This window comes from Oreochromis niloticus, linkage group LG15 (assembly GCF_001858045.2).
Source record: "Oreochromis niloticus isolate F11D_XX linkage group LG15, O_niloticus_UMD_NMBU, whole genome shotgun sequence".
In the NCBI taxonomy this organism is placed as follows: Eukaryota; Metazoa; Chordata; class Actinopteri; order Cichliformes; family Cichlidae; genus Oreochromis; species Oreochromis niloticus.
The window spans coordinates 8053389-8120275 of NC_031980.2; the positions used below are offsets into that span (position 1 = coordinate 8053389).

Consider the following 66887-nt stretch of genomic DNA (forward strand, 5'->3'; position numbering starts at 1 on the left):
AATTTTATAATTTATTGGAGTGTGGAAGGAAGCTAGAGTACGCTGAGAGGGCTGGACTAGGACAAAAAAATTGGCTCTGGCATTTTTTGGTCCAGGTGGCCCACCATGATCACTGCATTTATTTTTAGTTTCTTTTTTCTTTTTCTGTCTTAATTTTTTCAGCTTTACGTTTTCACCACTTCTTTCTCACTAAACTCTAGTGAACTAAAGCGAAAGTAGGAGAGGGCCTGATTGTGTTAAGAGATTTGATTGGACAGTGTCGGTAATAAAAATAAATGAATTGGCTGCTGTAAGTGCTTGTAGGGCCGGTGCATAGGGGCCTTTTAACTGACCCTTCAGCCCAAAAGTGCGCCGGCCCATCAGGTATGCCAGATTACCAGTCCAGCCCTGGAGAGAACCCATGTAGACACATACACCGAGAACATACCAAGGCCAGAAAGGCCTCAGGCTGGATTCAAATCAAGATCTTCTCGCTATGAACAACACCACAATGCCACCTGCAACCACCACCTTGGTAAATGAGAACACTAAGTAAACAAAAAGCTGCAATATTTATGAAGTCTTAATCAGCCTACCTCAGATAACCACTCATTATAGCATGCAGAAGAGCATCTCCTAATGCACTACAGATTGAACCTTGAAGCAGGCTACAGCAGATGGAGACCACATTGGATGACACTCCTGTGAGCTATGGGCTAATCAAAAGGATCTTAGAAGATTGGAAAAATGAGGCTCAAGTTTCTACTCTGACTTTTGGATAGTACAGTCAGAATTTGGTGTAAACAACATGAAAGCATGAATCCATCTTGCCTTTTATAAACAGTTCAGATTGCTGCTGGTGGTGTAATCCCCTGGGATATATATTCTTACCGCACTTTGGACCCCAGAGTACCAAAAGAACATTATTTAAACACCACAGCCTATCTGAGTATTGTTTCTGACTATATCCATCCCTTTATGACCACAGTGTACCCATCTTCTGATGGCTGCTTCCAGCAGGATGACACACCGTGTCATAAAGTCTCAAATCATGTCAAACTGGTTTCTTGAACATGACAATGAGTTTATTGTACTTAAATGTGTGTCTTTGGAATATGGTGGAACGGGAAAATAAAAGCACATTTTTTAAATAACAACCTTGTTAAGTGTCTGCAATTTGAACAAAAGTGAAACCAAGCACCAACATTTAGGAATCACTGAATCACTTTAAAACATAGTCAAAATATGTGGTGATTAACAGATGAAAGATCACCCCCCTCACAGCCTGTCAGAAGCTCTTGTCTATTTACAGAGTTGTGTTGGCCACAGAGCTTATGCAGTGTAAACTGTGTGTGAGTGAAAGTGTTCGTGGTCTTCAGTGGACTGCATAAAAATGAGCTCTTTCCTGTTCTTTCTTTTTAGATTTCTAATTCCCTGCCTCTTCCATAGATGGCTTCAGATTGCCTGTGTACGTGTGTCTGCCTTTGACCTGCAGGACACCAGCTCAGACTGCTGTCTCCATGGTGAGGGGCTGCTTCCTGTCATCAGAAGGCTGGGCTTCCTGTGCTGAGGACACTGTTGCAGTGTGTGCATGTGTGTATGTTGTGTATCTGTCTCTTATTACACCCTTTTTAGTGCCCTTTCAGCAAACGCTTTCCTAAACGCAAATCTCAATGTACTTCCTGCCCCCCAAAATGGGCAATTCTACACCCTATTATTCGCATGAAAGCGAGCTGCAGAGACAAATCAACAACCAGGAAGCTGATTCAGTCCTGAAACAGCTGCCATTGTGTGAGTCACTCTCCTATCTTGAGTGGATTTTAGCTGGCAGAGACCAAACAGGTAGAGCTGAACTTAGCAGAGGCGGGAGGGTGATGTTTGGGGTGAAATCAAATGTGGAGGAAGCCTCTCGAAATAGCAAAGGCAGGCCAAAGCCATTGTCTGAGCTGTTCCAGTGTCTTTTTTCTTTTCCTCCTGTGGACTCCATCCCTGTTCACCCCACCCCTGCGCTAAACTGACTGGACAGTAGACACACAGGCACCAGGGGGGAAACCCTTCCTCTGCACGCTATTCTTTGAGGATGGCTATTGTAAAATGTTGGCAAAGGGCAACTTTGCAGATGAGTGTGTCAAATGTAAATCCTAACATTTGCTATTGTATGCCACTTTAAAATCCGAACCTTTTCCATTATGCGACTTATTTAGTGCATTTTTAACAAGTCTGAGATACCTCAGTTAATACTCACACTGATGTTGATGGCGATAATGAATTTCCATAAAGAAGCATGTCTTTATCAGAGAAATGCCTGATTACCAGTGCTTGGATAATCCAGGCTCATAAACACAGTGTAGTGCTGCAGTGCTATTTTTAAAGTATGAAATATTTTGGCGGTCTGCTGAGTAGAGTTTTGTGAAACTTATGACTACAGTGACCCAAACTGGCGACCCTGACAGGATAAAGTATCCACTCACACAAATTTCACCCACTGGAAGTCATGCAAGTGACACTACTTGGCATTTTAGTCAGCCAGTCAGCACAGCACTGCTCCCTGCAAGGTGAAGCAGTCAGCATCTTTATGTAATAGCTGATATGTATCAAGCAGAGAAAAGAGCTCAATACGGAGTGGAAAGATTACGAAGAACACCCAAATTATCTCAGACACAGTGTGTGTGTGTGTGTGTGTCCCATATTTAATCTTTCTAAAGCAATCTGTAGATATCAGAGAGGGAAATGTATGGGATGCTGGAGTTACAAAAGCGTTTTCAACCAGAAAGTTGTTGCCTACTCAAAGATTAGATAAAAGAGAAGGTCCTCTGAACACAGAAGACTTGCTCTGAATTGAAAACCAACCACTCAAACCTCGGCTGGGTGCTACTTTAAATTACTTGGCAGTTAAAAAAATACTTGACTCATTGTATTGCATTGTCAGGCACATCATACCCAGATGGCACATAGGAAAAAGACAATTAAAAGCACATAATAACTGTCAACCATCTACTGTTGGTATTTGGTTTAATCTCTGGTTTCCCTTTCCAAAAAAAATCATCACCGACTTTTAATTTTTGGTTTTGTTATGTCTCTTTGTGTTTCTAGTTTCTATGGTTATGTTTAGTTGATTAGGAGGTGGAGTGTTTACCTTTTTTGTTTCTGTCCTTCCTTTGTGATTGGCTGTCCGCCTTATTTCGTTTCACCTGTGTTTAATTGTCTCCACATGTGCATCATCCCTTTCTGTCTATATATGGTCTCTTCTTCCCTTTCATCCTTTGTTGCATCGTCTATTGTATAAGCTCTAGGTAGTCAAAAAACAAAAGGTACAAAAAATACCTTCTATCTGCTTTTCCTAACCACTTTTGCTTGACCTTCATGTAAAATATACTAGACTGTTCAGTATATCCTTTGCTATAGGAGGCGATAAAGGAAGCATTGAATCAACTGTCAACTGCATATACTTATTATTTTGTGCATTCCTTATTGTTTATATGTTTTCTTTCTGCTTTGTGTCACCCCATTGGACCTTGTACGTTCTGGGATGCTTGTTTTGTCCAGTAAAGGATCCGTATTTGTTTTATTTCAGTCTGGCAATGTGTCCTGTGTTTGGGTTCTCCTTTCACCCTCCTGTGACCCCCAGAAAGTGCAGTCTATGTGTAAACACTTTCAAACGCACGTTAGCCATCATGTGGGGTAAAATGACACCATAATGCTGATGTAATGTTGCAGATCAAATGACTATTGCTTTAAAACTCAACCTTAATTAAATTTGGCAATGAAAATGTAAATTAAATGTTTATGTGTCTGACGTTTTTCATGGTACCTTTGGCTGTTCCCTTATTTCCCAAGGGGTCCCCACAGCAAATGGATCAACATGTCCTTCCTGACACAACCCTCCCATCCAGACCGGTGAGTATACTAGCTTATGACCCCCTGAGGCTGGGTTTGTTTTTCCCAGTGGTTTTGAACCATGGATCTTACACATGTAAGGCAAATGGACTACCACTGTAATGCACAACTAATAGGTTTCTTTCTGTTAACAGGGAGTTTTTCCTTCCCACTGTTGCCAAGTGCTTGCTCATAGGGGGTCATCATCAGATTGCTGGGGTCTTCCCTCTATTTTTGCAAAGTTTTTACCTTACAATATAAAGCGCTTGAGGCAATTCGCTGCTATTTAAATAAAACTGAACTTAATATTAAAAATTGAAAAAGTCATGCAATATACTCAAGATCTGTCCAGTGTGTACCCCAACTTTAACTCTATGAAAGGGAGGCTTCATTACTCCCTACAAAAGCAGTAAAAAAACCTCAGAGAGACGTGTTCAGGATTATACATTTTCTGGCATATAACTAAAGTAATTTAAGCACCATTAATTATTGTGTTAAGTTAAAAAATATACAGTAACTCTCTTTTACAATGAGTCATGTTAGAAGGTGGAGTTGAAAAGGAAATAAAATCAGAAGAATTAAACTGGTCCACAATACTATGCTCTGTTAACAGCTATGGCATCTACAGGCATACATATGCACAGGTTTGTGCATTTCTCTGACATGAGTGACCCCCTGGGATTTGTCCTGCTTGCATGATGCAACCAAGGCAGTGATGCAATGTTGGTGTAATGCATCGATAGCCTTTGGCTACACGCACACAGGAACACACGTGTTGAACTTTGATGTTAAGAAGCAGCGGCAGCAGAGAAAAAAACTGTCAGAATGATTGAATTTGATTGTTATGTAACTGTATGATTTGTGTGTGTGTGTGTGTGTGTGTGTGTGTGTGTGTGTGTCTGTATTTGAAGGTGAAAAACAACCTCCTGTCTCTTTTCCTATCACTCATGCTTTCTTACACCTGTGGCAATGTGGTCTTGTGTTCATCCAATCAGAATTATTCCTACAGACAAAATGACAGCGACGGGATAAGAAAATAACTTAATTTAAGACAAGAGTTTAATTCAGAGGTATTGAGCTCTATTTCTTCTTTCCCACTGTTCTTTCATCATTTTCAAGATCATCCACGTGACCTAAGGTAATGCGTTTGCTGTTGTGCTGTAAAAGGGCTCTCCGAGCACACTGCTGATTAATGAACGTGTATATCCTTGCTGGGAATCGTGGCATATCGCCAGCCTAGGAAACTAAACTAATGTCTCAGTCAGCTAGAGAAACGTGCAAAGCTAGGGAAGAGGAGGAGGAGGAGAGGAAGCTGATTTAGGAGATAAGAAAAGGAGATAAGCTTCGCGGAAGAAAAGAAAAGGGAGGGTAGAAGAAAAATAATTACCAAATCAGAGGAAAAGCTAATGGCTGAACAACAAAGGGAGGAGAATGATGGAGTGGAATAATATTTTAGCTGACAATAAATAAATTCTGCTGGAAGAAAAACAAGGACAGAAGAGAGAAATATAGAAATGGGAGCAGAGGAAGGCGAGTAATGCTCGCTGACATTGAGGAGTCAATTAGTTAGGGGTGATGAGAGGGGAAGGATGATAGAAGGAGACAGACCACACACACACACGCACATGGCGACACACGCAATCAGTAACAATAATAGTGACGTCACTTTTCCTTAACCTCTTTTCAATAACTCTGTCTCCTTTTCTCTTTGAAATAGATCTGCCTGCTCTGTATGCAAGACATGTCCCACTTCTCTGTACCTGCCCTGTGTGCGTGTGTGTGTGTGTGTGTGTGTGTGTGTGTGTGTGTGCATTGACATATCAAGATTCAGTCACTGAGTAGTTTCACCAGGCCGCCAGTCCACAGACCCACGCTGTCTGCTCATTGGTCCTAGAGATGTGCTGCCTCAGCCAATGATGTTGCAGCAAGATTTTATGGCCATGGTCTGTTTGCACACACACACACACACACACACACACACACACACACACAGAAGAAGAGAGAGCAGGATGACCAGAACAGAGTATTAATAAAAAAGACTGCACATAGAAGACATGATGTTTGTGTCAGTGCCGACATTTTCTTTAGGAAATAAGAAAAGACGCAGCATAATGACACATAAAAAGCAAACTAATGCTTTTCACGAGGCACCAAAATTGATCAGGTGCTTATTGTGGTTATTTATGACTCTGAGTGAGTCCCAACCCTCTTACCTTTCTCCTTATTTGTGTCCCTTAATGGTTAACAAAGCAGCAAGAAACTCTTCTGGAGACTTATCACAAGAGTCAAGTGGGCCCGCCAGTGTAGTCAGAGTGTGCCTCAAAAGCCTAGGGGTTAAATGATTATAGATGTTGTGTTAAAATTATGCAGGATTTCATGTCATATACTTGAAGAGTTCCATTTTTTTCATCCCGGCCATTTATTTTCACATTTAATTGTTTTTACTGTATGGAAATGGTGTAGCCATGTGTTAGGGATTCACAGAGACCAGTGTATGGACACAGCAGAAGCAGGCACATGCGCAAATAAACACAAATATAACAAAAAAATGAGAGATGATGTGTTTCAGCATTAACACGAATTCACCCTCTATTTGATCTGAGCTATAATTCTGGAATAATGACAATACTGTTTTTAAAAATTTGAGAATAGTTTGCCATCCATGATATAACGGATGGCAATCAGTAGTCTTGTGTTGGATCCTTAGTTTTTGGACTTTGGACAGTAATTGTTTAGAGTTTGTTCAGGAAGAGCTTAAAAAGCACAGTGCCTACTGTAAGGCCCTGTCCACATGCACGAGGGTATTTTAGAAATCATAACTTGCATTAAATACCTTTGCTATCAGGATGCATTTTTCTACTTTCTAAAACACTCATTAGCTACAGATAGATTTGTAGGTAAATAAATGTCCCGTCTGCCGACATTTCCTTAGAGTAAACAGTTATTTTTATTCTTAAAGCGGTATTAAAGCGATGACAGAATATACCACAATTGACTTTTCACAAATCGCAGACATAGTTTGACAAGCGAAACTTTCACATCTCACAAAGTCAGACGCTGTCTTTAGAGAACAAATGCTGCGGAGTGATTTGTTTGCAGGTGCCAGGCTTCCCTTGTGTCATTTTCGATCCTTTTGGTATTTTTGTTTTTCTGTTTTCTTCACGTGGAAAAAAAAGATGAAACATTTCCATTTCAAAGCAGCGCTGGAGCATCTAAATAATTGCATGCGTGTGTGTGTGTGCGCATTTATGTGTTTGGTGTTCGTGGGTGTGTGCGTATATGTGCATCAGTGCTTGAGAATCGATGTGTGTGTGTGTGCATGCACGTGTGTTTGAGGCTGCTGAACTCCTTGGCAAGGACGAGCATTTTAAAAATTCCTGCTCAAATGTTCAGCGCCATCACCTCTTACCCAAAAGCAAAACTGTTATCTTTTAGACTCTCTTCAAAGGCACACAATTGAAAAAGGAGGAGCAAATGCGCTCTTTTCCCAGAGAAGAATTAAGTGAGGTGAAACAGGGACAAAATCTTCAACTTAAGCTGATCCAAATCGAGACGTACTCTGCCTGCAGTAAAGAATGTGTGTTTTACACAGTATTCACGGTGTGGTTTGACTAATACCAATCAGTGACATGCTTTAACAACTGCTCATGTTTATGGCCAGTGCAGGCCAGACTAAGTGCAATGGACCCAACAGTCAAAGCTAATTAAGTATCCATCTTTACAGTCTTAGAATAACAATTATACTTGTGGATATGTCTCAGATGAAGCCGTGTCCGTGAAAAGAAGTAGTTGAAATGCAGGTTATGCAACAAGGGCAAGACTAATGTGAAGATTTCGTTCTCATCCATGAAAAGATCCTGTGCCAAAACAAACTGAATGTCTGCTTTTAACCTGAAAACATCAGAACGACAAAATGAAGCAGTAGGAATGGAAACACTCCTTTATATTTTCTTTTTCTCCTAGTGGCTGATTTCTGTTTGTTGCAGCACTGTATGAAAAATCAACACACCAAAACAAACTTGAGACAGTTATTTCATCATAGTGAACAGGACGCCTGAATTAGCAGCTTTGTGTGCTCCATTATAGACCAATGAAAGGGTGGCCTTTTCTATTCATTATTACACATATCCAAAACTTCATTTTTTATGATAAAATAGGAGAGAGGCAAGATTAGACACTATTCCAGGGATAGTTATATAACTGAAGCCATACCCCGGCTAAAAGTCGTCCACATCAGGTGTTGAGAAATAAGGCATACATGGACAAAGACTTATTTATATACACATATACACCCTGTCAACCTGATCCCAAAGATCTAAAAATGTGCATTAATGATGTTTTTAAAAAAACAACAAAAAAACACACCTCTGGTATTGTGCATGTGTGCCTTTTCAAGAATAAGCAATATGCACTTGTTGTATAGGTTGGAGTGGGCGTAAGACAGGGAGCTGAAAATTCCTATGTAAAGATAAGAAGTGCATGTAAAACAGAGGGAACAAAACAGCAAGCCTAAAAGATGAAAGAGAATAAGGAAGCAGTAGACGATGAAGTTATTCTCAGTGGGAGCTGAGGCTCAGCTCTCTGCATTTTCCCTCTCCAAAAGTTTATATTTATTTTTATGTTCTTTAGCAGCAACTTTGCGAATAAATTGATGTGATTTTCCATGTATTCTATAAGACATGCTCTTTGCACAGTGAAGAAAGGAAATAAACGGGTAAAAGCCTTGCCCTTATCAGGATGTACTTCACTGGCAATAATAAATTCCCTGGGTCAGTAGCAATGAATTGTCCTTCTTAGGTGGAATTTTTAGCCCAAAAGGAGTTTAAAAGGACAGGAAATACCAAGAAAAGGAAACTTGCTCTCAGGCTTTTAGGGTTATCTATCCAGGGCACAACTGATAACACATTACAGGCAGTTGGGTGAATTGGACATACAACTCAACTCAGAACGGCTGACCTTGACACACTAATGTGCAATTCTTGATAAGCCTTTGGTGAAATCCTTCCACTGGAAATGCTGACACTTACCATGCATCATTGGTCTGCTATGAGAAGTGCAGATTTCACATTCCAAAGGTTACTTTTAGTTGTCGGTCTGTCAGTGTGTTTAATATTAGACTGCACAGCAACAGCAGATAAATTATAGTGACAATGTCATAACTTGTATAATAATATTTATGCACTAAGGTAACTTTTTGCAAAGGAGTAAAATAGTTATACTACATGCATCCTGACAATTTCAAAACTTTGTCTTTCACAGTTTGGTTAACCAAAAAACGTTGTGGGTCAGGTGGTACGGACTGTAGTTTGAGTATACCTTGTTATCTTCACACGTCCTATCCACAAGCTTCACACAACCTCCTTTATGGCTGACCAGATCTCGCAGCAGTGTTCTGCTGTCATGGCAAATGGAGTGGTTTCCTTCCTCTAGGATGATACACATTAACCACTCTTTACTTTTGTGTTTGTGCTGTTAAAGGAACAAAAAGAACTGCACATGCCTATTTTTCTTCCACTCCTTTCATGATACCCATCTGCCCATAAACTTACTACTTTGTGACTTTACATGATCTGTGCGTGATTTGTGTGATCTTTGTACCAGGACCAAGTGTCCTGGTACAAAGTGGTTTATGCTTAACTAAACTGCTGAAACCGAATAGGCTAATTTTAGCTTGCTAGGATCCTGTTTTTTTTAGCAGTACTTTTTAAGAATAATACTGAGCGTATCTAATCATATCTACGCTTGGTGAAAAAAAATACTGAGTAATAATGATTTAATGCATAGCCTACAAATAGTCTAATAATGTTGGCCTGAGTTAGCACTGATTAGGTTTCCTTCTTATCATAAGTTGCATGAACACACCTCAGTTAACCACTCTTTATGCCCAAGCAATTAAGAATACACAACAAATAGAACCGTGGAGTAGATGGGCTACAGCATCAGAAGACCATTGCTGCCAATCCTGCCAATAAAGAAAAAGAAACTGAGGCTACAGTTTGCACAAGCCCACTATGATTGGACAATAAGATTGGGAAGAATGCTGCCTGGTCTGACGACCCTTGATTTGCGGTGCAACATTCAGCTGCAGTGTCTAAATTTGGCATACCCAACATGAATCTATCAGGTCTGGATCAGCAATTCAGACTACTAGTGGTAGTGTAATGATGTGGATATAGTGTCTTGGCACACTATGAGCACCTGACCAACTGAGCTACAGGTCACATTCATCCCTTTATAACCACATTGTACTCATTTTCCAGCAGGATAACGCACAATGTCACAAAACTCAAATCATCTCAAACTGGTTTCTTGAACATGACAAAGAGTTCACTGTATTCAAATGGCCCCCCAGTCACCAGATCTCAACCTAATAGAGCACAAAGCCCTTTAAAACCTTTGTTGTTGGCAGCATTTATTCTACAGTGGCTTCATTCCTAAAATAGTTTGACGCTAGCAAGTACTGAGACCTTTGGGAGGACTTTACAACACAAACTTAGGAATAGTTTTACCACTAGCAGTTGGAGCTCTGTTCTGAACTGACTTTGCTAAACACAACATGTCACTCAGTTGCTTTAAAGTCTTTTGATAGAAGTGTCAGTGGGAGAGAGATGTTGATGCGAGGGAACTGGTACCAAAAGCTGACATTTGCAATTGATACGAAGGCGTTTTCACCTTTAAGTTTGCATCAAAGTCTTAAGTTAATCCATGTGTTAAGTTAAATTAGTTTGGGGTTGTGTGCTAAATAAACTATGACTTTTATGTATCAGAATGCTCAGTAGCTCTGTTTTTTGCTTGTTTGCTCTAGGTTAACAGCTTTAGCTTCTACTGACAGCTCACTGTATATAAGTAAGTGTGTGTGTGTGTGTGTCTCTGTGTGAGAGTGTGGTGGGGGGAAAAAAGACAAACCAGGCCACATCCCCTGGAGAGACAGACCGAGGCTCATATCCAATGCTCTTTATGAAAGAGAGCTGTCCGCCCTGTCAGATCTCCCTGTCTCTCCTCTCCTGTGCCTTCATCTCTCCCTCCTCTTTATATTCATCTTTTTCTTTTCTCTCACATCTACTCACCCCTCCAGCACCATCCCCTGTATTTCATTTATCTGGCTCTCCGCATCTTTTCTCCGAATCTATCAGGATTTCACTTTGAACTGTTTTTTATTCTCTCTCGCTCTTTCTCTGTCTCTGTACATGTTGAGGGCATTCGTGATGAAACTGAAATTCTTGCCTCACAGCCAAAACAGGCGCATTGACTCGTGATTTTCTCACAGAAATAAAATCTTTTGGGCTTCACTTGGGAGATCGGGTTGCAATTTTGACACAATAAGATGAGTTAATAACCAACAACTCAGCTGAACGGTGATCTCAAACATGACTGAAGACTTGTTTGTGATGCTGTCCACATTTTTTATTTCTGGATTTTTGACTCAGCTCCCAAACTCAGTCTGTGACACAATCCCACACCTTTTTTTTTCAGCGGCGGAGCGCGTGTCGCCCCACAAAATCACGCTGCAGTTTCTGCAACTAGCTCAACTGTGAACGAGGGAATGTCCTGTTTCTTCCTATCAGCATTTTCCATCTCTTCTCCCTCCGCTCTTGACCCTCCCTCATAGTGTTACCGTGGCGATGGGGGGTCTGTGGCTGGTCATTGGTGTGGCGCCAGATAGGAAGCAGCTGACCGCTTGTGCAGGAAATGGACAATAAAGGACACACTCAGGCAAGAAGAGTGCACGAGTAGGTTGACATCATATGTGTCACTAAGTGTGTAGATTATAGACGTAAATATGTTGACCATTGTTTTCAGTGGTGCCATGGGAGATCATTGTACTTCTACTATTATTATATTATTATACATTTATTGAGTGCTCAGGTAGGGTAGAGAAGCACTATACAGTTCAATAACTCATATTAAATAACATATTCTGACCCTATAGCTCATGATGTAACAGTAGGGTATATATATATTAATTAAATGCCTGATAATGTCAACAAAATAATTTTACCCCTCCATTTATATTATCATTACTACATTCTATTTAACACATAAGATTTTTGTCTGTGAGTGTAATCGTCAAATTATAGTGTTGCGTATCATTGGTCCATTAACTGAAATGTAACATCTTCTTGTCCACAATGAGTTATTTATTGTGTGCATATTCTTTTTAAAGTGAGATGTTTTGAGCTATTTTTTTATGCAATTATGAAATTTTTTAATTATTTTAAATTATTCTACATTTTGACACATTGGACGCTGATGGAAAGTCATACATATTTAATGAGATAATAACACAATTACATATTTGAAAACATTCAAATATTTAATAAGATAAAACATATTTCATTTTATAATATTAATAATAGCAGGTTCTGTTCTGTTAACCAGTTCCGCTTTTGGTTCTTCCCTTAAAATCCAAATCAAAAAAATGAATTACCTCAAGATTGAAAAAAGTTATCCAAAAGTTATGTTAATCATAAAATTGCATAACTGGGTGAAACTGGTTACCTGTGATTGGTGTAATGATTATCCAACACAGAATGAAATCTGCCATAAGGGGCAGTAAATATAAACTGTGATTTCATATCCATGGCACATATGGGACAAAGGGAAATGATTGGCATGCCACAAGCAGCCCGAGAGACAAAAGACAGAAACAAAGCGTGTCTGTAAATAGTGCTCCTGTACGTCTGTGTGCTCCCTGTGGCTCCTGCAGACTTCCTTATCTGAGAGTCATCGGCTTGATCGCTCCATTGAAGTCAATGCTTCTCATTGTTCCTAGAAGGATGGAATTCCACAACTGCTACAAAGGGAGAGACAGAGCAGGGACACGGGGAGAATTAAAGGTTGGGCATGGACATATATGGTAGAAGAAATTACAATGGGAAACGTATTAAACACGCGATAAATTTGGCTTGGTGCTTTGTTTGGTTTGAGCCAGGTGTGTGCTGTAAAAAGACGTCACAAAATCCAGTATTTTTTGTGAATGCACACGATTTTTAAACCAAAATTTATTGCAAGCTAAAAAGAAAAAAAACACAAAACACCCACAAAAAACAAGATATGCAGTATATGCATTAGACAAGATGATCTAAATATGACCTCTACTTCTATAGCTCTGTATATAGATAGATATATTCAGTTTTTAATCCATGCCTTAAGAAGTGAAACTTTCATATCTAGTGAGAAAGTTTACAGCCTGCTTTGTATGCCACATTGGTAACTTTTAAGTTAAAAAGTTCATAAAAATCAAAACTTGTGTTACAAAAACTTGACATTGTGTTTTCATTACAAATGAAATGATTTTAATGTGTTTATTCAGTTATACACGGGCACCTCACCTAGCTCAGTGTCATCTTTCATGCACCCAAAACAAATTAATTTATGCTGTGGCAGATGGCACATCTTCAGAGGTGGAGTTTATGCAGATGAGGCAGCACCTTGCAATTTTGGTACCTTCTGTAATGTATAAGGCACCACAACAATGTAGCATAATTTAATGTTATTTGCAATGATCTGACTCTGAAAAATCCCCGGAAGCTGCTTTTAAAGAGGAAGTGTGGAGATTATCATTAACAAGGCTGACTCCACATCCTGATGCTGAACATCCTGCTCTAGCCTCTCATACAAATTACACAAGGCGCATCAGGTCACTAAAACAATAGGTTTAAACTATCTGTTAGCTCAAGTGAAATCACCAGAATTGGAGTTTATATGTGCAGCCAACAAAAGGGCAGGCTTTACTTGAACCTTTGTGTTTTTCAGGCACGATCAGTATCGAGAAAAGATCTGATTAAATGCCTCTTGATCTGTGTCCTCGGAGACACATGACTCATCAGCTGGTATGCAAATATGCATGTGTGTAAGCAGGTAATAATGTCCCAAAGTCTCCAGGCGTATTCCTGTCAATCATTCATTTGAGGATTGCATTACTGAAAAGGTCACATAGCATCTGCTAAACAGGGAGAGATACAGAGAGAGATGAATATTTTAAAGTTTAATGAGAAAAAAATACAAGGAAGGGAATGAAACTGTTTTTTTACAAAAATATCACTCAATCTCACCATAATAACTGTTTCTTTAGTCCTATATTTGAAGCCTGATCACATCGAAAGGCACATGCTAAGTCAGCAAGAAGGCTGAATTATCTGACTGACCTGCTGCTCCACATTCTTGCCTTGTTCCACATCAGGTCTGAAGGGAACTTGATGTTTCTTTTGAATTCATACCAGACCCACCCTGCTCAATCTGTGGACCACGTGAATCACCTGCTCAGGTATGTCGTACCATGCGTCCGCAGCCAGTGTCTATCTTGCTCCTGTTTTGACGAGATTGCACTCAAGCAACACAGTAGACAAAGAAAAAAAAGCAGTGCAGCAAGGTCACAAGCTGTTATGAACTAACCTAGTTTCGGTTATGGTTAATATGCCCTGCGTTATACTAAAATCAATCTATAAGAGAATTGCTCCCTCATGATGCATGGCTAATTACAAGCACTGATCATATATAAATTGCAACTTTGTAAAATTGGTGTAAATTTTGATGAAATATAACATAACCAATAAGTTGTGTATTGCAGATCTTTGACCTGTTTTTGTGAATGAACAAAAGAACAAATAAAAAACAGTATATATTTTATCCGAAAGAGGAAACCCAAAGATTGGTTGTTGCACAGCACTTGCCTTTGAAATCGTCCATTGCATCATTTGGAAAAGGCCGAGAACTTATAAAAGGAACAAAGGGGATTGGAGGATCTGTTCGTTACCATCTACAATACTCTAGCATTAATCTGATCAACAAACCAAAGCACGCAGACGAAGAAGCACACGAAGAGCAGAAGAGTAACAATCTGCCTCTTTATGAGGTGCTTCCAAGCTAACAAGTGGCCAGCTATGTCGTTAGCATGTAGATACTTGATTCTCGACGATTCTCTAAGGAAATTTTCTGCTGAAGGAGACTTGCAAGCAGTCTGACAAATACCTACCAGGTGATTAGAACCTTTGTGAACTGTCACACTGAAACCGTGCTGTGCATTTGTGACTGTACTGGTTCGTAGTCCCACACAGAACACTGTTCTGAACTTACCCACTGTGGAAATCTTGCTAGAAACTACCTGCCTTGCAAGCTAAAATGTAACACACCCTGATGAAAAATAGTTCCTGCAAAGGAAGACACACAATATACGTGAGTCATAGTAATAGTCACTCTTTTGTGATTAGCAATTTAATTACAACAATAATAACCAATTATTAATAATTAGTATCACTTCTGATTCAAAGAATACACATATAGTTAATAACTTGACAGAGAAGTAAATTACATTAGACAATACCTTCACTAAATCAGGGTTGCAACCACAGAGTATCTCAGGATATGATGTTTTCACCATTGTGCAAATGATTAAATGTATTTAAAGGGAAAACAATAGACTAGAATGCATTGCTTTTTTGCACAGCATTGCTCCTGTTCTATCACATGAACAAAGTTTCACAGCTGCAGGTCATGCAAGTCGAAAATGAAAACTTAAAACACCTGGTTAAAAATTGGAGCCAAATGCTCCGCATGCCATGTCTTTGAAAACCTTCTGATTAAACTCGTGTGATGCTTGTTCCTTGACATTCTCCAGTACACATTACACAGGTATGTGCAGTAGGTGTTAAAACACGTGCTACACACACCCTGATGTTGGCTTTTTTTCAACTTTCTAACATGCTGAATTAAAAACAAAAAGAGAGCTTCAAGTTGTCTGTGTTTAATTATATTGTCTGAACAAACAATGGATCGCTTAATACTTCACTTTATATGGGACACGCAAACATCGCAAGACAGAGCAAATACCAAATCACGTATCACAGCTAGTCATCAGGTGGTGCACATCACGCGAGTGTCAGGTGATACAACCACACTATAACAGAAAATAAAGCAATGATAACTTGAGAATATGCACTACCAAAGACATGGCAACATACCCACTAAGTGAGTTGCAGCTATGTGTATGCAACAAGAAACAGCTTTTAAAAAAATTGCTGCTTAAAAGTCTACTCGAAATGTTTCTGCAAAACAAATTTAATTAGCTATTATTCTGTTGGTTTGGCAGACAACATTTCAGGGCATTACAGTTCCTCTGAGTTTACAGTTTGACAGTCTTGACCTATAAATGCTGAACAAAGACACGTAAATTTGCTAGCAAGCTACAGTTTTACCTTAGCTTGAGCTTTTTAGCTTCGTATGCTAATCATCGCCATCTAAATAATAATTTTAGATTATTTCTACTTGAGCAAAAACAGATGTCATGCTCATGAGTAGCAAGTCTTTATTTATTATTTGTGCCCTTTCTTCTTTAATAAGATTGATACTGTAATGTACAAACTTCACATTTAAGACCTGCATTAAACTAGTGGTTATCATGTTTGACAGTTAGCACTTACAGTTAACTGCACTGTGTAATAATTCAAATGTAGAAATGCCTTTTTTCAGTTTTTATGTCTGTTAATGCTGGGTGACATCAGCAGACATAGATTTGTTCAAAAAGTATGTACTTAGAAATTACTGTAAGTATGTTGACAAATCAATTGTGACTCAATGTTTAAACTTGTTTTGTGTATTTGCTCCCTCTGATATGAAATGCAGAGGATGCACTAGTGCCCAGACTCCAGCTATACAGAAAATCTTCAGTGATTGCAGGTGTGCGCAGAAAGTTTGCTATTTACTTTCACTTTGCTTTTAGAATGCAGTCTGACTATCTGTGTCCCAGCACTTGTTGGTTGCTGTAGATTCCTTGATCTTACTGGTATTTTACAGTGTACACAGTAACATACCAGAGCCCGCTCTGCTTAAACTTGTGAAATGAGTACATCGTCTTCAGTGAATCTGAAGTGATCGTAAAAAGGTGAAAATTTGGATTGTCTCCTTCACTTAATGGGCTTGTGCGTTGGACAAAATGAAATAAGTTATTTGCATCAGGCTGACATGGTGGGCTGACATTAATTTTTAAGGACATGGTGCTGCAGTCGCATTGGATTTCATTTTAGTGTAAAACATTTCTGTTAATTCACCTAAACTGTAACCTATTTTCAGCTTGTGAATAATCTTTCTCGCTGTACAATGATGATTTATTAATCATCATTATCATTGACCCATTTGAGGTTTTCACTTCAGGTACTAGAAGTGTGGTAATATATGCAAAAAAAAAAAAAAAAAAAATGAAATGCATGGTGAAATAAAACTTCTTACATAAGCCTCTCTGGTACCAGGGATTGAATCCATAATGCATGATTCTGCACCTCACTGCACCTTTACTTCCAGTGCCAAGGTTAAGTGATAGTCCTGAAAGCAATGTTTCCTTTATATACTGAGGTAGAGATGGTGGATGGTTGTGTAGTGACATTGAATTAAATGCCTAACTATAATTCAGTTTGTTATTTGAGTGACAATTTTCAAAATGGAATTGTAATAGCCACAATTCTCTCTTAATTTTAACCCCACTGTCAGTTGATTGGATTACTCTGGAATTCTAAAATGAGGATAATACTTTTGCTGACTGCTAATTTTAATGTTGAATCAAATATCCGCTCTGGCTTTGGTATATATTCCTTATCAGGTCTTAAAATGAGGTAAACACAAGCTGAGATGAACAGCATTACATTTTATAGTGTCATTATTTATTTAACAAAAACCCAAGTTGCAGAAGGAGTGTGTGAACAATTAAGAAAAGCCTATGATTCAATAGTTTGTAGAACCACCTTCAGCAGCGATAACTTGAAGTCATTATTTTTTGTTTGACTTTACCAGTCTCTCACATTGTTGTGGAAGGTTTTGGCCCACTCTAATTTAGATTGTCGAGGATTATGAGGTTTATGCATAGCTCTCTTAAGGTCCCACCACAGTATTACAATCATGTTGAAGTCCAGACCTAGACTGGGCCATTGCAACACCTTGATTTTTTTCTTTTTCTGCCATTCTGTTGTAGATTTGCTGCTTAGGGTCATTGTCACATTTGACCCAGTTTTGGCCAAGCTTTAGCTGTCAGACAGATGACCTCACATTGAACTTTAGAGTTCACTGTCAACTCAGTGACTGCAAAACAAGCCCAAATCTTCAGCCCTCCACCCCCGTGCTTGACAGCTGGTGTGAGATGTTTGTGCTCATGACCTGCGTTTGTCATGAACTTTAACACTTAACATACTATCTGATGCCTGTAGAGTCCGAGATGCAGTTCTTGGTTTGTTTTTGACATTTCTCTGAGCACTGGACAGTTGAAACTTGATGTCAATTTGCTGGGATGTCCACTTCAGGAAGACTGTTAACTGTCTGTCTTGAATTTTTTTTTTAAATGATGGACTTTAAATTATTTGGAAATGGCTTTATAACCATTCCCAGGCTCATGGGAAGCAGCAACTGCTTATTGATTTCTTTCGTCCTTGGTACACCTGAGCAGCTTGCTTTTTAGTGGAGCATTCTCCAGACCAGCAAGCTGCTAAAGCTCCTGTTTTTTATAGAGGCGCTCACACTTGCTAACGATCAGTTAATCAAGTACATTTAATTAGCAGCACCTGGCTACTACTTACCCTGATCATAATTCTTAGTTTTTCCACACGGCACTTCTGTTTAATTTTTGTTCACTAAATAGTGACATTTACCTAATTTTAAGACCCACTAGAGTTATTTTTTTATTAGGTCTTGTTTTAAATATTAGAATTGACTGAGGGTGTACTGCTTTATCTTACTAGCAACAACTTCCATGAAAAAGTCTAAACCATTTGTTTATGATAGCACATGTTTCTCAGTATATTCTGACTTCCTTACCCAGCCAGAGGTACCTCCTTGCATTTGAAAATGTAAATCTTTTGCAAAGGTCACAAATATAGTGTGTCTGCTGAATGGTATTTTCAGTTAAAATACACATTTGGTGCGCAAGAGAGTATTTACAGTGCCTCGAAAGTGCATGTGAGATCAAGTTAAAATAGACCACAGTGGATACATTCATCTTAATGTGCTAACATGTCACCCTGTGGAAAAAAAATGGCTCAGTGGTGTAATAAATTCAACTCAAGCTCTGTTGAAATGAAAACAGAATTTAGTGACTTAAAAAGTCCTAAAAGTAGTACAAAGAGAATATATAAACAATGCATTTTTTTAAGAATATGTACTTATTTGATCCCAGCAACACACTGAAAATAACTGACAAGATGACATTGATTCAACAAACATGATTGTTGTTTGGAAATCTATAGCACAATAGCATACATTAGGCTGCAGCCACTGAGAGCTGTTATCGGATCAGTTTATTCACAATAGGTAGCCATGATTTTTTGTTAAGGTAAAGTATAGTTAACTTTTCCATGGAGTTTCTGCTTGTATTTTAGCTGACTGAGCTTAGTGATGAGCACCACTGTAATTGGTTCTCCCCTCTCTACTTCTTTCCCTCTGTCTCCTTAGCTCAGCACTGCAGTATTGTCAATCCCACTGGGAGTTTCGTTGCTGAACTCCCTCCTACGCACACCATCACACACAGACACCAACGCAATACTGTACTGAAGCAAACAAGCACCACAAACAAATACACAAACACACGATTTGGCACATGGGGGGGTCTGTATACATGCCACTACATTCTCACAACCTCTCTCTACTCTTGCAAGCACCACCACTGTTACCTCCCACGCATCTAATACACACACACACACACACACACATATGCACACGCACTCACACAACCTTGGACCAACAGTAGACTCGTGGCTGTGTGCGCGCTGCTCATTAGGCAATAATAGATTCAGTAAGCTTAACTTTAGGCCCTGGGAGAGCCTTGAGGTAAACTAAAACCTAATAAGCAAGGGTGACAGACACTGAAACACACATGCACATACAGATAGACAAACATAATCACACCCAAAATAGTGTTCACCACCCTATTTATTAGTTAAATATGGGTGTCAAAGGAAAATGAATGTTGTTTGCTCACTTTGCTCACAAGTCTGCCTTTAGTTGCAGATGGCAGTCCTTCACTTATTCTCAATCATCCTGATACCATCATACACACACCCACCCACACATATGCACACACACACACACACACACACACACACACACACACACACACACACACATACAAACAACTCTCTCTGCAAAATATACCTTTCTTCATAATCCTGTGTTCTAACACCTTTGCTTCCTGAGACAATTCACACTTAACAAATGCTGCAGTTTGCATACAGAATATGCTAACAATGTCACATGCAGGAAAAGTATGGAAAAAAAGCAATGTATGAATCCCTGTACAGAAACACATATACACCCAGAAAGTCACATTTGAAGAAGCTGTGTGCTTTATGGCAATGGTATAAAAAAGGGTTGCTATTTTCAGCATGGGAGGGAACTTGCGGCTGGTGTAAAATTGAAGCACTTTTTCCTATACATGCTCCTCGCTGAAGCCTGTGGAGGCAAAGTAGGAACATGGTTAATTTATGAAAGTGACTCAGAGTCAGCGGGATCCTCTTAGAAGTGGAAGACAGTGAGAGAAGGCAGTGGGTGAAAGTGTGTTTCATGAAGCAATGCAAAGATGCGCACTTGCAGCCAGGGTCACGAGGTTCGGGCGTTGTTCCAAGTGATGAGCTCAGTACTTGATGTCAGTGGTCAGCCTGTCCCTGGAACCGTATGAGCAGAGCTGAGGCGGACACTGGAAATTAACTGAGTTTGATGCAGTAGAGAAAAGTGAGAGGGCAAGGGCAAAAACAGGGAGAAGCTGGTCTTCAAAATAAAATAGGGTGTACACTCACAGGCCAGTTTATAAGTTACACCTTGCTATGCTGGACATCCTTTTACCGGCAGAACTCCTTAATTCTTTGTGGGATCAATTCAACAGGTTTCTGGAGACATTTATCAGAGATTTTTGTCCATGTTGACATGATTGCATCACATAGCTTTTACAGATTTGCCGGCTGCAATTCCATGATGTGAATCTCTTATTCCACCACATGTCAAAGGTGCTCTATTGCATGATGATCTGGTGGCTGTGGAGGCATTTGAGTACAGTGAACTCAATGTAATGCTAAAATGCCGTGATCTTAAAAAGAATGGAAATGATAACCAAAAGTACTCGGGTAATGCTGTGGCATTTAAACAATGATCAGCTGATAATGAGGTGTCCCTTAAATGTGGCACAGATTTACCCCCCATACCATTACACCACTGGCAGCAGCCTAAAATCATCGAGATGAAGCAGGATCGGTCTATGCTTTTAAGTTGTTTACGCTAAATTCTGACTTTACTGCCCACCAACCCCATATCATGACAAAGCGTCCAAAAAAAAAACATTGTCCAATTTTGGTGAGCCTATCTTTTTTGTTTTTAAGATTGGCACCTGGTGTGGTCTTCTGCTGCTAGCCCATCTCTGTTGAGATTCAGAGATGCTCTTCTGCATACCTTGGTTCTAGCAAGTGGTTATATGAATTACTATAACGTTCATATCAGCAGGAAACAGTCTGGCCATGCTCCTCTGACCTCTGACATCAACTCTATGAACTGCCAATTAATATTTTCTCTTTTTCAGACCATTCTCTGTAAACCCCACAGACGATCTGAAGATCGGCAGTTTCTGAGTTACTCAGACTTAGAAACTCCATTTTTAAAGTCATTTAAATCTCATTTCCTTCCCATTCTCATGTTCTGTTTGAACTTCAGCAGGTCATGGATTTCCTGCATGTGATTGGCTGATATTTGCGTTGAACAGATTTACATAATGAAATGTGTCTGGTGAGTACTGATCAACTGACTGCAGATGCATACAAACCTTAATGCTAAAGAGGCGAATACATATTATGCTGATTATGATTTCCATTTATAAAATTACACTGCTAATGTTTATTTCTCTTGTTCTCATATCCAGAAAAGACTGCTTCATTTTCTTTCCTTTTTTTTAGACATTTTAAAAGTTTAAAATTGGCTCCCAATGTTTTCTCACTTCTTTAGTTTTGTCGGTGCTGCTTGAGTCAAGTTGGGGTGTTTTTCTCTGTAACTGTAGCTGAAAAGACTTAAAAGGAGATTTTTTTTCTTTTTCTTTTACCAGGTCTTGTTCAATATACAATCAAAACATACCCAGTGGAGCTCATTAGCAGTCTGAGATAGCAAGTGCATATTATCTCTGACCATCACAGAGGCTTGAAACAGCTTCACTTGGCTTTTAGTTGAAAGTTGCTGTTCTCCAATGTAATGTCTCATTACTTTCAGTAAATAATATGCTTGAAAAGGCATGTGAACGCCACGTAATATGTAGGGTTTGTGAGCTGCAGCTCCCACACAGGCGATAATATCTGTAAGCTCTTTGGAGGAGGGCCTGGTTGTATATGACACTTCACTGCATTCACATAACTTTGAGGCAATTCTATAATTTATAGACTTTGCATTCATTTTGGCAAGTCTGTGAAACATTTAAGTAGCCCCGTTGTCAATTATTTATTGGTTGGATTTGAATTCATAAGAGAAGCACATAATCTTTTGGGAGATCACAAAATTATTCATGTGCCATGCAGCTATATATTTTAGTGAGAATCTGTTAAGGTTATGTAAGTCTGTTGCTGCTGTCAGACTATGTAATAGCACCCTGGAGCCCTTACAGCTCTGGATGAGGAGATATTTTAGCAAACTAGGTTTTTGTCTTTATTCCCCTGACTGGATTCAGTGAAGCAAATCACTGGTGCTTTAATGCTTAAAACCAGAATAGGCTTCTTCCCTTTTTCTTCTATTGACTAGATGCAGTGAGGCAAATATTAAAATTCACATCAAAGAATAAACAATCTCTCTTAACTTTGGCGCTACATATAAGGCTTTCGACCTAAATTACCACTGGCGTAATTTGTCTCCTCTCTCTGATATGATCTTCAAGAGCGCACAAGCAGGCGGACACAGACAAGCTATTAAAAATCAGTGTAGTGCTGTGCCGACAAAGCCATCCACCCTGAACTCCTCCCTACTGTTGCTTTATAACGTGCCATTGTTTTCCTCTGTCAACAACAAGATAAAACCTATGCTGTATATAAAATCAGAGCGAATATTTTAGAGACAAATTAAATGTGAAAGCATTCAAGAAAAACAAAGCTCAGAGGTTTCCAGATGTTCCTTCCATCTGTAGAAGCTAAGCCTCAGTAAAGTCCACACTTCATTTCACCATTAACCATTTTATGTCATTACTGCTGAGTCATATGACTGATCTTGATTATTCTGCACAGTCACTGATTCCCCTCCGAGAAAGAAATGCATCCCTCCCAATATGTAGCTGAGGCAAACAGACTCACTTGCTGCCTAATTAGAGTTTCATTTTGTCTGAATGCTTGCCACGTGTACAGCAGGGTGCCTTTTAATTTGCACGCAGTGCAGAGGTGTTGTTCGGTGAAATCGGTTCTTAATCTTTCCTTTCTAATGGGTTTTCTTTTGATCAATACAGCCACTCAACACAATTGCACGATTGTTCTCTGATAAACACAATAGTTATTCAGTAAAACTTGTGTGTTTCACAATCAACTGGTATATTAAACACATAAAGTACTTTGCTAACTAATGGGTGAAGTGATTCTGTGCATCTTTTATATACAGTGTGTCGTAGAAAATTATACTGTCAATTAAAAGCGTCCATAAAAATTGCTGGAGCTGGTTCTCTCTCTCTTTGTGATTGTGGATTGTGCTGCTATTTGATCATAACAAATAATTTGAGTTAACGGGACATAAAAGAGTACAGAAATGCACTCTTTTATGTAAACAAACAATCAAAAACAATATTTGAGTGTGAGTGTACATCTGATATTTTAGACAGTAATATTTTTGTCTTTTGTCCTGTCTCCCTCTCCTCACCGCAGCAGATGGCTGCCCTTCTCTGAGCCTGATTCTTCCTGTTATCAGAGAGTTTTTCCTTCCCACTCTCACCAAGTGCTTCCTCAAACGCAGTCGTCTGATTGTTGAAGTTTTCTTTCGATTATTGTATGGTCTTTACCTTTCAATTTAAAGAGGTGACTGTTGTGTTGGGTTGTGATTCGACACTTTATAAAGAAAATTTAATTAATTTAAAATATCGCACAACTAATTATGCTTTAAAGTTCTGAAACAAAATTGGAGTTATCAAAACTTTAAAAAAGTACTACATGAACCTTATGAATCACATGACATCTTGACGCTCACTGCACAGGTCTTTATTTTAGCACGATGACATCCGTGCTAAAACCCACTCCTGCAGTCATGGCTTGGCTTTTCTGTCATAAGTGTATATAAAACACCACCTGCTAAGATGCTACTATGGAGATATGGCAGACAACAAGTGTTGAGTGCTACTTCCTATAATCTTTACCCTAACCTAACATAATCCCAGTAATCGTGGTGGTGGGGTGGGTCAACAAAAACACTGCCTTGTAGCTCTTCCTACTTGTAATTCAAGTCACACTTTGACATTAGCTGCTAGAAATGCCGTCGAGCAATGTGAATTTAGAGATGAAGGTCAAGTAGAAAGTAATTTTCTCATCAGTGCAGCAGAGTGAGTAAACATTCGCTTCTAATTGCTACACGAAAAGCCATGAAGCCTATCATATATAAAGCATATGTAATGGTTAATAATTCATGTGTTACTGTTTTACTTTTAAGGCAGCAGCCGGCTCGCAACTAGAAGCTTTCTTTTTTTTTTTTTTTTTTTACAGCACTCAATGTCCATGAAAGCGTAACCGGAAAGTGATTCAGCTTTATTGTACATGGGTGTCAGATTAGGAAATTAAACTGCTCCTGCCTTATTGGTACAGAGGCAAGGGCATATGCACTGACGGGACGAGATGTGTGTCAGTGTGAGCGTGAAGTCCGGCTGGATCAAAAGAGCCAGTGGTTCACTACCATTATCCCTGACACGCAGGCCTGCTGTGATGGAGACACGCATTGGATGTCACCGTCCTCTTTGGTCCTCAGCGATACAGTTTCAGAAAAAAGGGGAGAAAACAAGGGAGGACTGAGGTGAGGCAGGCTGAAGGAGGGAGAGAGAGTGGGAGGAGCCAGCCCTGACTGCAGCAGAAAAATGAGTGAGCGGAGGGAAAAAGGGGGAGGGCAGAGTGGTGATGAGGAAACAGTGAAGGATTTGGAGGAAGGGAGAGAGACAGAGAGAGAGAGATGGGAAGAGAAAGAGAAGGGGAGGGGAGGCAGCATCTGCTTGCTGCAGAGCCTTTCATTGATAAAGTAGCACCGGAGTGAGCCAGAGGACTGCAGCTGGACTCATCACACACACGCTTCATCATGCTTTCATTCACGCACTTCCCGAGACTTCCTCTGTGCACTCACCCACAGTGCACCTCAAGTCTTTGCACCAGTGAGGACGCACACGCTCACCCACTAATCACACAGTGACATGCTCTTTATTTAACAACACCATCGCCTCAGACTTGCTTCTGTTCTCTGCATCCTATTTTTGGGAATGTAAGCTTAGCCCAGAGAGGGACACTTGTAACTGGGAGTTGTTGGTGTTGGTGGTGCATCTGATCTGGGACCGGGCTTCGGAGGAGTCTCCGGACAACAACAAATAAAAAAAGACAGGCTGCAGCGGGATCAGCAGAAACCAGCCAGCGGAACTGCATAAAGGTAGGGATGGAGAAATTAGACATTCATCCACACTTGTAGAACCGTGCTTAAACACACCCATCTTGTAAATACACTCGTGGATGCACGCGTAAACTTCACACACAGCTGACATTCACTGAGATGCTGAGTGTGGGGTGCTGTAAACAATGCTGTTTCCTGCCCACATCAGCAGGAGCAGGTGTATTTGTCTCTCCATCTCTTTCTTTTCTGTGAATTTCTCACTTTCTCGCTTACTTCAGCCCCGTCTTCATCTCTGTTCTGACAGGTTGGTTTTGAGGTAATCTCATTCATATCGCAGCATCTCACCCTCAAATTTTTGGTCCATCTGCCTCCTCCTGCCGCCTCTCGCTCTCACTCTCCTCTTGCATCCCAAATCTTGCTCATATTGCGGAGGCATCACTCCTGCTTTCGTTGCCTTATTGAACTCTTTCTCTTGCTTTCTCTCTGTCTGCCAGTCTGCCCGTCATCCTGGGATCTACAGAAGCAAGCGGTGTGCCGGTGTCGGCCATGAAGCTGGTGAATGGGGGAGGAGGAGGAGGCGGAGGAGGAGGAGGAGGGGGAAGCAGTGGCGTGGGAGGTGGAGGTGGGGGAGAGAAAACTGCCTTCTCCTTTAAGAAGTGCTCTGCCTTCCAGTTTGTCAAGAGAAAGGTGAGTTTGGATGAAAAACATACATTTTGGTGGGGGTGCATCTTTGCGCCTACACATGAGCTGCATATTGGCTGTGAGAGGTGGTGACACAGCCAGAGTGTGTGGGTGTGTATGTGTGTGTGCATGTGTGTGCACACCAGAGATGATGTCATTGTGAAGGCTAAGCCGCTCTAATCAAGCGTAAGATTGGACTCCCTGCTTGTCTGTGTTTACAGCATGTGTTAGGTTTTTTTCTTTTTTTGCTTGTGTGTTTGCGTATTCCAAAACACCGTTGCACTTCAGGACCCACAAGTGTGTGTTGTGTTGAAATCACTGAGTGGAAGAGAGGTCCTGTGGTTAGGATCTAGTCAGCATATCCTGGGTTCTGCTGCAGTGCTGCCACAAGGCTCATTACTGGTGTGTAATGTTGATAGTTTGCATTAAATGTTTTCTGTGATGGTTCGTTGTAGGTCTGATGAATGTGGGCCCTGGCTTTTATAAAAGCATAACTTCAAGCTGTACTTAAAACTCAAAACTGTTCTTAGGTCTCACTTTCTAATAAGGTTCACCTCACAAGGATGCATTATAACTGTCACCCTCACTAGAGGTCAATAAACCCTATTTTTGCATATTGCATATTACTGTCAAATTGCAAAATAATTCTATCAATGGGCTGCAGAACATCTGCAAGACTTTGCATTGCATATTTCAGACTTCTCCTGTTTTGTTTCAAACTTTTAATATCAACAGTAAAGTGGACTAGGATTATTACAGTATGTGTGATTTGTGTTATGGCTTATACCCCCCCCCCCCCCCCCCCAAAAAAAAAAAAAAAAATTGGTTGGCTATATAGAAAGTCATAATAAAGAAGTTATCATAGCTATGTGTTGTCAAACTCAAGTGCTAGCTAAATAAATAAATGTGTATTTATTAAGTTATTACATTCAATGGGGAACTAAACACAAAGTGAACAACACCTCCTTCCCCTTCTTCTTTCGGGTGCTCTCTTTAGGGGTCCCCACAGCAGATAATCTGCTTCCTTCCATCAATTCGTCCCTAGCATCTTCTTCTGTCACACCATCCCTCCGCGTGTCCTAGTTCGCTACATCCATGAATTTCTCTGTTTTCTTCCTCTTATCCTCCTGCTTGGCAGCTCTATATTTAACATCCTTTTGTCCAATATCCCTCCTCTGCACATGTCCAAACCATCACAGTCCCCACTCTCACTTCTACACTCCTGTCCTTCTTTCTCTCTCACTGCCTCTAAACATGCCTTCCCTCCATCTCCTACTCTTTTGTATTTGTTCGGCAGTAGCGCATTATCCATCGGGCCCCTGCTGGTCAACTGCATTGGTTTCCCTCATCGTCGACCCAGGCTTCAACCAGTATGCAGTATGGAAAGCTCATTCGTATTTAATTTTTGCACCAATTTTATACCGAATGCCCTTCCTGACTGCACTAGCCTAAACCTCGCTTAAAACAATAACAAATATATTACAACAATAGTTTGTACCACACTTTTTCAAGTTTTATAACTGATTAATTATTAGTAAACCACTCATTAGTTGTAGCCCTAAGAAACTAGTGGCAAGATTTACTAAATGGGGCAAAACAGCCTGTGAGCGCAATCCCCCCAAAAACTCTCATAGTTAGTTTTATGGGTGATTTACAAAAGTTGTACTGTTTTCTAAACACAAGCACAGAAAGTTCGCTTCAACATCAAGCACAAAAATAAAACATGCTTTTTATCTGCATTACATATCAAGGCAGGTATCAGTGAATTGCATGTCACAGATGTTAATAAATCAGTTTGCACACTTGATTGCATTATGAGAAATGACCGTATACGACTGCTGTCGCTGTGTTACTACAATATTACTTGAGGTTTATTAGATTTCGAAAAGTCACCGTATGCTGTAATCTGACTAAAACATGTCAATCTTAAAAACAAATTTAATTATGCTCCCTGAATAATTTGCAGTCGATTTACATGAGATCAAAAGAAAAAAAACAAAACAAAACAGCGCGCGGTGCCTGCAGGCCATAACAGGAAGGATATGACTAACATTACTTCCCACTTGTGGAAGAGAGGTAATGCACTCAGTCAATAATCACATTGCTGCTCTGGGGATACAACAGAACTTTTTTATTTTTATTTTTTATGTAGTAAAATAATTCAAATGACGAGTTAAGGGCTGATTGCAGCTGTTATTTACTTCATGTTGCCACAATTTCAGCCTTAGGCAGCGAACATCTTCCCAGATAGCAACAAATAAGCAACAATCACTTATGCTCTTGATTCATATTAGTTTTCTATCCAGTAGGTTACTGGATAGATTTACATACATTTCTGATCTGATTGTGTCACTGCTGTGTTTTTGTTTAGTTTTGGTTTTTTTACTCACAATATGAGTGGTCCAAAATGTGTGTTCTTGTGTGTCTGTGCTGGCTCAGATGGAGTACAGTATGGTGTGGATTACTGATGAATCGCCTGGTGAATAAGGACAGATTGCGTTAACACCCACACACACAACCACGCATGTACTCCCACAGGCGCTCTATGCTTGCAGTGAATTTCCCACAGAGTCTATCTATCTATCGATGTAAACTTAAAATTTTTCTTTTCAGTTTTTCCAAATGATTTCAATTTTGGCTTCCCTTCTGCTCCATCCAAGCGATGATAAAAAATAAAATAAAAAAACAGAACCTTGCAGAACATTCCCGAATCCCGGTTGATGCTATTGCTGCCTCTCAGGGTTTATTTATTTCTCTAATTGCTTCAGAATTATCCTAATTGCATAATAAGGAAAGCATGAGTCCAAACAGAGCCTTGTGTCACACAGAACAAGGAATGGAAATGTAAAGTCAATACAGCTGCATTCTGCATGTAACTGTACTTTTATCGGTCACTGTATATTTGAACATTTACAACTTGTTACACAGGAGCAAATACGTAACAGCGATGATGTCGTGCACAGCTTTTTCAAAAGCAAGCCAACATTTTCACATTCCAATGAGCGATGGATGACTGTGTTTTTGTGCCAAATTCGGTGGATTCGGCACCTATAATTAGTTTCACTGTCAGCGCGGCGCGGCGAACAACAGGTATGACGGAACACTGTTTGATCTGTCACATTCCCTTACCTCTTTGAACCTGATCTCAAAAACAACAAAGGGAAAAGTCATGTAATTAGATGGAACTCCAATCACGTGCAGCCAGTTCATGACTCGCGATGTGTGAAGAAGCTTGCGTTGCTTTCTTATTTTAGGTGTGTGTCATCCGTTTTCTGTGGCAGCCCTACAGCAGCTGGCTTGTTTTTGTGTTGACCTGCTGGAGTGTTTTTCCAAGTCTGTTTTCTCTTCGACCCGACATGCCTTGACAGGCTGTCGAGGCCGCCCTTCGACTTAGGCGTTCAGTCTCAGCGTGTGTGCTGTATGTGTGTGTGTGTGTTACTGCATTTTGGACTTTGTGCTGCTCAGCCGCCACAGGCTACAGCCCTGTGGTGTGTGTTTTCTAAATTTTCGAGTCACGCAGCAGGATGAAATTTCACAAGGTTCCTCTCACTGTCAATCTCCTTCTGTTTCTGTGTCTGTTTATCGGTTTCCTCTCCACTTTCACCAAGATTTTTTTTATGTGTTTCTTTCCTCCACACTCACACGCACAGACTCACACACACACAAACGTAAACACACCGGTGTTTCCTGTAAGTGACAGTGCTTCTCTGGTCTTAGTCACTGAAGGAGCACTGTGTGTACAGTATGCATTGTTCTTGCGTGCACCGACTTGTGCTGCGTTTGTTGACAGCATAAGGGTAATAATTAGAACACGCGCTCATGACGTGAATGCATGAAGGTTTGACTTGTTGTACTTCATCACAGAAGCACACTTGAGGACTGATGTTCTCCTCAGCTTTTACGAAGTATTGGTGAAGCAACGCTGGTGTTGAAAAAAAAACATACCCGGGAGTAGACAAATAAGGCTGTGTTTTCATTCTTCACCGAGACAGACTCAACATCATACTTTGCGCCATCAGATGTCTGTGTGTGTGCTTGCATTTGTGTGTGTAATACATATATGTCATTGTGTGAGTGCACCTCCTCTGATTAATGTGTGGCAGAGTGGAGACACAACCTGTGCCTCTGATAAGTGCATTCCTTCATGTGTGTATCTCTTTCTAGCTAACATGTAATCATGGATAAGTTGACAAACTGCTGATGATGAGTTGCAGCTGGTAAGGTGTTGGTGTATATGCACTGTATGCACATGTGCATCTGTGGAGATCCTGTGCAATTACCTTCAGCAGCAGAGGAAGAAACTGAGATGTTATAAGTCAGATCAGAGCATTTTTTTTTTCTTATTTAGAATAAATATTGTTCTTTTTTTTTCCTGTGCAGGTACGGAGATGGATGAGGAACCCGAAAGTGAGCGTGGAGAAAGCTCAGGGGAAAGGCCTCCTTTACTCCTGTCCAAAGTGTCCGCTGGCTGAGGACCTGTGGTACAGCCACTTCCCATCACCCTATGGCTGCTGTCATTATGCAGGACTGCAGGGTGGCCTGTATTACCACCAGGAGCCCTGCTCACCTTGTCCTGCAAATGGACAAACGAGTGGCCATGAAAAAAGCAAGGGCTGCAAGGTAAATGGAAAAACAAACAGAGAGAGGATTTGTGTGTGTGTCTGAATGTTGTTGTGTCGCTAATCAGGAATTCCATTGTTGGAAAAAAAAAAACTGCTTTGGACTTGCAAGCTATTAGTTCACTTTGGAAATAATTTGACTACAGAAAAACTGTATCAGGGGAATCTAGTTTGGTAAATAAAAGCTACTTAGAAGAAATTTAAGATTAGAAGAAGTAAAAATAGTTGTCAGTAAACATTTCAGCAAAAAATTCAGCTTGACTGAGTTGCAGCAAATGTCCAATGTTTTTCACAGGTTACACATTTAAAAAGTGCAAGTAATATGAGCATTTGATCTTTGGTCTCAGTCTGGGCTGTCATATATTTGCTTATTCATTATGAGATTTGGAAAGTTTGTCCATTTTGATGTCACTGTGTGAACAATGAACAGAGCTCACCCTTTTGCACATGCAGTACACAAAAGTCAAATTTCTGACCGATGAAGGGACTGCCTGTACGTGGACAATGAACAAAAGTACTGTGCCACCTACACATGATCCCAACAGGGGCTGTGCTTCCATGGAAAGCAATGCCATGAAGCCATGTTAGTGCTGGAGGAGGTTTGGAACTGCTCAGTTATCGAGTCACCAGTGTGACTTTTATGGACTATGCTGCTCATCACTCTGTAACTTTCCGTGGTCTCCCACTGAATTGCTGTGGTTCCTAAACAGTTCCTCTTTGTAAAAAATGTTCTTTTGACTGATCAGACAAAACTTTAACTTTTTGGAAGTTTTGAGCCCTGTTATATCCGGTGTAAAACTAACGCATCATTTCATAAAAACAACATCATACCACCAGTGAAACACGGTGGCGGTATCATGATGGTCTGCGGCTGCTTTGCTTCTTCAGGAACTGAATGACTTGCTGTAATTGATGGAACCATGAATTCTGCTCTCTACCAGAAAATCCTAAAGGAGAATGCCCGGCCATCGAAGCTCAAGTGCTTCAAGGGTTATGATCCAAAACACACCAACAAGTTCACCTCTGAATGCCTTAAAAAAATACATAAAATGAAGGTTTTGGAGTTTGCTATATAAGCCAAGATGCTTTAACATGACGTTAAACACGCTGTTGATGTTCAAGAGTGGGCTAAAATCCTTCCACAGCGATGTGACAGATTCATCCCCAATCATCACAAAAGCTTGATTGCAGTTTGTTCAGGCAAGGGCGACACAACCAGTTATTATGCTTAGGGGGCAATTACTTTTTCACACAATAGGTTTGGAAAGCTATTTTTTATTAATAAATAAAATCATCATTTAAGAACTGCAATTTGTATTTCCTACAGCTTTGTGATTTCTATCAATTATCGTATCACGCAAAGTCAAGGAACAAAACCAGCTGTTTGGAACTTTTTTGGGTTGTGCCACTAAATAAGTCATGTAGTTATGGCTCATTACTTTGACGAGCTTTAGATTAAGTGGATGCTTTCAACACATTTTGGGGACATTTGGGGAAATTCAAAGGATTTAATGTATTTATTCTAGATGTAGGGGGGAAAAAAAAAATGTGTCCACATTTGAAAATCTCATAAATCAGTTTTATGAGCACCAAATTCTAGTGTCAGTTCAACAAGAATGATTGTCTGCCCCAGAAAATTAAAAGTTAATAAAATTCCAATATTTGTCTTTAGTTTGCAGAAGGAAAAAAACATTTTTCATCTTGAATTTAAATAAAATATGTGTGAAACGGTACAGCCATTACAATAAGAAAAATCATTACCATCTGTAGACAAACTAAATTGGATTAATGTCTCTGTCACATAAGCTTTATTCTTACATGTGAACAAATTGTTCATTTAAAGAGCAAGCGAAGAGTTAACAAGAAGAATGTGACCTATTTCATGGTAAGGGAGAGGCCGCCCACTCACCTGCTGCCTTTTCACCTAAAATCTCTTCATGCCCGCAGGAGGAAGCATATCCCCGACACACTCCAGAACATCACTTGACTCATTTCACTGATGTCCCACCAAAGGCAAACAAAACAAATTAGGCTTTAGAAGACTCTAGATAATGTTGTGATCCTCATGTTTTCCCTTTAAGCTCCATCACGAGTGCTGTTATGTAACATAAACAATAAGGCAACTGAAGAAAAGGGTGTTTTTTCAAAGTCCACCTTTGTTGTTGCTGTAAATGAGTGCAGGAGGCCTGCATTTAGCAGAGAACGCGGATACTCCGTTAAAAATCTTTACCAAAGTGGAAGTAAATTCACACCTGTGCACTGGAGGAAATGTAACTGTCAACACACACGACTTGCCCAAACATGCATGGCAGGCCTTTTACGTCGATGCTGCTGCAGATGTACTTGGTTATGCAACTACGATTACAATAGCTATCCCACTGCCTATCAATCATTTTAGCCATCAGATGGTTCCCTGCTTGTGTGTTTTTCCAGGCCCATGGGCATCAGGAGGGAATGAGTCATCACTATCCCACTGAGCTAAACTGTGTTTGTTGTGTGTGGATATGAAACAGCACGCTATTGTTGCCCAGCACTCTATTCCATTTCCCGTGTCGTTTTTTTTGTTTCACTGACTCTCCATCTATTCCACCTCTTGACCTCAAAACCAATAGATGTGTCTGCAGTAGTACTGATGTGTCTCAGCGGGTGTAATTGGTGTGTGCGTGTTTGTGTGTGTGGCTCTGGGGTTAAAGAGGAGGGGGCTCGGTGGTGAGTCATGGCTTGTTTATAGTGTAGTGTAGTGTTTGAGCTGTGGTAGTTGTTCACATTTCAGACGTAGTCCAAAATGGGTTTTGATCCAAGATTTAGTTCAATGATTGACAGCATACAAACAGTAGCCCTTACTATGTGTCTTAATATGGGGAATTCCACCATTCGACTTGTTCTGCCATTGCCAAACACTACACAAACACCACGTTTGGTCTTGTTCCCGGCATACTGTGCTGTATCTTTGCACGCTTTGTCCAAATATTTTACAACTCGGGGCATCAGGCTCAGCTTGCCAAACACTGGCAGAGCGTGATGCTTGTTCAACAAATGGAACACTGATAGAAATATTTCCCACGCACGTCAAGCTCGCTGCTCTGTTCTCCAGGAGGCCAACTTCAGCCTGACTCAAATTTAAATGAGAAAAATCTTCGCTATGAAATTTCACCAGCCTGTCAAAGCAAACTGCAATTTAGACAGCTCTCTCAAACTGGGACTTCAGAAAGTGGGATGATGACGCTGAGAGACTGCTGTCACTGCTGACACCAGATGACGGAAACGCTCTCGGGACACTTATCGCGGTCTGATGCGTTGCTCCTCGTTCTTCGCTTTTTGTGCTCTGCATTGTTAAATATGAATGTTCAACTTTAGCCCGGCTTACTGCAGCTTTTCTCATTCAGAGAAGAGGCTTTTGAAACTGTTAATCTGCGCTTGGCAGCAAAATATCATTGCAGTTGTTTGTTGCCAGAGGAGCTGCGCTGAACTTGAATTAAAGTTTTAACCAACCCACAAGAGGAATAAGAGCAATAAATAAAATATGAACTGTGCAATATCTGAATTGATAAGTTTAGAAAAGGCAACAGTTTAAGTGTTGTTCTCCTTCCAAGAGAGTCCTCGCTGACAGAGTGCCCACCTCCTCTAATCACAAAGCATCAGTACCATTAAAAATGCAGGTAGCTCAGCTTGGCCTTGACACAGTGCTCTACATCACCTTCACCCCACCGCTACAGTGCTTGTGAGCGAAGCTAAATATAGACCGAGCTTTATGGTGCTGATTATGTCATAAAGTGTGAGTGTGCTGAATTTATGACACAGCAGTTTTTATCGAGGGGCAATGAGGCTTACTGGAAGCAGGAGGAAGGTGGGGGAAGTGAATGTAAGAAAATAGAAGTGAAAAAAGGTGGAAATATAATGATATTGTTGGAGAGAAAAATAAAAGGGAGGGACTGGGGGAGCTGAGGGGAGGGGCACAAACAGAGGAAAACAGTGAGAGAGAGCGAGATGAGAAGAGCTGAGAGGACAGTTTTATTACAAGATTGAAGATGAGGTCAGGGTTTGTGTCCCGCCGCCAACGCATGAACAGAAATCAAAAGCATATAAATCCTCCTGATAAGGAGGGCCTGCACTGTCCCGTATACACAACAACAGACGACCAGATACACTCACGAACACACACTCCCGCGCACACATGGCTAATGCAAACGCAGCTTTTCCACTAATCTCTTAAATCGAGCCTGCACCGTTCTTGATGAAGACTTAATGAAAAATGAAAACAGCGTGAACCTTTGGTGACTCCTGGTTGTCCGAACATGTGATTTCGCTCTCTCGTCTTATGATTTCAAGAAAGCCTAATTGCACATCAACAATCATTACCTGTGCTTTATTCAGGTTTTCTCAGAAATCTTTGAACTATTGTTATATAAATGGATAAAAAAACAAAACAACTCTCAAAACTGTCATTTTCTAAGAATATGACAAAAAATACAATTTCACAACATGGAAAATCTTATATAACTCATTAATATTTAAGGTTTTACTTAATCTTATCTCATTTAAAGGGCTAATTGTGAGTTTTATAACAGGGAACTTTAAGGAAGTACTGTGTTGTATTTATTCACAGTTTGGAAGAGTGACTCCTGGATGCTGAAAAAGTCTTTAAAACCAAATAATTCTTAAGCAAGTACTGGCGTTTTAAGGGGTGCCTTTTTTGTGTTTTTTTAAAAAGTGTATATTACGTCTGTGCATTGAGATTTCACAACATTTTGACTAACAGAAAAAACCCACATGCAATGTTAACTGCCACGATAGCAGAATTGAGGATCATAACTGACCTCCATGAGTTAATTGTCAGCCACTGCTATAGAAGTGCATCTCATCCCTGTTGTTTCCTAAACCGTTCTTTCCTTCCACTTGTCCTCTCGCAAACCCCCTAACATTATACTGTATAACATAATCAAGGTTTAATAGTTTTATATAACACCAATGTCTTGTCATTAATCATGAAAAGTAATGAATTACACATTACTTGTTATTTTTCTTAAAAGTGATGCTGAATGTTACCTAATTAGTAATTTGTTACAAGACTTGTTACTTTCTCATTACTTCGTAAAATGACTTGAAAAGCACTGTCTCATGACTACCAGGTAATTATATAAACCCTATAGCCTACTGTCCCGCACACCAACACAATTCCCTATCCTAATGAGGACAAACACAAGATCTCTCCTTCAGTTTTTAGGTTTGAGCACAAAGCTGACAAAGTAACCTTGGCTAGCTTAGCATTAGCATGCTGGTTGTGCAGTTAGCAAAGAGATAAATTTGTGTTAGCAGTATGATACAATTGCTCCATCCTGGATGCAGTTTCCACTTTACCTTCACACTGTCCTTTTGTGCAATAAAAATAAGAGTAACGTCCACAGTCCTCAAAAGCTGTCTTGCTGTACCAACTTCACCGTTTTACTGCAGCACCTGAACTAAAATCAGCTAACTGTAGCGCAAGTGCGCAGGAAGGAGAAAAGAGCATGCTTATTTGATGTTTTTTTTCCTTTCTGTCCACCTGGTGCGCAGATAACTCAAGAATATACTATTATAACACAAGTTACAACATAATTGTAACTGTAATGTGATTACTTAATTTTGCACAATAATGCATTACTTTGTAACACTTAACACTGTATAAGACTTCATTTCTCATAAGAGCAGCTCTGATTCGCTCAGTGGGATTAGTGTTTAGCAATTTCCTTACATCCTGTTCCGGAAACTGATCAGGTGATATTGTTAATAAGTCCATGTATTCAGTATGTTTTAAACACCAACCTTACTCAGAATGGCCTGGCCCAGTCTATTCCCTTTTCTGTTTACTGTCCAAAACTCATTCACGCAAGAGAAAGAGAGAGAGTGCATTAGACCAAAGTAGGAAGGAAGGAAGGAAAAAGCAAAAAGGATGAGGGCCGAAGAAATCCTGAGAGATGAGGGAAGTCAAGAAGAACAGTGATATTTATCTATGCTGATGCATCCCTGTGAGACAGGATTCACTATCCATTAACTCACAGCAAACCACATTTCAAAAGGTTTCTTTTGAAATGTGCTTGGATCCAGAAAAAAGCCTCATTTGACAGTTAAGTAAGCTCTTCTTGTTAATATTTTGTCAGAGTCAGCTCGATCATAGTGTACCTTTGTACCGGCTCAGATGATACCGGTGTCATCTGCATTTTAAAGCAAATGTCTCACGGGTCAGTTGGCCGTGACGTTTTGTTCTCCACAGAGGGAGGCGGTCTATGACAAATCTACCTTTTCTGTTCTCCTTTAGCAAGTGACAAGGCCCTGCGGGCTAAAGTCCTCTTCCACGAATGCTGATGCATTGTATCTGAGTCACAGAAGGAGATCAGGGAGGAAGCATGATGCTAGTGTTAATTCCTTTGCAAGATCCTGTCAAGCGACTGTAGGGGTGATCACGAGTACAGCTGCGTGTAAGGTGTTGAATCACACATGCTGGCAGGCTTCAGAAGTAGAAATGGCCCTGTTGTAGGCCCACATATTGGCTGTTGACACTGACTTCTCAGATAAGTGGCATTTTCTTTTTAAAGTGTAAATGTGCCATTGCTGCACTTTGCACTTCAGACTCTGGCTCCTGACGTAGCATTACCTAAGAAGATACACTCTGTTACTTTTTGATGACGCTGATGGTTAATGACTTGTGAATCATATTCAGAGATTCCACTGATTTACTTGTGACCTTTTCACTGGCACACAAACTCACTCTGGATTCCAGCCAGATCTCCCAGCTGGGGGATGTGACCTGTGAAAACTGGATGGAAACCCTCGAGCTGCTGCATTTTCAATTAAATTTACGAGTTTACAGTTTTTTAACAATGCACTCCACAAAATAACAAAATGACATGATTTATTACAGGGCTGCTGGCCCTGTATTAATTGCAACTAGGTGTACTTAATGAACTGCTGAACTTTGTCCTCTCTTCACCAGCTTGAATCGCATTTACCGTGAATTGCATTACTGTCGAAAAAGGTTTTAGCTACTACTGGGAATAAGAAGGAATTAAGAGTAACAACCCTCAAGGCCCAATTATATTTCATACAAAGAATTACACAGAGAGCACTGGGAGCCAAAATCCCGTTCCAAGTTGTTGGCTTGTCATGCATACTGTACCAATACCAGGGGAAAAATACCTCTCATTCCAAACTTCTGATGGTACTCTTTTGAATAGTTTAGCTAATTGATTCAATACTTCCTTTTGCCTCATGAACAAGCGACAGCCTGTGTTCACAAACTTTTGCCGTCTGTGTGACAGCAAAAATTTAAAACCACACCAGTCTGTCGAATGCCACACTTAATGATGAGGTGAGGTAAATAAATTGGTACTTATATATAGCACGTTTCTAATTGAGCACTCAAAGTGCTTTCCTACAACAAGCCTCATTCATAAATACTTTCACAGAAGTGCTTTTATTAATATTCACACCCTCACAGTGTATTGGATACATCAGAGGCAACTTAGGGTTCAGTATCTTGCCCAAGGAAACTTCAAAATGCAGATTAGAGGACCTCGGGGATCAAACTCAGACCTTCTGACCCTCCTCTACCACCTGAGCAGCAGCCACCACATATGACACCTGCTTAGCATCGGTATGAAGATAGTTGGTATCAGTTTGGCCTGCTGCCCGCTTTGGCTTGCTCACCTGGAAAAGCCTGAAGAAGTCAACTGGTTGACTTTTTCTTGACTGTTACAGTTTACCTACATCAAAGAATGCGTCACATCATTTACAACCTTGATACTTTTACATTATTACCAGTTACACCAATGACTAATAATATCTCCCCCAATTTAAAAATATTTAATTAACATATAAATAAAGGAAGTCTCCCAGGGCCCCGGAAAGCAGTTCTAAGCTACCACTGTTTAGCATAAACTTAGCAATGGAAAACTGCTAATCCTTTCCTTTCCTTTTGTTCCACAGCCAAGTGCTCTGGCAGGCGAAGAATGTGGTTGGCGCTGCAAACTTGGAGTTGCTTTTCTCGCATGATCTCTCATCTTTGCTCACAGTGAATGCATATATATGCTCTAAAATGGCACAGTGCATTTGTTTCCATTGTTACTGCAATATCATACAGGCGGGCTTTTTTCTTTGCCAAGCCCCAAGAAAAGATAAATAAACAGAGTGGCGGCACTTCATACCTTGGCTACAGTTTCCTGTATCTGCTGTGGGAATTTTGCTTTGTGGAGACTCAGCCAGATCTATCAATAACAAACTAGAGGCAGGTGAGGCAGAGAAAGTAAGGCAGATTGTTTGTGGAGTTAAGAGGTATTCTGATAATCTCTGCGAAGTTTGAACAGACATTGAAGGCATTCAAGGTACACAGGAAGAGATACCTGTTTTATGACTGCTTGCCATAAAGGGACAGGTTAGTTTGAAGAAGTTTAAACCTGATATTTTGAACAAAGAGCGATTGAAGACACGGTTAAACAATAAGAGTAACTGACACAAACAAATATTTTGAATTATGTTAATGCCGATGACTGTCTTGAGATCCACATTCACGTTACTACTTCTCTTCCTCTTTTCTTGACCCTCTGGAAAAAAAAAAAACTCCCTTGTTTCATTGTGAGGGAATTTGGGAATTACTGTTATTCTAATCTACCCTGAGAACCCCGCTAATCCCATCTTCCTCCTTGCTGTCCCAGAGCTAAAGCCAGAAATGCTGTGCTACAGAGGCTCAGCAGCACCCTGAGAATGAGGCAAAACATTTGCTTCTCCCAGTAACATGCTGATCTCTGCTGGAAATGATTTTTGTGCTGTACTACGGCCTTAGTACCCAAATACAAGCTGCTCCTGTTGCGCATTGTGTGCATTTTGCTGTAATTTGTGCTTCAGTTTTGGCCTAAATCTGTTAGTACACCCTGTGTAGTACACTATGTGTGTAATGTATACATTTCAACTGGATATTTGTTGTCCTATGAGAAAACATCCTAGTTTATACTGCACGAGAAAGTAGCTTCAACTATCTTTTGGTAGGTTAGTCAGATCTTTATTCTAGCTTTAAATAATTAGCCTCCTGAGACCCGAGTTCTCATTTGGGAAACATTTTTAATTTCTCCTAGCTATTTGGGATTAGTTGGACCTGATGAATATAAAAACAAGTCTTCGTCTTTGAGCAGGAAGTTGTTATTTTGCTGTGTTTGAAAAAAAACCCTGTATGTCCTCAGATGGGTTCACTGGGGTTTTTTTTTAAGTATAACACATAAAACTTAATGTTGCTTAACAAAGTATGAAACTCTATTGAACCGAATGAAATATAAGGTGCAGAAAAGCCAACATGGGACGATGAACCACGAAGCAGCATTTTTAAATTCAGCCAGACATGTTGCCGCCTTGTTTTTTAATCAATTTTAATTTAACTGTTGAGGATTTTTTAAATGTATAGTTATGAATATATAATATATAAAGAAATGTGGGGAAGATTTTCCCCAAAATTGGAAAGGATAGCATTATATTATCTTTAAAAAAGGGCAATGGGCTGAGGCATAGTAAATGACCATGAATATTAATGTATTGCTAAGAAGATAGGGTTCAGAGACCTTGTCACCGCAGTCCTTGAGATTTAAAGATGAAAGCATTCAAGCGAGTCCATTGAAAATTAGTATGAGCCCAGATGAAAGCTCAAAAGCAGCTTAGGGTCAATATCCAAATCTTAAAATCCCAAATTTACTCCTTATCCACTTCCCTCTTTAACAGTGGTATTATTCTCTGTCTTGTTTTTAATTTCGGTTCTCCAGAACTCTCCTCTTTTTTCTGGCTCTGGGGCTCAATTTCCAGTTGGATATATTGCACACATTTGGTGCTTTTATTCCACGTAGACTGTCTGAATCATAGTTTAGGCATAGCCCTGTTCACCACTTGGATCAGATTTCCTATCATCTCTCATTAATTTTAAGACCTGTTTGCGATCTAAGAACGGTTTGGGGAGGTTGGGGGGAACCTTATCGCTGACCTAAAATTGGATATTTTATGTAAGACCATCTTGGTTTATCGTTTTGTCTTTCAAACATATTTTTCTTTGCCTCCACGTCGCTGTTCACTTCAAGCCAGTTTGATTTAGACTTACATATTGAGGGGAGCTGGTGAAGGACATGAATGGATAAGCAGGACAAGGCCACAAAAGGGTTGCCAGGAGAGAGAGCTGAGCCGTGGGCTGGCTGTTGACAGCACCAAAAAACACTGTTGTTATCTGCTGTGCAAAGGCCTTAGGCAAGTGTTGTGTGCGAAATGGACAAAACAACAGAAAACTCTTGACTTGGAGCTTTATCATACAGTTTGATGGCCAAGTCTACTGTATGGGGCTTAAGGACATACCTTTAGGCAGTTTTATATTAATTTATTACTGGTCACAGCCATCTTTCTCCTTGCTGACAGGAAGCAGGAAGCTTTAAAAATTGCTCAGATTGAGTCTTCACAGAGCTATGTAGCTGATGTCTACTGGTATAAACATGGAAAATATTACTTCCTGAGTTGATGAGGTGAAAGGACAGATCTTGTTGGAGAGCACTTACATAATGTAACCACTGTTTTCTTATTGGTCACAGCACAAAACAAGGTCAAAGGAGCAGGGAAAGGACTGGGAATGTGGAAACGGCATACATATATTTGTAGCTACGTGTGCGTGTGGTATGCACTCCCTGCGGACATGAATTTTCATAACCCCAAAAGGAGGGTCAGATAGAGGCCATTCAATAAAAAAGCATGCATGATAAACATGTACGGTCCAATCTAATAAATAGCACTCGTTCGATTTAGACTTGCATACTGAGGGTAATACTGCACATAATTAAATATGATGAAATACACAAAAACACACATTCAGTCACTGTCAACTCAGGTCTATCACATTTCCTTTCTAATATGAAGTTAAATGTGCACATCCTTTCATACATCAACAAGTTTCTAACTGGTTTCACAATGGTAAATGTAAGTTTATTAAAACCACAGAGCTATGTTCCTGTTTATGTAAATTACTAAGAATTGTCACATTTGGGGAAATATATACATTCTCTGACTATATAAGATGACTGATATTGACTTCATGTCTGTAGCTACAGTAGTTAGCCTAGCAAAACACAAAGACAGAAAATGCTAGCCTGATTATGTCAAAATACAAAAATAACACAACCTCAGAGACACAAACTCGTATTTTTCCCTGAAGGTTTTTGGTTTTAATTTGCATATAAACAGACTGACAGTAATAATTCATTAATTTATGGGGCATTACTTGGAATGCTAACTTATTAGCTTGATTTATTAAGATATTGTCATACACAGTTTCCCCCCAACTCTAAAGGATTTCCAGTACAATTTATCTGCCTGAATCTAACCTCATTTTAAGAAGACACTGATTAATGGTTGTGTATACTTACTATTTTACTGAGGTTTTAAGTGTGAAGTGAAGTGAAGTTCAGTAGCCATTTATCTGGGTCACCTGAAACAAGTCAACACTGGCAGTGAAGTATTTCTGTCTCAGCTTACCAACACACAATAAAGCACAAAGCTGTTAGTCCTCCTGGTGTGCATGAGACGGATGGTTTTTTAAATGAGAAACGTTTTTTTCTTGCTACTTACTCCTTGTAGTCTTTTTTTGGTTTTGCTAGCCACTGTTCAGAACTGTAAAACAGCACCTAGCGTCACTCTCTCATATTTTTCTACAAATATAAAAAAAAAATATAATGTTTCCTCTTTCTGACATTCTGGTACATAGATTTGATTAAGTTTTGTTATGGAAAAAAGTTGTTTTCACATATTTCACACCTTTTTTAAATTCGTTTTGCTAAGCTAGGCTAGCTAGCTTTGGCTGCTGGCGTTAGCTGAATTAACAAACAGAAAAGGACATCTTATCGATCCATTCTTATGTAAACCTCACCCAGAAGCAAACACACATTTTTATAAAATGCTTAATTGTACCTTTAAGATTTTGACCACACATAGTGACTAAACTATGACTAAATGACATTGGAACAGTATGTGACTATGTATTTACCGGTTTAGACAGAGAAAACAGCTCATTATGAACTCTCCTTCTAACATTGGGTAACAGCTAAAATCAAGACCTGAACTATCCACATACGGGAAAAAAATTTTCACCGAGTTGCAAAATTCACCTCAAATATGCTCACATGCAACATCACTCACATACTGTATTTCTTCATGCACTCCTCTGCAACTGTAATGTTGGGTGAGCGGAGCAGTGACCACTGATAGAGGCCTTGATAAGACTCATTTGAAATAGCTCCAGTCACTGAACCTGTCTGCTCTGCATGCCAAGGGCAACATTTCTCTTACATAAGAGCTTTTCTAGGTCACTGGTACATATATCAGTGTAATTTGGCTTCCTCAAGAAATATTTGCACCTTGACCTTAGTTTGCACTGTCACATGTGTGATATATTTCTCTCCCAGACCTCTCACTTCTATATCTGTGTGTGACAGAGCTCTTAAATTATTTCTGCTTCTGATATGTGTTCTGGCAGTGTTGCTAGCCACTCGCTAAGTAGTGATTGAGAAGAGGATGTTTGTGGTGAAATTGTCCTCTGGAGCATGTGTCACTGTGCAGCTGTCACAAGAGAGAAGATTACTGCTAAGACAGAGCCTGACTCACTCAGTTTATCCAGTGCAAAGCAAATGCAAGTCTCAGTTATTTGATTCATGAATGGATCAAGCACAGTACAGTTTAATCCGTCAAATTTTAAAAAGTCACTCACAACTTACTTTTTAAACACATCATTTGAGGCATAATTTAACTAGTAAATTGGTTAAACTGTCTTGACAGGTAAATGTGTCGTACTGCAAAACTATGCAGGTTTTTTACTGCTATAACCAGCATATCAATAAAGTTCTATTAGTCTTGGATATTATTCCGTTTGAAGCTTTATTGGCTAATGAAAGAACACGACTTCTCTAAATTTTCAGGTTAGGAAGTGGAAAATGCTGGCTCGCCATCATGGTGACAGTACAGGCAAGCAGAAGGAAGCAGAGCCCGACCTCCACCTGTGTGGCTGCTCATCCTGGGGGATTCACGCCTCACCCCTCTTGGCCAGCCCCGTCATGCTGGAGTGCTCTATCTGCAGCGGGCCTTACATCAGCTACGCCCTAGAGGACACCTGGCAGCCACGCCAACGTACACAGGCAAGTTTATTCTACAGCTAATCAGATTATTGCATCAAATGCTAACTTCTTGAGATAAACAGTGGATCCAAGAGTGAGGGGAATTCCAGGTGTATTAAGCTGGAAAATTAAGGAAATCTCCAAAGAAATCATTACCAAAACCGTTGTTATATAATATCTACAATGCCTGTATGTGAAAATGAAACATTTCCATTGTTTTCCTTGGGTTATGTACAAAATCTACATGTTATATATGAAAAGGCTGATTAAATAAATGCACCACCAGGCAGTGGGAGTAGTTACTGCTACAGTGCTCCCATAAAGTAGGTCATGGAAGTCTTTGTGGTATTTTGCAGGATTTCTAGTCTGTGTCTAATCCTCCCCAAACATTAATTTCAGCTCATTACCTTTTTTCTGTGGTGCAGTGTGTTTGCAGTGAATGTTGACATGATTTTAGAAGATAATGCTCTACATGAAGATCTGTTTTCCACGGCACCTACAGTTTTATTATGGATCGTTTGACTCCTACTCTCCGTAGTGCAAAATGCTGATGGGTACACTAGTTGCATTGCTGAGCACTATAGCCTCCCTTTTGTATTCAGAGTAGAGTTCACCTTTGTAGCAGCGTTAAGGACCTTTATTAGATAACTGCTTACCAGTTTTTATTAGCTCTTCACCATTCTTCGTCTTTATGTAATGAAAGTGTCATTCACCTGCTTCAAAATGTTGCTACTGAGGTAAATGTATAACAAGTTAACATGGTAATGTTTAATATTTGCCTCTCTCCCCTTGGATAATAGGGCATGCCACATTCCTACTGCCCAAAACTGTTCAGGGAACACAAGTTCTTATCTCCCAGAATAATAAATAATTAACAGTTTACTGGTTTTATCTAACTATGGTAGCAGTAAGCTGTTAAGTTTAAGAAAAGGAGACAAGATTTTTTTTTCCTTTGGTATAAATGAAGTTCTGTGAGTAACTCCATTTTTTATATCTGTTTTTTACTTCAGTGTTTTTGTGGATACATATAAAACGAACCCAGATCAGAGTTCCTCAGTCCTTTGATGGTAAAAGTCCAAATGCTTCTTTTCTTTTTTCGCTGTTAAATATGCCTCATCCGATGATTCACTGTCAAGTTACACAGACCGCTACCTCCCCTTGATCCCAACACAGAAAAAAATAAAATAAAATAAATTCTTCAACCTCGTTCTCTCTGCTTCAACAAGCCACGCTTGTCTTCTTTTGGAAAATATAATGAAATATTAATGAACAGAAACCCCAGATTCACCATCGCTATGGATACAACTCCATCAGACCTTCGCTGAATCAATAAACAACCCAAAGCAAAGGAAAGTAAGTCAGAAGGGGGGGAAAGACAGATGCAAGTGTAAATCCAAGGAGAAAGGAGAAAGGAGCATGAATGGTGAAGCGATTGTAGACTGTAGAGAGAGATGTTGACAGTATGAGGAGATATGAACAGTGAGTCATATATTTATTTACAGTATTCGTGTCTGAGAGGAACGATGGAAAGATGCAGCAACTGTCAGCTATATAAAGACTTAGAGGTAAAATGACTGGTGTGACAGGCTGACTGCTCAAAGCTTTGCCTCTGAATGAGTGAACAAACTGATGGGATTGGAATAACTTTTGTGCAGGCACACAGGCACACGCATACACATCCTTATCCCTCGTCTTGTTTCGATCTTGAAAAAACACTCATGGGAGACTACTAAGTTTTCCGTGCTGCAATGTGGAATAACAAAGTAGGCTAAGACTGTGTTTACCAGGAGCCACTTTGAAAAGTTGATGACAGACGGCAACATCATTGAAAACTAATATCTGACAAGGCAGTGCACTTTGATGGGAATGCCCTGAGATGCAAATGCTGCCGGTCCTGTGACAGCTGCCAGTTATGTTGTATGTGGAAAAAGAAAAAGTGGGACAAGCTTAAATAGCTACTATTGGGACTTGTGTGTTTACACTTGTATTTGTGAGTCATTTCTGCCTGCCACATGCAGAGAAATGTTTTGACAAAGTAAAAGACTGGCTCTCAAAAAGACATCCAACTTCAGATGCGGATATGTTTACTCCATTACATTTATTTATGCTTCCCAGACGAAGGTTTTGCATTAAAAATACATTTTTCCTTTTATACTTATCAATCTAGTCTTTCTACTCTCTTGCCTGGTCTAGTTAGGGCCCATTTTTCATGTTTGGGATATAGATGTGTTTTAAGCAAATTTACTAAAGAGTCATTTCCACATTCAAGTTGTTAGCTATTCTTGTTTTAAGCAACAGATTCACAGAAATCCAAATAATAGAGAAAATTCTGTGAAAGCTTACTTATAAAGAGCCATGCACACAGGAAGAGACTAGAAGTGGTGTGATGACCTGAGATCATCAAAAGTCAATGAAACTGAATGACCTGGGTAACTGAACAGGTTAAGTAATCATTTAGAAGAAGAAATGGTCAGATATTGAGGTAAACACAACTCAGCTTTGATTCAAACAATTAAAGTGGCTTTCAATGGAAGCAAAGGATACATGTGATTGATAAATGATAGGTTGGGACGCATATTAAACATTTATTAACTAAGCCCCGTAGCTATATAATACATAATCCGTTATATAAACCCTGTGTTTTGCTTCACACCTAGTCATAAGTCAGTTAGTGCATACTTCACTCCCATTGGTACCCTTTGAGAGTATGAGAACTGTGCACCCATCCACAGTGATTATTTTTGTCTAGTCATTGTTATAAGTCACAGAATTTCTTTTATTCTAATCTCTACATTGCTGCTAGCCCCTTCCTGTGTGCATTGCTCTTTTAGCAGCAAATGTAACCTCCAGTTTGTAAGTTGACTAGCTCATCTTACCTCAACAATAAAATGCTATTTAGACACCAAAGTATCATTAACAATCAAATGCTATATATTAATATGTAGCATAGTATATCAGCTTCAGAGGCACTTTTTTCTCCCTGCAGTCTTCCTGCAGCAACTCTTGTATTCTGTAAATGTCTTTGGCCCAACTGAACGAGATGAGTTTCATTTTGGCATTCTGTCTGACTGAAGAACAATGATGCTGTTATAATGTCGTTTAAAGTAAGCGATCCAACCACTTTTTAGAACGGGAAACCAAGAGAATCAGTGAAGTCTCACTCTGGGAATCCAGCCTTAATAAGACATGTTGAGGGGAGCTAGCTGAAATGAAAGCCTAAATCAGTGTGGGAGAGAACCAGCGCACTTTAAAATGCCAGCCGTCAAAAAGGTCACACCTCATATAGTCACCATTTATATAGTTAAGAATATCAACTTAGACTGATGATTTCAAAACAGCTTAGCTTTATTTTATTGCATTTTTTTCCTTTATATTTTATTCTAGCAAATCAAGCGAAAAAGCATTGACTAAAGGGAAGGAACAGATTTTGACCTTTTAATCAACTAGCAATGAATCGAATTTGTCTTGATATGGATTATTTCACTGTAGATAGATGTTATTTTGTTGTACTTGGGTGTTACTCTACTGTACATAGATATTATTTTACAGTATATAGGTGTTCCTTGAGTGTATTTAGATGTATGCCATGAAATGGGTTTTAAAACACCAACTAAAATAACAAAAACAATCATACCTTTATATTTGTTTCTCTTGAGTATTTGACTTGCTTTTTCTAAGTGGTGCCACATTTTTCCCCCAGGCAATGGACCTGTACTACCACAATGAGTCAGACCCAGACAGCTACTGTTGCCCTGGTGACAACAGTAAGTAACCAGCAACTAAGCCTGTTGTTTTGTATTCTTCCATTTCCTCCCTCCTCCTTCTTTCCCTCTGCTTTCCTACTGTGACTCCACATCACAAACTCGTACTCCTCTGTTATTTCTTTCCACCATCCCTCTCCAGCAGTCCCAGCTCATTTCTCTTTATTGTCGCCAGTGATGTTTATTTTTTTTTTGTGTAAGTCCAAAATAATCTTCATTTTGCTCTACCTGTTTGTTGTTGTGTCTTAGTCCAAACCTAATGAGGTTGTGACTTCACCTTACCTCACCACTTTGCCCTCTGAGCCACCCTCTAAACTCCTGGGATAATAACTGTTGTTCAGAAACCAAGATTACTTATTTGTTTTGTGGAAACTTGCAAAGCAGTAGTTACAGAGGCAATCCTCAGGACTGATCATTATGCACACAATGCAGTGACCTTTTCTGTTTACAACCTCTCGGGCGCTTGTTGCTTACATGTGTACAGTTGGGTGAAAGTCTATCTTGGTTTATGGCCAAAATGACAGTAAGTGACTGTACTTTAATTTTCCATCATGCTTCACAGTTGTGGCACAAATCAAGCTCCAGTACAAAGTGCATAGGCTGTATGCGTGACATGTTTTGGCACACACTGCCTGTCTTCTTTCAGTGGCTGTCACTTGACACAATCGCCAAAGCATAGGCTCCACCGAGTATGTCCGTGTGTGTCTGTGTGTGTGCGTGCCCACGAACCACTTTCCTCCCTCTTTGCAAATTCAGTTTATTAGTTCTAAGTAATAAATATCAGATGAAAGGCAACATTTAGCATTTCCTGCTTTGCTGCTGGAATTGTACAGAATCTTTAGGAGCTATCTGTTTCCAATTAAATTATTTGCCTGTACTATCATTAACTGTGTAGAAAGCACAATTTTAAGTAATACGTAAATGCCACTTAGTTATATAAGGAACCATAAGAAGAACCATATTGCATTTAAATATCAGTGTTATATGACTGTTACTATATTGTTGTTTATTATTACTGCATAAATAAGCTTTTACTGGCTATGGTTAAGCTAATTTTCACAATTCTATACGTACTTTTTTCTATGTCTTGTCTAACATTCACAAAAACACACTGATGAATGCATCAGGGGCAGCTCAAGGCTCAGTTTCTTTGGGCAGTATCCTTGCTTGACTTTGACTTGCTGGAGCAGCTAAGATTTGAACCAGTGACCTTCCAGTGATTAGATGACAATCAAAGTGCGTCATTTGCAAAAAGCTTATCATATAAACTTTATCTCCACAGAAATGTTCTCATTCATAAGCATTTGTAGTGCCCAAAATATTTAGAACAAATATTTTTGTTCTAAGAAGTAAAGGTGCAGTACAATGGTGTGTACTACTCCCTACACAAATCTGACTTTAGTCATCTGAGGACCTGTTAGGGGTCGGTTTCTTCTTGTCCTCTTGGTGCACCTTATCTTTCTGCTGTGGTTTGAGGCAGTTGGGCTGTTCTGTGAAGGGAGTAGTACACACTCTGGTATTGATATTTTAGGTTGCTTTGCATTGGCGTAACCAACAACTTTGGCGTTTTAGAAAAATGACTAGCCATTTTTAAACTGTTCTCAAACGTGTGGAAGCTGATGAACCAGACACTTAACTAGAGTTTTTCAGTTATGCTCACATAGTTTTAAAAAATGGGTTTTCAAATGATCAGTTAACATTTAATATGATAAATTACAATAGAAAGGTATTTCATAGTGGGCAAAACATTTAAAATCTGAAGTATAAGTGCCTGTTTGAGCTTAAGCACAGTCCTGAAGTAAACTTGCATTCTGTATACTGCAGCAACTGTGCTGCAGATCTGCAGGTGCCTCCTGTTGCCTCCTGGAACAATCCCAAGTAAGAAATGTGACAAGAACCATATTCTGATGATTTTTTTTTTTTTGGCTGGCAGTAGTGTGCCTGTTAATAATGGGAGTTTTCAGCGGATGGAGAGAAATCCAAGCAATTAGCGGAGCTGGTGACAAGCTGTTCCTGTGGCCTCCGCTGTCATGCTGCTACACCCTGTCGATCCACATTGAGCAATTAGTGGCTTTTGGAGTACTTAGAAGTTGAGGACTGTCACATATGAGTCGTTTACAGTGATGCAACGATGTATGTGACACATGAAGCGGTGCAGAGAGACAAAGACCGAGGGATTGATCCAGTAATAATAAAAATTATAAGGAGCAGGGATCTGACCGGCTAATTTTTACAGAGGAAACCATGCCTGTGTTATTTTTTTACTCCTCTCAATAAGGGCAGTCTTATGTAACCAACACTACCTGCAAAAGAAACCCTTACTGGAAACACAAGTATGCTAATAGTGCTATAAATCAGCATGTACACATTGACTTATGGTGCTTTTCCCTGTGGCAGCAGGTTTATATAACATGTAATTGCTAAGCCTGGATTTGAGTGTGTGCATGCGGGGGTACGTGTTCTCAAATTTTCCTTTTGTTCTGATGTACAATATTATTAAAAGGTCTGTTTTAGAGCTGTTATTTACTCTTTTTTCCCAGCGTGTATGACGCATCACTTACCTGTGTCAACCTGCCTTTCAGCGCTTAACAAACATGCTGCTCACGCCTACACACAGGCACGCACATATTTGCAAATACAACACAAATATATGCATATAATTCATAACCAATAATGACACTGCAAATCCAAAGTCACATCACAGTAATGAGAAGAAAGTCTGAACACATTAGTTTGTATTACAACTTAAATATTAATAATAAGACCTTTAATAGAGATCCATATAGGTCGAGATTAGCTTGCTCCACTTTTATCAGCTAAGCTACTAATCACAGATAAAAATAAAAATTTAACAGTGATGTTTGCTTTCCTGAATTTATTTTTCTAGTAAGACACTGTGCCATCTCTCACACTATCATGAGTGTCTTCCTGGAGTTACATAAACATTCCAAGGAAATGGGAATTTTTGGTGATTGAGTAACATGCCGTTTTACTTCAAGGAAGTGATTAGGAACCTTCAGGGCCAAACATATACGCCTCAAATGCCACAGGTGACCCAGCAGACATCTCCATCAAGACAAAGATCAAACTGGGAAGCAAAGGATGACGTAGCTATTTTGATAGTCAAGCGGGCCATCTCACTGACAGTCCTCCGTGTCCAAAATAAAAGCCTAGCTGTCCTCTGTGAATAGCCGAGGACTTTATATAACAGTGTCATTTGGTTCCTCATCGCCAAGGCTCATTCACATTCATCACCAGATCAGCTTTACTCACAAGCACCCTCACCATCCTCGACACACAAAGAGTGGACATTAGGACATGGACGGATGAGAGGCTGAAAGAGATGAGCAGATTTAATAGATGGATGTCAGGTGCCGGAAACAGGATGAAAATGGGCATATGCCGGTCTTTGTGTATGTGTGGCTATGCTAAAGGTGGGTGGGATGAGGCAGCAGGATTGTGTTTCCATGTATACTACAACTCTAATATCCTGCACCAAGTCAACCCCATCCTGTCCTTTCATGGCTCACAGGGTCTCTGTGTGAGTCAGTTATTTCTTTGGCATTGATGGCAGTGCCACTCACGGGTTACATAACATACTAGTGTCTCACACAAATAGGCAACAAACGCACAGCGTGAGTATTGTGGGAGCCTCCTCTTGTTCGGGCCTGAGCTTGGAGCAGCCTGCGAATCCTGAGGCGAAAGCAGGCCAGATAGGAAAAACACTGAGAGAACCTTTTGTTACTGCCGCTCCCTCGCTCCAATTTCTTCCTCTCTTCTGATCTTCGCTCAACACTTTGCTCTCATTTCATTCGACTCTTGGCTATGACCAAACAAGTGCAGAGTGAAGATCAGTGCTTACACCCTGACGAAGGTAAGGGTATTCTTCTTCTTCTTCATCGTCATCTTTGTAAATCTTCTCCCTCAGTGCAGAAATGGCTATATTTTCAGCCATTCCTCTGGGGACAAAATGCAAGTCATTCTGCTAAAGACTCATTTTTCAAGTTCAGCACTACAGTAGCTCTCTCTTGGTATGTTATTTTCCTGTCATCTTGCTATTTTTTGAAGAAAGAAATATTAGATGCTTCAACTTGTGTGGCATTTCTGAATTTTCCGAATGCTGATAAAAGATGTCAGTTTTAATCCCACGCGGAGTGTTGCTGAAGTGTCACACAGAATCGTAGATTAAATGCCCGTTGAAGGATGTCACTACCCCACGGCACCTTGCACTGCCTCAATAATAAATATCTTTCACTCAGTTCTTGGTGGTGCAGTGAGGACGGGCATGTGGAGCGAATTTAGGATGCGCTTCCAAGTACTCTTGTGCCCTTTCTCCCTTTTTTAGAAAGTGTGCTCTGTGAGTCTCTCTTCAGGCTTGTGGGTGCTTGTGTTTGCCTGTGTGTCCTCAGACTCCCTGCAGGTTTGTTTTGCCCTCCGGCTCAGCGTTATGTGTATGTGTGAGTGTGAGTGTGTGAATCAGGTGGCTGTGGTGGGCAGATTAATAATAGATTTTGCCCTGAGTTAAGGGAGAAAAAGAGACAGCAGTAAAAAGTTGAGGCTGTATTTAAAAAACTGCAGAGTCACCCATGGAGACAACCTGACTCTGCACAATTCTCATCTTTGAGTGTGAGACTAGAAAGTTCGATTCAGAACTCCAAGACTGGCAGGGTAGTTTTATAAGTGCCCATGAGCAGAGCCCTAAAAACTACAGTGTGCGGATTCCTATTAGCCAACATATCAATCAGACTGTGGGGGAAATAATTATTTGATCCCCTGCTGAATTTGAGAGTTTGCTCACTTACAAAGACGTGAACAGTCTTTAATTTTTATGGAAGTTTCATTTTAATGGAGAGAGAAAGAACGTCAACTAAAAATCCGGAAATAAAAAACACATTACATAAAAGTTATAAACTGCTTTGCAAACTACACGGGAGGAGCTTGTTAATGATCTGGAGGCAGATGGGACCACAGTCACCAAGAACACCAGTGGTAACACGCTACAGTGTAATAGATTGAAATCTTGCAGCGCCTGCAGGATCCCGCTGCTGAAAAAGCATATCTACAGACCCTTAAGTTTGCCACTGAATGTCTAAATGATTCAGAGAGGCAAGGAAGAAAGTGTGGTCAGATGAAACCAAAATGGAGCTCTTTGGCATCAACTCGACGCGCTATATCAGAAATGCTAAGTATGTCCTAAAGAACACCATCTCCACAGTCAAGCACGGAGGTGGAAACATTATGCTTTGGGCTGTTTTTCTGCTAAGGGTACAGGACAACTTCATGGCACTGAGGGTCCAATGGACGGGGCCATGCACCATCAAATCTTGGCAGAGAACCTCCTTCCCTTAGAGAGAACATTGAAGGTGGATTTTCCAACATGACAATTGAAACCGAAAGGTTTTATAGAGTTTCTGTAAAGAGGAGTGGTCCAAAATCCCCCCCAGAAACGTGTGCAAACCTGGTGAGCAACCACAAGAAACATCTTACAGCTGCGCTTGCCAACAAGTGTTTCTCCAACAAGTACAGAGTTGTCATGTCATAACATGCAAAGCAATTTATAACTTTTATGTAATGTGTTTCTAACCGACTGTATAAATGTGGATGCCTGCACCTGATCAAAAAAGAGAAAAGGGCTTCTCAGAATAGACCAAGGCTAAATAATTTAATGAAAAGCAGACATATCCAAAGGCTCCAAGGTTCAGCTCATTAATCGATAAGAACTCTGCATTGCTCCTGTTGCTCCTGACACAGGTGTGCCAAGGCACTATTAATAAATACCCACAAAAAAATGGAGATAAAAATAACATAAACTGCATTGCACAACTTTTTAAAAAAAGGCTCGATTTACGTCAGAGTTCGTGCAGAACTGCAATAAATGATCACTGCCTTGTCATTTGTATCCTCACCTCCCCTGCTTCCTTTCACTTATCACTGAGATGCCTTATCTCACTCACTCCCAGAGACTCCCAAAGAAAAAGAAATATGGGAAAATTCATAAAAGACACTACCGTAAGAAAATATCAGGTAGATACAAGTACTCAGGATAATGAGAAAGCATTTCATCAATAGACGGGTTAATTAAAGGCCCAAACACTGGCAACGGCCAACTTGCCAACTCTGTGAATTTCAACATCTTTTTTAATTCTGAGCCCAGCGTGTGAATGACCTCAGGTGGCTGGTGGAAAAACACTGGATGTGAAAATGAATTTAAAGGGGAAATGTTATTATTTCAAGCTTCTACACTTAGCCTTTAACTATAACCCAGCTTTGTGATGCTGTCACAGGGAAGTACAATCCCAAGTATACAATACAGATGGATGATGAGGATTTTTAGCTCATACTTGGCTTAATATTAGCCTTACATTTAAATCCATATCAATGTAGGGTGGAAATAAACGTGCATTTTTTTGTGGACACTTTTATCCATCGATCCATCCATCCACTTTTCCACTTATCATCAGGATCACGGGGTATTTTTAAATTAAAGTTCAAAGTTGAAACGCTTAACTCAAAACTCGAGCAAACTCAAGGGGAGCATCTGAAGGCAGCAAAACCCCCGCCCTCGAGAAAAGTCATGCAACCATGCAACGAAACACAAAACTTGGAGAGTGGAAGGAAATAGAGGCGGGACGTCTCCGCCCTTTTAAAGAAAGAAGAAAAAAAATGCTGGATTAAGGTCTTCAAGAAAAGGAATGCGGCGTAGTTCGATTACCTCCCTGCCGAGGAGCCAAACCTTTGTTCTAGTAGTGATTGGGATATAGAAGCATCCACATGAAAGACAAAACGACATCTCTGACGTGTAAGTACGCTCAATATACTTTTGAAAACACCGGCAATCGTTTTACAAAGAAAGAAAAAAAAAAACGCTGTTGTATTTGAATCGTACACCTGTAGGAAACTACAGATCCGCAGTGTTTTTCTACCACTTACCGCGCAGGTATGCGTATTTTAATAGTTAACTAATGCAAAGCAAGCGCTTCTAACACAGTTTGTGCGTGTCTGTGTGTCAGTGTGAATGTCCTGCGAAGAAAACACAGGCAGACATACTTGGTGTGTGTGTGTGTGTGTGTGTGTGGGGGGGGGGGGGTCTCCCAATTCATCCCATAATCCCATGACCTGGATTTATGATGCTCATATCTATTTAATTGTCTTGCTGATAGAGAGTCTCTTTAAAAGCGCAGGAGAGAGCTTGGTAAGTCTCTCTTGCAACTTGTTGAGCGGTGATGCTGCAGGTAGACAAAATGAAAACTTCCGAGCTGAAAGGTTTGTTTTCTGTGGAAACTTATTGCAGTGCAGTTTTTTTTCTTTTGATATAAACTACGGAATTGAGATCTTTTAAAAATGCATTTTGCTTGTGTTCCAAAAATTGTGCGGCGCCACTTTGGTACTTAGAGTGCGTTTATCTCCGTTCTCCTTACGCACAGGGATCGGTGTCTCGATTAAGTGCTTTTGGCCTTCACATGAGATATCATCTTACACACATTCCACGGAGGGGTGTAGATAGAACTTGAACCAGGTGCCTTACATAACCGTGTATAACTGAGCCCGTCTGCTCTTCAAGTGTGCCAGCGCAGAAAACTAATCATTTCCTGCATTGTTACACACATTTTTTTCAACCCTCATATTCTAATACTTTGCCTTTTTCTTACTGGTAAGTTAAAACAGACTTTTTACTCTCTGTTTTCATTTGGACTGACTGTGTGCAAGAGTTTCACTCTGTACTTTTCCACTACCAGTGGCTTTTCTTGGCATCGGGCCTCCCTCGGCTCAGGCTCTCCCTCTTGTCCTTTGTGTGCCGGGATAGCCTGCGTCACTCCCGACGGTTATAAAGAGGAACAGCCAAACATTGAACTTGATAGTCCTCGTGACGAGGCTATCAAATTATTTGTACTGAACCTTAGTGTACACTCAGCGCGAATACACACGGAGCAGGAGTGACAGAAATAAACAGGGACTTGTGGAACAGTCACGAATGTCTCTATCAGTTCTGTTTTAATGTGCACTCATTTGTAAGACAAAGTCCATTCTGTGTGCCTGAAACAGTAAGTGGCACCATATGTTAGGCTGTTTACTGGATACATCTGGATTTCATTTGCCCATAGGGTTTGTGTTTGCAGTTTTTTTTTGTGTGTAGATTGAAAATGTGTTTACTTCGTAGTCGGTTCAGACTGCCTGACTCTCGCCTTACTCTCGGGGGTGTTAAAGTTGGAATGGTATTGCACAAACTTATGTGCAAACACCGGCTTTACAGTGAGTACAGTGGTAATCACATCTTTTTTTTCTGCCTTTTGTCCATGTTTTTGACGCAAGCACGGCTGAGGTGCGGCCATGACGCGCTGGGAGCGCAACGACCGCTGATTTGTCGAAAAACGGGATCGATCGCCTTCTCTTGGTTCACTTACCAAAGCCAAATGTTTACCGAGGATCACGCCCACCCGGGAGGTGGAGTAGAGGGTAGGGAGTGTTGTGGCGTATGGGGTGGAGAGAGACAGCTCGTCCCTCTTCGTGGCCCTATATAAAGCGAGTGCCAGGGCTAGATGGTTATAGTTTGGTTTTTGGCAGTCTGGAATCGAGTAGCTGCTTTTTAACTCATCATGACGGTCATAACAGAAACGCAAGAGCCTTTGCTGACTTACTCGAAGTCTAGAGGGCTAGTGGCATTAGTCACGGGTATGGATAACAACAAGATTTTAATTTATTATTATTATTATTTTTTTCTTTTAGTGGAATCTCTATGTTGCTTTTTTCCTTTTTAATCCAGTGTAAATAATCTTTCCATCCCTCTTCTTTTTTCCATTTTTTTGCAGCTTTTATGAAACAAAGGAGGATGGGTCTGAACGACTTCATTCAGAGGCTTGCCACAAACTCCTACGCCTGCAAGCAGTGAGTATCAACTCACATCTGACTCGTGTTATTATTCTGCGCTCAGTGGAGGTTGAAACATTGGGAAACCCAACCAAACATTCTAGTTATATTGCATTGAAGAAATATTTGATGTGTGGAATGATGAGTCTTTTCATATTAGTGCAAATCTTTGGTCATTTGTGTGGAGATGAACTAAGTTTAAACTCGGTCTGTTGTTGTTGTTTTTCAGTTCCGAGGTTCAGTCCATCCTGAACTTGAGTCCTCCTCAGGATCCTGAGCTCATGAACACAAACCCCTCTCCTCCTGTAAGTGCAATGAATTGTGCAATATTCGGACATATCCTCTGTTTTCATGCTTATCATACATGTTATGGCTCTAACTTTTTTTAATCATCTCTGTCCTTCCCTCACAGCCCAGTCCATCCCAACAGATCAACCTCGGCCCATCATCCAATCCTTCGGCCAAGCCCAGCGACTTCCACTTCCTCAAGGTTATCGGCAAGGGCAGCTTCGGAAAGGTTTTGCTTGCACGCCATCGCACGGATGACAACTTCTACGCTGTCAAAGTCTTACAGAAGAAGGCCATTCTCAAGAAGAAGGAGGTATGTGTGCTTGCAGACATGTTTTTGAATTTGAACTCGCACACAAATTGCAAGCATACCACGCAAGGTGTGTTCATGTCAACCCCCCCTAACCACCTCTCTTTGTTTCAATCAGGAAAAACACATCATGTCAGAGAGGAATGTGCTGTTGAAGAATGTCAAGCACCCGTTCTTGGTGGGCCTGCACTATTCTTTCCAAACAGCGGACAAACTGTACTTCGTCTTGGACTACATCAATGGCGGAGAGGTGAGTTACCAGCTCAACTGCTGACATAGAACGATGAACAGTCTGATCTATTTAAAGCTGGAATTAAGGTTGAATAAATTAGAGGATAACTTCAAGATAGAGGAAGAAACGAAAGGAAAGAGAGGCACCAGACGTGACCTGTAAACTGAGAAGGAGTTTAAAGGAATAGTAATGCCTTTCCAGATCAGAAACAAAGATGAGACAGAGCAGAGACAGACAGAGGGGATATCCTGTCATGAGAAGCAGAATAGAAGCTGCTGCTCTGTCTTTTTTTTTTTTCTTTTAAACTAAAGGAAACACCTCTCAGGAAATCATTGAGGAGGGGGGCGGGGGTGGTTGGGACAGCAGGAGAAACTGTGGGCCAAAATTAGCAGCGCCATTCAGACTTGGTGTGCGTCTAATCGAGCTAATTTCCTGTGATTGTTGGACAAGCAAAGACAGTGCTGATTAAATATGGGCCTCATCAGGAAGCAGGATGCATTTGCTCTCTTTTTCTCCTTTCTCTCTTTTTTTCCCTCCATCCTGCTGGTCTCTCACTCCACCTTTGGTCCTCAATTCATCTGTCTTCTCTTGTCAAACTTTTTAAGCTGTCGCCATCCTGCCTCTTAATTTCCTCCCATCCGGTTTCCTTTCTGTCTCTGTCTTTTTTTATTGTAGCTTTTTCGTCCATTAATTTCCTACCCCTACTTATATATATAATTCTAACAGTGTAATCGAGTTTTTTTAGTTACCAGGAACAAAACTGCTCTCTGCACTTGTTTCAAAGACACTTTTTTTCTGTTTTCCTCTCTGTTCCAGTTGTTCTACCACCTGCAGAGAGAGCGCTGCTTCCTCGAGCCCAGAGCCAGGTTCTATGCAGCAGAGATCGCCAGCGCACTGGGATACCTGCACTCACTAAACATTGTCTACAGAGACCTGAAACCAGAGAACATCCTGCTGGACTCCCAGGGACACATCATTCTCACAGATTTTGGACTCTGCAAGGAGAACATTGAACCCAACGGGACAACATCGACTTTCTGCGGTACTCCAGAGGTAAGGAGAAACTGTCCAGTGTGGCTCTGCTGTTAAGGTTTTCTCACAGTTGTCTGTAATAGCGAACCTTTTTAACTTGCCATTTCTTATCATCTTTTGTTTGTTTTTTTCCCCTCTGCAGTATTTGGCTCCTGAGGTGTTGCACAAGCAGCCGTATGACAGGACAGTAGACTGGTGGTGTTTAGGAGCTGTTCTCTATGAGATGCTGTATGGCCTGGTGAGTACTTCTAATCATATTACATTACTTTAAGTTGGAGTAAAATTAGATTTTTACTGTTGTTTTATTTGGAACACTGAAAATATTACAGGCATTTATGCTAATTAGCTCTTTTTTTTTCTGCCGCCAGCCTCCGTTCTACAGCCGCAACACAGCGGAGATGTACGACAACATCCTGAACAAGCCACTGCAGCTGAAACCCAACATTTCCAACTCGGCTAGACACCTGCTGGAGGGCCTGCTGCAAAAAGACCGGACAAAGAGACTGGGCTGCTCCGACGACTTCGTAAGTCTCCATCTCATTTGATTGTTTACACACCACACGTGGTGACGAGCGTCATTTAATTGTTTTGTCATATCTTTTCCAGATTGAAATTAAGAACCACATATTCTTTACCCCCATCAACTGGGATGACCTCAATGCAAAGAAGATCACCCCTCCCTTCAACCCTAATGTGGTATGCTCCCATTTTTTTAATACTCTGTTAAGCCCTGAGAAATCAGGTTTATGAATTTTCACTGCACCCGCTCTCAGTATTTACACAACGTAACTAAAGAGCATGAAACATCCTCACTTAATACATTTCCAACTATGGTAAGGTATTTTAAAGGTTGGCTAATTCCTGCTTGTCTCCCTGCTCCTTCCCTCTCTCATGCAGACGGGGCCCAATGACCTGCGGCACTTTGATCCGGAGTTCACAGACGAGCCGGTACCCAGCTCCATCGGTTGCTCCCCAGACAGTGCACTCGTCACAGCCAGCATCAAAGAGGCGGCCGAGGCCTTTGTGGGCTTCTCTTATGCCCCATCTATGGACTCCTACCTATAGGATTTAAACACAGGCACTTATCATAGACACTAGTTTAGACTTATCGGGCATGAAACGAGGCATGCCCGTGGACTTGCATCGTGACCCCACTCAATGTTTACCATCAGAATGATGGACATCTCCGAAACCCAACCCCACGACAACTCTGCATCTACAAAGACGTTAAACATGTGTACTTTGCCACATCCTCTGCAACTCTTGAATGCTTGCCACAAGAGGATGCCCAGTTGGAGTTCTGATCCTCAAGCTTCACTACCTGCAGTCCCCTTTCAGCCTTCAGTTGTCCATCTATTTCCTGATAGTGGAGGTCGTTTGCACACAGGACTCAGGCAGCTTAAAAGCTCCCCTTGATCCCGACGCCACGAGTGACAAGCACACGTCCAAGCTCCCACCTTTTTTTTTCAAAGAGAGGAAGGCCGGACCAAGCCCGGAGAAGATTTCCATTTTCATCTCTAGCGAAAAAACCTTCCCTCTTGAGATTTCTGCTACCACCTGTGAGGACCTTACCTTTTGAGCGCGAATGAGTAGCTTGGAGATGACATTCATTTTGGTGCTTTAGTTTCTTTTCATGTACTTTCCGTGTGTTTTGAAAAGGGAGTTATTTAAAAACCGAATGTTACAGAGAGACAGATGGGGTAATTTAAGTTTTCTACAAGGTGCCTTTATATTTTTTTTCTCTCCATCAGAACTTACATCATTTGAGTTTGACTGTGTCGACACTAACATCAGAGTTTTATCCGCTCTGCACCTGATTTTTTGTTTTGTTTTGTTGAAGTCACTAAGGAGGAAAGATGTAGCACTAAGTTAATCCAATTCTTCTGTCTTTAACATGTGACATGTAAGAACTCGAATGATGTTTCACGTCTTCTTTTGCACATAAAACAACAATGCTGATCGAGAGATGGAAAGAGAGCGCACTGCTGCTGCTAGGTGGGGACAAGAGGGATGTGTTGTGCAATGTTTTGGGGAGAGCTGCTCGCTGACCGCATTCCCCCTCATTCCTCCAGTCTTCCACCCGCCACGCAGTAATGTTAACGGTGGCCTGCGGACGGGCTGACAACACTTAAACTGAACATTCCATTTTAATATTGCTGTAATGCAGTTTGACGGTATTTAAGTTTGTTTGTATATTTGGAGTTCTGTGTACTAGTTTTAATGTATATTCAACAACAAAAAAATGACTAAAGGTATGCTTAAATATGTATACAGTATGTAACAATGTTAAATGTACTGTAAATTGTAAAAATTGTTTAAGATTTACGTGACCATGTTCGGTTTGCAATAAAAGTTTAACTTTATTACACCTTAAAAATGTGTTATTGTTATTGGTAAATGATCTATGCACGGAAGAGCTTAACTGATTCCCCTTTGGCTTGAAATGTCTTTGCATCTACAGAAAATAAGTACTTCAGAGTTAAAGAAAAACCCATAAGCATGAAGAAACATTTACTAGTCCTGGTTGGAACATATTTGAACTACTGACAAATGTCCCACTTTAGGGTAGAATGAACTTTATCCTCCTCCATGCGTCAGGAGCCTTACACAACAGTGACTATGGCATTCAGCTGTGTCTGTCTGGGTGTGTGAAGGGTCAAAGTATTTGCTAATAAAGCCTGTACAGCTTAAAAAAAAGTCAATGCACCCATGAGCAATGCTTTGCTTTGAATTAGAAAACAGGCACGTAGGTGAGAGCCATTTTGTTCCAGTGCTAATAAACTAATATTAACAAAATAAACTAACAGGTTGGCATGCTGACGAGCTACTATGTCCTTCTGCAAGAGTTCAAGGTTGTGTCAGCACTCAATAACATCCAGGGGATTGTTGTGAAGGTGAACCCTGACCTCCGTTTTCCTTTGAGGGGAAGAAAAGGAGAAAGAATTGGCCACCAGAGACAAGTGTTATAAGGGGGCAGAGGTGGCAAAAGTACAGGCTTTCCTTATTTAATAAGGAGTACAGATACCTGGGTTAAAAAATACTCCTGTAAACGTTGAAGTTTTTTATTCAAGTAAAAGTGAAAAAGTACAGGCTCTGAAATGCACTCAAAGAAAGAAAGTAAAAAGTATCTTCTTGAAGGACAATTCTATGAACTATTTCTGTACAAAGGTAACTGAGCCTTGTGCTATATTAATATGTTCGTAAAATAATATTGCTACATGAAAAACCAAGAATTATTCAAATTTAAATTCAAATTCTAATGAATCTGTTATCTGTTAAAATTCCCTTTACTGAACATTTTACTTCAGCAGGTCGGAAAACCCTAAGATCGGCTGTAGTGGATCAGCATAGGGAAAAGAATTACAGCTCACAATAACTTCTAATGTGAGCTCCAGCAGATTTTCTTTGTGTACATGGCGTGATCAGCTGCTCTTTGTGGATTTACACAACTGAATTAAGCAAGATGTCAGCAGTTTCACAAGCTGTCTATCCCCTACACGGACACTATACTGTTTATACTGCCTTTACACCACACAGTATAAAGTAAGAATTCAGTGAATTAATCTAAGTATCATCAGCTTATACACAAATTAATCTCTGCTACACTTGATGTAACCTAAATCTGACTATCAGCACCTCAGGCACTGTGCACCAGTCCAACACAGTGCTTCACTGTGAATTCACATCAGTACTGCAAACTAACCTGTTTATATTGCACATAATATTAATAGTGGATTGCATTTATATAGCGCTTTTCGAGACCCTCAAAGCGCTTTACAGTTCCACTATTCATTCACTCTCACATTCACACACTGGTGGAGGCAAGCTACAGTTGTAGCCACAGCTGCCCTGGGGCAGACTGACAGAAGCAAGGTTGCCATATTGCGCCATCGGCCCCTCTGGCCAACACCAGTAGGCCGTAGGTGAAGTGTCTTGCCCAAGGACACAACGACCAAGACAGACAGAGCTGGACCACGGTCGCTACTAAACAGTATTTTCATGCACCATTTGAGTAACACAACATTAGTATAGCTTTGTTTGTTTTGCAGGAACGTTTCACAAAATGAAAATGCATAATTAATCAAAGCACATCATATATAAATCCAGCATGTTATTAAAATTATGACTTCACACGTAAGCCTTAAATTTGCAGTTAATCAAACATCACTGAGAAGTCCTTATCTTTACATATAAACTCTCTTCTTTCTCTCCTTTCTGTCTTCCTACATGTTTCTACATCTCTGAGTTAAGTTATCGCGCACTCTTTTCTCCCCCTGTGAAATACAGCAGCTGGACCTTCAAGTACCAACACACAGACTGGCAGACTGCACACAGACAGTTTGTGTGTTTGCTGATGTTTGTTGAGTTGATAGAAACATCTGAATCTGAAAGTGCCACGGCCACAACTTATGGACACCTGGACCCCTTCAGGGCCTACTTTAACCCCCAAGTATAAACGCTATAAGTGATACCGTGTAACCTAACGTAACAAGTCTGTTAAAGAAGCAGAAGGTACAGATATCTGTGAAAAATGTAGGAAATAAAAGTAAAAAGTTTTCAGAAAAATAAATACTCAATTAAAGTGCTGATACATCAAAATTCTACATAAGTCCACCTCTGTAAGGGGGCCCAGAAATGTTTCCTGGTTGGTTTGTACCAACAGATTGCCATGTTGGCCTGAAATCTTACATGAACACATTTCAGAACCACATGATGTCAGCTTTTTTGGATAAAGCAGAATTAGAAAATCCTGATTTGTCTTTTGCAGATGCTACTTTCCTAACAGGTTATCACACAAACACATTTCTCTAAATCCCCTTTAACCTCCGTGAAATACTCAGAATCCAATCCCTGTATACTATACGTGGCATTTGCAACTCATTTTTTTTTTTTTGTCTCATTCATTTGTTCCTCCTGCTGTATTGAGCTGCCTCTGCTGAAATAGCCATTGTCATGCACTGCCATCTGCTGGTTAAATTTCTGAGCTACAGGTGCCAACATCTTTGTGGTTGGTCAGACGATGCTTCATTATCACCCAGACAATATTTTATCAGACAGAATGATGTCACAGCTCTACAGAGAAATTCACTGAATTCAGCTTGTGCACTGGGAGCCAAACTAAAGGTAATGACTGGAAGGATGACTTGAGAAAGTAACAAGATCCAAAGCAGAGAGAAGCCTGAATGAGGATAAAACAATTAATTTATGCCTGTAAAACTTTTGTTATACAATACTGTGTAAACGTTTTAAGTAATCACTCATTCTTTGATATTTTGGTAGGGAAATATGGGAAATACATGCGTGTATTGACTGCATGTAAAGAATAGGTAAGTAAAGGTTGTCCTGGAATTTGCATGTTATCCTAATTTATTGCAGTGGTTATGAATACATATGACAACAGTGTTATTACCAAGGGAATTCATATGATGAAAAAAATATTTTGGTCAAATGGTCATTTTTATCCACAAAAAAAGTGCAATTTTTTTGTTTCTCTCTCCTGCAGCTGTTCGCATGTCGAGGAAACTGTGCTTTCACCAGAGAAGTCTCAAATGTCCCAGGAATGGGTGGACCAAAGACCAACTTTCCAGTGTCATTGTTTTTTTGATTAGGAATCTTTTGTTCTCAAATTCCTAATTTTTTTAATTTTTGGAGCATTTTTAGGGTCCCCCCCCCCCCCCCCCATGACATTTTTTCTTTTTTGCATTTTGTTAGACATGGTACAGCTGAAAATAAAAGAAGACCACTCTAAATTGTCATGTGTTTTCATATTTTGATATATTTTGATACCAAGTACTTTTTGTTAGGTATTTTATATCAGGTAAAAATCACCTTGAATAATCATCACTAACGGTGTTACTATTTATAGTGATAGTGTTCTAGGGTTAAAAGGCACAAATTGTACTAATTTGCAAGTTTTTAGTTTTATTTCAGGATCTTCTTGAATAGGTTTAACAATAACATGAGTAATAATACAACATTCATTATAAATACAGAAAGAATAGAATGCATGTGATAGACAGATATGATCTGTCTCCTGCTCAGCCTGTTCATAAGAGTATTGAAGCCAGATGCCGGGTTGTGGTTTTCCAGTTTCTATGTGGATTGTATATCTTTTTTTTCTTCATATTTACAATGATATTTATAAGGGCTATAAAGGCTATATCCATCTTCAGCATCTTCTTCACTGTATCAATAGTTTAGATCCTCAGAGTTCTCAGTGCTGCCCCCAGTTGTCCCTTGGTAACATTTAATGCAGCCCCTCTAGCAACAAGGAAAGAAGGCCCTACTCTACATTTGATTCAGATTCAGTGGGTGTCACACCATGACACACACAGCAGCCACAGCAAAACATTTGGTGTTCTTCGTTGATGGCTGAGGCATTATAGAGGTAGAGTTAGCAGAAGCAGTTGTAATGATTTACTTTGAGGCAGCCAGTGTAACACTAATAAACTCTAAGAGGTGTGTGAAAAGTGGCAGTGTTTATTTGATAATAATATTAACACATTTTATCATAAGCAGCTTTCAGAACACTGAAGGTCACCTTACATAGAACATAAAAAAGAAGAATAAAGAAAAACCTATCAATTCAATAGGACCTGTTTACAATATATAAAATCAACCAAGAACGGAGGATTCATCTGACGATGCATAAAATTTCAAATGTGTTAGAACCAAGTTTCCAGTTTGTCTCCTTTGCATTTCTTTGCTCTGTTGTTTACAGCCTCTGAAAGTTGATACTTTGGGCAACATCACATGCCATATTTCTAAATCAGTTGATAAGTTGTGTGAAGATGTTCTTGTGCAAGTGAGCAGTCAAAGAAATTTGTGTGCATGCGTCTGTGTTTATCCTTCCAAAAGATTATTGATGTGTTTTATACATTATTGATGCTCGTACGTACTCCCTCATTAGTCACTGAATATAGCATCAACTTCAAGTAGCAGAACTTAACTGAGTAACTTTTCTTAAGCATCTAAAACACAGTTGCACTTTCTTGTACTTTTTTTTCTGTAATATTGTTCTTTCTTCTCTTCACTTATCAGGTAGCATGAAAAACATTTTTTAGTGTTTTCAGTCAAAGTACTGTCAAAGTCAAAGTATGTGACCAGTCTGTAAAATAGTATTGGATGCCTGCAATCCATTCAACTACAACAATACATGACTTAAATAGACAAACAAATACATCATAATGCAATCTATCAAATCACTTAGTTATTTAAGACAAGGGTCAGTCTTCTGTTTGTTTTGTGCTTTTGCTATAACACCTGCTGTACGCTACATTATACAAATTGCATTTGAATATGTTTACACAACACCATGTACTGTTTGGCCTTTAGACTATCACTAGGTGTGCTTCCTGATTATTGCTGAGAGATAGACGAATAAAAGTTTTTGTCCTTTGTTACATAAATAAATGAAAAAGAACAAAAGATTTAGAAAGTTTGGGTTACATCAGAGATGTCAAGCTCATTTTACATTGTGGGTCACATACAGCTCACTTTGATCTTAACTGGGAAGGACCAGTGAAACTAGTCAGGAGAATACACATTTAATACCTGAGATAACAGAACTCTTAACTCCTTCAAAGCTTATGGGAGTAACCCTTGAAGCTCTTTTTTGTCATATTTCAGGCTTACTTACCGACTGAAATCACTGAGTGTTCATCAGGAGAATAATCGGGAAAATAATCTCTACATATTTGTCTGCCCTTGTAAATAATCTGGGAATATATTCGATTGGTCGTCAGCCCCCCTCTTTATTTTTATATATGGACTCGTCATTAAGGGTACAGGGAAGGCTGTCAAATGTTGTCTTTACAGGGAAAAGAGTTAACAGAAGGAAAAGAAATGCAATTTCAACAGCATCTCTCAATTTATCATCATTATAAAACAACAAGTTAGTCACAGCTAATCAGGGGAGCAAGAAAGAGCTTGACACAAGGGAAAACAGGTACTGGACAGAGAAACGATAAAAGACAGACAAATATAGAGAGAAAACAGAAGGAACCGAAAGGGAACGCAGAGGGAACTAACTAAATAGAACAAATAGAAACAATAATGGAACCACATTACTATAAGAAATAAGGGGCTCACAACAACTTAGGAATGAAATTAAAACAGGAGTAATAGTAATAACAAAACAAGATGAACCAAGCATAAATGGCTAACATGAGTATGAATCAAAACTAAAGGCCCATCAAGATCAAACTCAAGCAGAAAAGAAAACGAACTCCAGAAAACACAACCCTCGGCCCAAGGCCATCACCTGATGTAACTGCAATGACAAAAGGGTCAAATCAGGTGAGATTAGATGTGCACAAAGTGTCCTGTTAAATTCTAAAAAGTATCAGAAGCCCACAAGTTTACAGTTACAGTGTTAGTGTTTAGTGTCAATTTTATTTTTGATTTACCTCATTGGTTTTGGTATAGCAGCTTTATGTCTTCAGCATCTTCTTCATCCCGTCACTGTTTCTGGTTCAGTGCTGCCGAACTGTTAGAAATGCAACCACACAGTGACCAGAAACTTAGACGTTAACATCA

The 66887-nt window shown here is 40.0% G+C and overlaps 1 protein-coding gene and 1 long non-coding RNA gene across 6 annotated transcripts; one reads left to right on the forward strand and one right to left on the reverse strand.

Moving 5' to 3' along the window:
- Positions 1 to 12303: 12303 nt before the first annotated feature.
- Positions 12304 to 30456, reverse strand: LOC109194854 (uncharacterized). Its single transcript, XR_002056602.2, has 3 exons — positions 29218 to 30456; positions 28479 to 28564; positions 12304 to 14164 (listed from the first exon to the last, which is right to left on the reverse strand). It is a non-coding gene; the product is annotated as an uncharacterized LOC109194854 (long non-coding RNA).
- Positions 24945 to 60531, forward strand: sgk1 (serum/glucocorticoid regulated kinase 1). Of its 5 annotated transcripts, XM_005449566.4 has the most exons (14): positions 24945 to 25446; positions 25902 to 26094; positions 30469 to 30708; positions 43667 to 43882; positions 47562 to 47625; positions 56430 to 56505; positions 56717 to 56792; positions 56900 to 57088; positions 57204 to 57335; positions 58134 to 58370; positions 58492 to 58587; positions 58718 to 58873; positions 58956 to 59045; positions 59247 to 60531. In XM_005449566.4, exons 2-14 carry the CDS (start codon positions 25954 to 25956, stop codon positions 59412 to 59414), a joined length of 1881 nt encoding a protein of 626 aa, XP_005449623.1. In that variant the 5' UTR covers positions 24945 to 25446; positions 25902 to 25953; the 3' UTR covers positions 59415 to 60531. The 5 variants fall into 5 exon arrangements, with proteins under 5 accessions (XP_005449623.1, XP_005449624.1, XP_005449626.1 ...); XM_005449567.4 differs by lacking the exons at positions 24945 to 25446; positions 25902 to 26094; positions 30469 to 30708; positions 43667 to 43882; positions 47562 to 47625 and adding an exon at positions 51265 to 51496; XM_005449569.4 differs by lacking the exons at positions 24945 to 25446; positions 25902 to 26094; positions 30469 to 30708; positions 43667 to 43882; positions 47562 to 47625 and adding an exon at positions 54268 to 54421.
- Positions 60532 to 66887: the final 6356 nt, after the last annotated feature.

Excerpts from the sequence above, each read along its gene's own strand:
- sgk1 (XM_005449566.4), top strand. The coding sequence starts at position 25,954 with ATGAAGCTGGTGAATGGGGGAGGAGGAGGAGGCGGAGGAGGAGGAGGA. Across the intron at positions 26,095-30,468 it reads TCCAGTTTGTCAAGAGAAAG|GTACGGAGATGGATGAGGAA; the intron begins GTGAGTTTGGAT and ends TTTCCTGTGCAG. Across the intron at positions 43,883-47,561 it reads AGCCACGCCAACGTACACAG|GCAATGGACCTGTACTACCA; the intron begins GCAAGTTTATTC and ends TTTTTCCCCCAG.